At 43.9% G+C, this 71817-nt stretch overlaps 2 protein-coding genes across 2 annotated transcripts; both read right to left on the minus strand.

Moving 5' to 3' along the window:
* Positions 1-15786: 15786 nt before the first annotated feature.
* Positions 15787-50061, minus strand: LOC113837265 (leukocyte immunoglobulin-like receptor subfamily A member 5). The gene is made up of 9 exons (XM_035449164.1): positions 50025-50061; positions 49595-49630; positions 48497-48826; positions 39636-39920; positions 38330-38635; positions 18388-18582; positions 18149-18248; positions 17946-18031; positions 15787-15923 (listed from the first exon to the last, which is right to left on the minus strand). Exons 1-9 carry the CDS (start codon positions 50059-50061, stop codon positions 15787-15789), a joined length of 1512 nt encoding a protein of 503 aa, XP_035305055.1.
* A 5591-nt stretch (positions 50062-55652) lies between these two features.
* On the minus strand, positions 55653-67221 carry Lair1 (leukocyte associated immunoglobulin like receptor 1). Its single transcript, XM_035449165.1, has 10 exons — positions 67188-67221; positions 64153-64188; positions 63593-63708; positions 63314-63414; positions 61516-61757; positions 56740-56859; positions 56602-56644; positions 56478-56515; positions 56273-56322; positions 55653-55799 (listed from the first exon to the last, which is right to left on the minus strand). Exons 1-10 carry the CDS (start codon positions 67219-67221, stop codon positions 55653-55655), a joined length of 927 nt encoding a protein of 308 aa, XP_035305056.1.
* Positions 67222-71817: the final 4596 nt, after the last annotated feature.

Below are 71817 nucleotides of genomic sequence, written 5' to 3' on the forward strand. Positions count from 1 at the left end.
ACAGGAGCTCTTCTGTGTTTCTCTCTGGACCCTAGACTGTTTCACCTAGTGTGCCTGGTCCTTGCCTGTGGTGCCAGATCACACAGGGCAGCTTGAGTCTGAATTCATGAACATCACCCCCTTTCAGCCTCAGTACCTTGGTCATTCATGTCTCAGCATCACTTTTGTCTCTGACTTGGGTTTGCTTTTAGTTGCTAATTGCTGATGTTAAAAAAAATGACCGTAAAGATGACACAGGAAAAGAACATGCATGAATAGCATATTACAGTTTCAGAGGTGTGAAGTGTGAAATGAACCCACTGGTTATGAGTCTTATGTCTAAAGGGCTGCATTTCTCCCAAGGGCCCCAGGAGGCGAATATATTTCTTTTTTCTCTTCCAGATTATAGAAACCTCCTGAACTCTGTGGCTTGTGGACACTTCATTTTCAGAACCCGGAAAAGAAAATGGAGTATCTCACACGCTGTCTTGCTCTGACCTTCACTATCCTATTCCTTCTCTTTTATGAGAGATTCTAGCTACTCTAGCCTACATGGATCATCAAGGACTTTCTCTTCATCTTAAAGTCAACTGATTAAACAATGCATCCTCAACCTCTGTCTTCCTTCCATGCGGGAACTGTTTTGTACCAACTCTCTGCTGGGAATTCACCAGAGTCTAGGAAAACTACATTAGTACCTTCTAAGTGCAGTTTCCTTCGTCACCTAACCATCTCCCATTAAGCCTGACTCTTAAAGATCTCTCCATCACAACACATCCACCCGTGGAACCAAGATTTTAGCACATGAACTTTAGGTGGAAGTTAAACAAATGAAAACACATGACAAATGCTAATTAGTTATAGGGCTGGACTATGAATATCCCAGTGGAAAATTTTCCTGACTACCTAAGTGCCCAGTCCCCTGTATTCAAGTTTCTGGAGCCTGAGACACTTCAAGATGTCCCTGCTATATTCTGAGGACTCAAAATCTCCATGGGAATAATGGGACAATGAAGAACACCTCCAACATGAACTGTCTCACCTGTAACTATGATCAACAGGGGGTCACTGATTTCTGACAATACGTAGGGGTGGTTAGGATCAAAGCCCTGACATTTATAGGTCCCAGCATGTGCCGTGGTCACTGGGTATACATCAAAGCTGTGATGGAATATGATGTCTTGGAACTCCAGGATGTGGACTCCTTCTTCCTTGTACAAACGGAACATTTCAAACCCAAGTTGGGACTGACACTTCAGAGTAACATGTTCTCCAATGGAAACCAAGGGACCTGGCCAAGCAGACAGGGTGGGCTTGTCAGAAAACCCTATGAAGAGAGAATGACCCAGTATTAGAAAGGAGGAGGCAGGAGCCCCTCCTTCTCCTTTTTGCTCAGTATCTCCCCTTGCTTATGCATTTCTACAGTCATTCCCACGCCAATAAATCCAGAACTACATGATAACACCATATTGTACTTAAACTTTTGAGCAAGTACTGCCTAAGAGATCCAATACATTACGAAAAGAAGTTACGCACAAGAATGTAGTCATCGCCTAATCTTACAAATATATCTTTTCTTCACTCATTCATAAATTAAAATATTTGTCAATCCTTTGTCAATGTGGGGAAAAAAAAGAATGTAGGCATCGCAGACTTTGATGGTCCCCCATGGGAGGCCTGACCCTCCCTGATGAGTGGATAGGGAGTGGAAAGGGGGGATGGGGAGAATGGGAAGATGGGAGGGAGAGGTAACTGGGGTTGCTATGTAAAATAAGATTGATTTTAAGTTAAATAAAAATTAATTTAAAAATAAATAAATAAGTAAAATTACAATTTTTTAAAAAAATGTAGTCATCAACAAAGAATGAAATGACATCAGATTGCATCAGAAAAGCGTTAAGCAGCTGAGTCTGACTGGAATAATACAGAATTCCCAGGACACAGCACAAAGTTCCCCCACATCTTCTGGTACAGTGACAGCTGACCTCTGCATGCTCCATCATCATGGATGTCCTGGGAGCTTGCATCCTTATCTAGTGTTGAGAAGGTCTGTTGTTCCAAGCTATGTGACATACATCACTTTTCCTAGACACTCGGGACTCTTCCAGTCTCTTCTAGTCCCCAGTGTTGATTGAGTCAAGCAAGGAAAGTGAATCTGGGCATCTCTGGGACAGAATCCAAGAGCATATCTCCAGGTCTTCCACCTTCCAACTTCTAAGATGTCACTCACATGCCTTCCTGTTAGTCTTTACACCAGCCCAACCCCTGCGCTGTTTGCCTTCCTGTTCCATAAAAATCTTTCTGTATAGCATGAGAAGTAATCCATGGTCTGGGGTCAGACTCACCCATTTGTGTCCATGTCCTCTGGAACAAGAAGAATCCTGGAGGGGAAAACCCATAATAGATGAGGTGTCTCCTTTCAATAGCCTGGTCCTCTGTCCCCTTGCCCCTGTTGGGCCTCTGTGCATTAGAAGTCAGAGTCCACTGTGTGAAAATGAACTCACCCACCAACATCCACCATTGCAAGGAAGCCGGGCTCCCTGCTGTGGACAGATCTAGCATCTCTGGCTGATATTTCCATCCCTGTATTCCACACCATTCTTTCCCAGCAAAACTCACCAGGACACATCAGGCTAAAGAGCATAGGCAGCATGGTGCGGCTTCTGCTGACAGGAGGCAGTGCCCCAATAAAAACCATACAGGATTTCCTGAGAAGCCCAACTCATTTGTTTCGCTAGTTGACCACACACAGCTGAGAAGGCTGTTATTTGCTGGCACCTTGCATGTTGTATATGGCTCACAAATCAGGACGGCTTTCAGATAATTCTCAAGACTCCAAGTCTTGCTCTGCAGATTTTTCACCATGACCATATTGGCACATGCCTTGACCTCAGGTCTTCCCATTGAGCTAGGGGTGGGCCCTAGGGAATCCTTCTCCTAACCATATTGAAATATTTGAGTAGCTTGATCCTGAAAATGTCTTTAATTAATTAGTTATGTAAGCTGGCACATGAAAATTACATGTCTGTATCATAGCCTAAATGACAGTCATGCACTGTGGAGGAATTAGTTAATCGTAATCAAATATTAATAATGTTATTTCTCAATTTTGTCCTTTGTGAAGGTAGAACACTTCTATCCACTGGGTGAAGCCTGAGTGAAGGAGATCACAAAGCAAAGGAGATCCCCACAGTGACAATCTTCCTCCAACAAAGCCACACCTCCTAATTGTGCGATTCCCTATTGGTATATGGTGGCCAATACATTGAACCTACTACATATTCCAATAGCACACAATTTTTATTACTATAGCTCTGTAGTATACTTTGAAATCGGGAATGCTGAGACCGCCACTTCTTTTGTTGTTCAGGATAGTTCAGCTATCCAGAAATTTTTTTTCCATATGTAATTGAAAGTTGTCCTTTCAAGGTCTGTGAAAACTTGTATTGGAATTTTCATGAAGATTGCACTGAATCTGTGGGTTGCTTTTCACACGATGGCCATTTTTACTATGTTAATCCTACAGATCCATGAGTATGGGAGATCTTTGAAATTTCCAGTATCCACTCCAAATTTTTTCTTCAAAGACTTGGAGTTTTTATTATACAAGTCTTTCCTTTGCTTGGTTAGAGTTACTCTGAGATATTTTTTTAATTATTTGATGTTACAGTTAAAGGTGTTGTTTCTTTTATTTCTTTCTCAGCCCATTTATCATTTGTATACCGGAGGGTCACCAATTTTTATGAGTTACTTTTGTATCTGGCTACTTTCCTTAAACTGTTTATCAGATGCAGGAGTTCCTCAGTGGAAAGACAAGGGTTACTAATGTATACTGTCATAGCATCTGCAAATAAAAATACTTTGATGTCTTCCTTTCCAATATGTATCCTTGTGATTTCCTTCTGTTGTCTTGTTGCTCCAACTAAAAAATTCAAGTACTATATTGAATAGATAAGAAGAGAGTAGATAACCTTGACTTGTTCCGGTTTTAGTGGAATTGCTTTGAGTTTCTCTCTAAGTCGATGTTGGCTATGGGTTTGCAGTAACTTCCTTGATACGTTCCTTATATCCCTAATAAGTACAGGGCTGTCGTCATTAAAGGATGTTAGATCTTGTCAAAGACCTTTTCTGCATCTAATGAGGTGATCTTTTGGTTTTGGTCTTTCAGTTTGTTTATGGCATGGATTGAATTTATTGTTTTTTTGCATATTGAACCATCCCTGTATCTCTGGGATGAAGACTACTTTATCGTGTTGGATGATCTTTTTGATGCATTCTTTAGACTTTGTTTCAAAGAATTTTGTTAAGTCATTTTGCATGTTCATAAGGGAAATTGGTCTGTATTTCTCTTTCTTTGTTGACTCTTTATGTGGTTTGGGTATCAATGGTAACTGTGGCCTCATAAAATGAATTTGGCAATGTTCCTTCTACTTCATGGAAAAATTTAAGGATTATTGGCATTACTCTTTTTGAAAGTTGCAGAATTCTGAGCTAAAACTATTTATCCCTGGGCTGTTTTGGTTGGGAGAACTTTAATGACTGCTTCAATTTCACTAGGGATTATAGGTCAGTTTTAATTGCTTATCTGATCTTGATTTAACTTTAGTAAGTGATAACTATCAATAAAATTATCCACTTCATTATATTTTTCCATTTTGGCAGAGTATGGGCTTTTTAAAAGTACGTCCTTATGATTTTCTGGATTCTCTTGGTGTCTGTAGTTACGTTCCACTTTTCTTTTTGTGTTTTGCTAGTTGGAATGTTTTCTCTCTTTGTTTTATTAGTTTGAATAAGTGTTTGTCTATCTTGGTGATTTTATCAAGAACTGAATCCTTGTTTCATTAATTCTCTGTATTCTCTTTGTTTCTATTTTATTGGTTTTAGCCCTCATTTTGATTATTTCTTGGTGTGCTCTCCTATCCATTATGATTAGTTATTTTGGTTGTAGAGGATTCAGCTGTGTTATGTTGCTAGTATGAGATCTCTCCAGTTTTTTTTTTTCTCATGTAGACACTTTGTTCTATAAACCTTCTTCTTTGCAAACTTCAATTGTGTCTCATAAGTTTGGGCATGTATACTCATTTTCATTCAATTCCAGAAAGTCTTTGAATTGTTTTTGTCTTGATCAATTTTTCATTCAGCAGGGAGGTTTCAAGTTGCATCATTTTGCATACATTTTGTTATTTGTCATAGTTGCTATCCAGCTTTATTCTGTGGTGGTTTAATACAACACAGGGAGTTATCTCAACATTCTTATATCTATTGAGACTTGCTCTGTGTCCAAGTACGTGGTCAATTCTGGAGAAAGTTCCATGAGGTATAGAGAAGAAGGTGTATTATTTTGTGGTTGGGTGAAATATATTATAAATATAGGTTAGGTCCATTTGGTTTATAAAATCTGTTTGTTCCAGCCTTTCTCTGTTTAGTTTGTGTCTAGATGGCCTGTCCATTGCTGAGAGTGGGGTATTGAAGTATCAGTGTGTGTGGTTTAAACTGTAGTACTTTGTAGTGATGTTTTGTTTATAATCTAACAAATAAAGGTTTCCTGAAGATCAGAGTGCAGAGATAAGCCACTAGTTAGCCACACACCTAGTTAAGAGCTAAGCCACTAGTTAGCCATAGAGAACAGACAGTGGTGGCCAGACATTTAATCCCAACACCCAGGAAACAGAAGCAAATGGCTCCCTGTGAGTTCAAGGCCACCCTGGGCTATATGAGAATGAATCAATCTAAAAGGGAAACAGAGCTCACACCTCTGATCCCAGCACTTTGGATGACATGCCTTTAACCCCAGCACTAGAGAACAATATAAGGCATGAGCCTAGGGCAGTCTGAGGTTTGGTGGTCTGCAGTGACACTGAGGATACTATCACCCCTCTTTGGTCTTAGCCTTGGTAGAGGTAAGAACTCTCTAGTGGCTTGGCTGCTTTGCTTTACTGATATTCAACTTGAATCCCAGTATCTGTCTCTGGGTTTTTATTATTTGTGCTACAGTATTTTTTTTCTCTTACAAACATGGATGCCCTTGTGTTTGGAGAATAGATGTTAAGGATTGAAATATCAACTTGGTGGAGTTTTCCTTTGTTGAATATGTAGTATCCTTCCCTATCTCTTTTGATTATTTTTTGTTTGAACTCTATTTTGTTAAATACTAAAATGGCTACACCAGTTGGTTTCTTAAGTGCATTTTATTTAAATATCGTTTTCCAACATTTCACCCTGACATAATTTCTACCCTTGATGTTGAGGTCCGTTTCTCTAATGCAACAGAAAGATGGATCCTATTTTCCCATCCATTGTTAGTATGTTTCTTTTTATTGAGGAATTGAGTGCATTGATACTGAGAGATATCAGTGACCAATGATTGTTGATTCTTATTATTTTGTTGGTGTTGTTCATGGTGGTGGTGTTGGGGGGGGTGTTTCCCTCCTTTTGATTTTGCTTTTCTGAAATTATTTAGTACCCGTGTTCTCATGGGTGTAGTTAGCTGTCTTAGCTTGGAGTTTTCCTTCTACTACTTTTGGAGGGCTGAAATTGGAGATAGATGTTGCTTAAATTTGCCTTTTTACCATGGAATAGCTTATTTTATTGACTTATTGTGATTTAAAGTTTTGCTGTGTACAATAATCTGGTCTGGCATCTCTGGCCTCTTTCATTGTGCACCTCATCTGTCCAGGCCCCGCTGTTTTGGGGGACTCCATTGAGATGTCCAGTGCAATTCTAATAGGTCTTCATATGTTGCTTCATATTTTTCCATTGTAGCTTTTGGTATTCTTCCTTTGTTCTGCAAGTTTAGTGTTCTTATTATCATGTTGGGGGGGGGGGCAGAACTTTCCTTTCTGGTCCAAACTACTTGGTGTTCTGTATGCTTTCTGTAACATTTTGGGCATCTCCTTCTTTGGATTAGGGAAATTTTCTGCTATGATTTTGTTTTCTGAGCCTTTGAACTGGCTGGTTTTGTGTGTCAATTTGACACAAGCTAGAGTCATCAAAGAAGAAGGAACTCCAGTGTGGAAATGCCTCTGTGGGAACCAGCTGTAAAGCATTTTCTCAATTAGTGGTCAATGGGAGAGGGCCCAGCCCATTGTGGGTGGATCCATCCTTGGGCTGGTAATTCTGAGTTCCATCATAAAGCAGACTGAGCAAGCAGGGGAAGCAAGCTAGTAAGCAGCTCTCCTCCGTGGCCTCAGCATCAGCTCTTGCATTTTGGTTCCAACCCTGTTTGAGTTCCTGTTCTGACTTCCTCCAATGATGAACTATGATATTTTAGTGTAAGCCAAATAAACCCTTTCCTCCCCAAGTTTCTCCTTGTTCATGATGTCCTGGGATTAAACCTGTATACCACCACTGCCTGATCTCTATAGCTTGAGGCTGACTTTGCTTTCTGAATCCTCAGGCAAAAGCTTTAATAAATCATAAATAATACATCAACCCAGTTGCAGAAATGCCTCCATGAAAACCATTTGTAAGGCATTTTCTCAATTAGTCATCAGTGGGGCGGGTCTAATCCATTGCAGCTGGCGCCAGCCTTGGGCTGGTGGTCCTGGGTTCTATAAGAAGGCAGTCTGAGCAAGCCAATAAGCAGCACCTGTCTATCACCTTTGCATCCGCCCCTGCCTCCAGGGTCCTGCTCTGCTTGAGTTCCTGTTGTTATTTTCTCCAATGATAGACTATGATCTGAAAGTATAAGCCAAATAAATGGTTTCCACCCCAATTTGTTCTTTGATCATTGTGTTTTTCAAAACAATAGAAACCTTAACTAAGACAGTCTTTGATTTGGGATTCTTCTTATAGTCCGATATTTTTAAGGTTGCTATTGAAGGGCCCAGGCCCCAGCAGGTCAGAAAAACTAGAGAGGAGTTGTAGACCTGGTAAACTACTGTACAGATAATAAACACACATGGGAACTTTATCTGAGAGCCCTAGCTTAATTTCCCATTTTCTTTTTCTTTATGCTTGTGGTTCTACTCTATTTTTTTCTGTTCTGTTCTTCTTCCCCAGTGTTTCTCTTTTTTCCCAAGTTCCATCTCTTCCCTTCTATTACATCCCTTATTTTTCTCTTATCCATTTTATACCTCCTAATATAAAGATTTCTACACAAGAAAAGATTACCTCACAGCTATAAGTTACATATTTTCAAAAAACAAATTAAAATATTTTCACGGGAAGAAATTACATTATGATTACATGATGGGGGAAGTCCTTCTGTGTATATGTCTCCCTTGTTGGTTAATGAATAAAGCACTGTTGGCCAATAGGAAGCAAGAGAGGTGGGACCAGGAGAGAAGGAGGATTCTGGGAAATGTAGTAAAGAGGAGTCGCCATGTGATCCCAGGAAGAGAGGACGAAAGGCCGGCATCCTCGGTAAGATAAGTCCTTATTAAAATATATAGATTAGTAGTTATGGTTGATAATTAAGACTGAGCTAGCAAATAAGAAATCCTAGTCATTGGCCAGCAGTATTGTAACTAATATAAGACTCTGTGTGTTATTTGGGGGCCCTAAAGCTGCAGCAGAACCAGGCAGCTGGGAGAAAGAGTTATCGTTACAATTACAAGTTACGTGTTTTTCCAACTAACAATCTAAGCAACAGAGGAGAGGCTACCTTAAATGCTCTCCCCAGATAATGAGATTGATGACTAACTTTTTTGCCATCCTGTAGCCCTCACCCAGCAGCTGGTGGAAGTAGAAGCAGACACCCACAGCTAAACCTTGAACTGACCTGGAATCCAGTTGCAGAGAAGGAGGAGTGATGAGCAAAGGGGTCCAGACCAGGCTGGTGAAACCCACAGAAACAGCTGACCTGAACAAGGGAAAGCTCATGGTCCCTAGACTGATAGGTGGGAAACCAGCATGGGACTGGTCCAGACCCCATGGGCATGGGTGTCAGTGAGGAGACCTCAGAAAACTATGGGGCTCCTTGTAGTGGATCAGTACTTATCCCAAGCTAGGAATGGAATTTGGGAGCCCATCCCACATAGAGGGATGTTCCCTGAGCGAAGACACATGGAAAGGGCCTAAGTCCTATCCCAAAGGATATGACAGACTCTGAAGACACCCTATGAAAGGCCTCACCCTCCCTGGGGAGCAGAAAGGGAGTGGGATATGTAGGGTGTTTGTTGGGAGGGCAGGGGAGGAGGGGAGGCAGAGGGAACTGGGATTGACATGTAAAACAATCTTGTTTCTAATTCAAATAAAAAAAATGTTAAAAGTTGTGTGTTTTCCTTAGAAGCCTATAAGGAGTTATTTTTCTTTGTATTAATTTTCCCACAATAGCTTATTAATGTCAAAGCAATGATTCATTTTATTATTATTTTTCGGAGAAAATAGAGTTTGTTCAGTCCTGGCATCAGACTGGTGAGTCCTGCTGTGGGTGCCAGGGTCCCACAGGAGGAATCCCCTCCTCTCAGCTAGGAGGCTAGTTCGCCAATGACCACAGACAGTGATGTTAAGTGTATTTCAGCCAGTTCCTTTTGTACTGCCAGGCAGCTGTTTGTGGGTTCAGCATGGCAGATTTCTATTTCCTACTCTAGAGAAACCTTATCTTAAACAAGTAGTCAGTTCCTTTGCTCAAAATAGGGTCATTTAGTTTCCTTTCACAACTTGTTTTTTTTTTTTCAAGATGCACCCTGGGGTCTGTGATTAATTCTGTTAAGTTACATGACCAAGGAACTCAGGGCTAACCCTGGGCATAGCCACATGATTGCTTTCTTTGATCATCAGCCTATTTTTCCGCAGGCAGAATTTATGTGGCTGTAAATCATGAAACTTCCTTGTTTTTATTTTTCATCTTCTGTAAATCTCACATCTAACAAAGGGGAAGGTAACATTTATCCTATTTTTGCCTTTTTTGTGTGTCTTATTGGAGCAACTGGCAGAATAACTTCAATCATTTCCCTAATCATCTTTACTGTCTTAAGCAACTGTATCTTTTATGCTTAACTTAGAAAGTCCAACTAAATCACAAATCTAACTAATCATCACTGCTCTTATAAATATCATCTCTATGGGAGCCTCCTGAGGCTCAGGGCCTGTTGCATGGGGAGCCCGTCCTGGCAGAACAGCTTATCCAGAGTCTACCCAATGTCCTAGTCCTGCCTCCACACAAAGGAGGAGGTATGTGTGGGTCTGTTTCCAGCCCACCTTCTGGTGCCCTGCTCGGAGCCTGCTGAGGCTTGGGGCATGCACACAGGGGAACCCATCCCACAGAACAGACCTTCCAGAGTCTGCCAAAGTCACAGTACTAATCCCATCTCCACCCACAGGAATAGGAGAGCCATCGGAGTATTGGACCTGCTTGCACACACCGGAAGAAAACCTTGGTACCGTACCTGCCAGGAGAGGGAGAGACACCACCAGTACACACTGGAAGAAGAGATGGGAAGACAGAAGTATAAGAACACAGTCAACAAAAGATCAATATGATACCCCCAGAGTCTAGGGACCCCACACCAGCAAGACCTAAACATCCCAACACAGATGAAAGCAGAAAAGAATGACCTTAAAAACAACTTTATAAAGCATCTTCAACAAATGGTGTTGGCATAACTGGATTCAGACATGCAGATGACTGCAGATAGATCCATATCTATCACCATGCACAAAACTTAAGTCCAAATGGATCAAAGACCTCAACATAAATCCAGTCGCACTGAACCTCCTAGAAATACCCTTGAACGAATTGGCACAGAAGACCACTTCCTGAACATAACACCAGTAGCACTGACACTGAGATCGACAATTAATAAAGGGACCTCCTGAAACTGAGAAGCTTCTGTAAGACAAAGGACACAGTCAGTAAGACAAAATGGCAGCCCACAGAATGGGAAAAGATCTTCACCAACCCCACATCTGACAGAGGGCTGACATGCAAAACATACAATGAACTCAAGAAGCTAGCCACCAAAACACCAAACAATGCAATTAAAAAGTGGAGTGCAGAACTAAATAGAGAATTCTCAATAGAGGAATCTAAATTGGCTGAAAGACACTTAAGAAAGAGCTCAAAATCCTTAGCCATCAGGGAAATGCAAATCAAAACAACTCTGACATACCATATTACTCCTGTCAGAATGGCTAAAATAAAAAACACCAATGGCAGTCTATGCTGGGGACGATGTGGAGAAAAAGGAACACTCCTCCATTGCTTGTGGGAGTGCAAACTTGTAAGACCACTTTGGAAATCAGTATGGCGGTTTCTCAGGAAAATGGGAATCAGTCTACCTCAAGAGGCAGCAATTCCTCTCTTAGGCATATACCCAAAGAATGTACATTCATACAACAAGGACATATGTTCAACTATGTTCATAGTAGTGTTGTTTATAATAGCCAGAACCTGGAAGCAACCTAGATTTCCCTCAACTGAAGAATGGATAGAGAAAATGTAGTACATTTATACAATGGAGAACTACTCAGCAGAAAAAAGCAATGGAATCTTGAAATTTGCAGGAAAATGGATGGAACTAGAGGAAACCATCCTGAGTGAGGTAATCCAGTCACAAAAAGACAAACATGGTATGTACTCACTCATATGTGGATTTTAGACATAGAGCAAAGGATCACCAGCCTACTATCGACACTGCCAGAGAAGCTAGGAAACAAGGAGAACCCTTAGAGAGAAGGGGAAAGGGACCTGATCTCCTGAGCTAATTGACAGCATGGGGGGAGGGGAAAGGGAGTTAGGAGAAAGACAAGGGGAGAAGAGGAGGGGAGGGGAGGAGATGAGGGAACAGGAATATTGAGTCGGGAGAAGAACAAAAGAGAGCAAGAAAAGAGATACCATAATAGAGGGAGCCATTATAGATCTAAAGAGAAATCTGGCACTAGGGAAATGTCCAGAGGTCTACAAGGATGACCCCAACTAACAATCTAAGCAATAGTGGAGAGTCTACCTTAAAGGCCCTTCCCTTATAATGAGATTGATGACTGTCTTATATGACATCCTAGAGCCTTCATCCAGTAGATGATGGAAGCAGAAGCAGACACCCGCAGCTAAACACTGAAGTGAACTCCTGGAATCCAGTTGCAGACAAGGAGGAGTGATGAGCAAAGGGGTCAAGACCAGGCTGGAGAAAAACACAGAAACAGCTGACCTGAACAAGAGGGAGCTCATGGACCCCAGACTGATATCTGGGAAACCAGCATAGGAATGGTCTAGATCCCCTGAACCTGTGTCAGTTAGGAAGCCTGGACAGTCTATGGCAAGAAGGAAACACAGCAAAAGCAAGGAGAAAAAGCAAGGAGCGTTCTGGAAAGAATCCCAGACTGTACTGAGCAATTGTGTTATCCTCTGGGCTGTATTCCAGGAGCTCCATTGCTGACCATAGCTCCTCTGCCATGGCCACTGGCATTAGATCTGGTCTTTTCATAGTGTCCCAGATTTCCTGGATGTTTTAAGTTAGGAAATTTTCAGATTTAACATCTTCTTTGACTGCTCTACCCATTTCTTCCACCTCCCCTACAGTGTCCAAGATTCTCTCTTCCATCTCTTGTGTTCTGTTGGTGAAGGTTGCCTCTGTTGCTCCTGTTTGGATTAGAGCAGCCAATGCTCTTAACCACTGAGCGGTCTCTCCAGCCTCTTTTCTAGATTTCTTTAATGGATTTATTCATTTCTTCTTTAAGAACCTGCATCAGCTTCATACGGTGGTTTTTAAGGCCTTTTTCTTATGCTTCAGCTATGTTGAAATTTTCAGGATACGATGTTGTAAGCTAACTGATCTCTACTCAAGACACATTTCCCGGACTGCTATTGTGTTTTCAGGCTAGTATCTAAGCATCTGGGATTGGGATGATTATACGGCTAGGTGCTGATTTCTGGATTTGTCTTTTTGGATGGTTGTTCGTTCCTTTTGTCTTTTTGGATGGTTGTTTGTTTCTGTTTTCAATCTGCATTTTTAGACAGTGTGTTGACTGTGTATTGCCTGGTAGGAAATTTTCCTTGCACCTGATAGTTGTGACCACTGGGGATTCAAAATCTAATGTGTTTCTTGATATTGGGAGTTGATGCTTAGGAATGGGGATAGACTAGCTGTCACACGACAAATCAGAGCAGAGTGTTCAACTAGGAGCTGCTTGTCTCCTTGAAATTGGAGGAGACATTGAGAGTTCAACCCAAAGGTTCTGCTACAGAGGTGGGGATGAGACTGGAAAAATTTGATCTAAAGAGGCAGGAAGATAGGTGTGTATTTGCCTTCATTGTACTTTTGTCCTGGCGGGGGAGGGGGGGCTAGAATTAGCAGAGGGTGCCTGTTGTGTTTGGAGGCTGGGACAAAGCAGTGAGTGGGGAAGGGTAGTTAGATGGGGAGTTCTGTGTCATCTACTGGAAACAGGAGGCAGTGAAGCCTGGCACAGGTGTTCTGTAGCAGAGCTGGGAATGAGACTGGGGTTGAATCTGGGAAAAAGAGGGAGCAGATAACATCAGCAGGCAGCCTACCTGGTTTTCTCACAGCCACAGCTTACGGGCTAGCATGGGGTGCCTGCTGGAGTAGGGGGCTGCTATAAGAATTTGCACAAGAAACAAAACCTGGCACTTTCCAGTGCTCTGGCCTCAGTGGTGGCACAGACCTTCAGGAAAGTTTACTTTTCCCTGAGGATGAGCAAATGGGCTCATTACTTTTGTCATTATCTGATGGGGAAAGTACTTCTTTGTATGTTTATCTTATTGATTGTTGAATAAAATACTGTTTAGCCAATGGCAAGCAAGGACTAGGAGTCAAAGAGGATTCTGGGAAATGTAGTAGAGAAGTGATGATCCAGGCAGGAAGTGACATAGCAAGGAGACTCATATCTAAGCGAGGAAATAGGAAGTATGTCTCTTTTCCCCTCGGCTCCTGCTCCAGCTGCACAATGTGATCCACCGGCAAGGAGGGAAGCCAATAAGGCGTCCGATAAGATAAGTCTTATAAAATATATAGATTTATGATAATTGAGACTGAGCTAGCAGATGAGAAATCCTAGTCATTGGCCAAGCAGCTTTGAACCTAATACAAGTCTCTGTGTATTCATTTGGGCCTAACTCGGGCGGGCAGCTGGCGTAAAGCTCACACATGGCGGTGGGGCTCAGGCGGCTAATGGCAGAAAGATTTATCGTAACAGAATGGTGTCAAGGGTGGGATGACCCCCACACCCCAAGATTCCCAGGGAAACAGGCAGGAGCAGTAAAACTCTGAGCTAAGATCTTGAGTTAATGGAACAAGAAGCTCGAGAATCTTTTAGTGCAGGGTTAATTTAGGTTATCACTTCTCTATCAGCCATTGAGGTAAAGTTAGGGCATGCTTATTTTTTTCTATCCATCTAGGCAGTTATGAATCAGCAACTTTGGTCGTGTAATAATTCTATGTCCTTGGATATCTGGGAATATCTTAAATGGGATGCTTTGCCTGGACCATAAACACTGACCAAATGCCTGTCAGTAAAGGTAACTGCTGGAAGGCAGAGCTCTGCAATTGCAATGGAGAGGCACAAGGACCTAATAGTGGGAAACAGGTCTCACATAGCTAAGGATTGTAATCACTGAACTAGGACCTGTTAATGGAGAACAGGTTTTACACATAGCTAGGGAGTGTAATCAGTAAAACTCCAAATGTATGGGGGAATTTGTTTCCAGTAAACAATCAGATAGATGGTGCTAAACTGTGAGAAGTAAATCCCAAGTTTCTTACAGAAAGGAATAAGCTACTGGAAGAATCTACAGCAAGAAACAGTCAAATCATTCACAAGACTCTAACAACAAATGCAGCTTTTTCATTGGTTTCATCCATTAGGAGAATCCTTAGTTCTTCTGAGTTTCTCATGAGCTGATGACTGTATGATTACTGTGTGACCTTGCAGCTTGTAGCATAGAGTGAAGGCATGGTGGCAGGAGAAGACAGCTAACAGCTCACATCTTGAATCACAGGAACAAGAGGAAGGAGTTGCTTTGTGGCAATACTTGTCCTGGGAGAGACAGCATACATGTATACTCTCACTCTAGATAGGGAGCCCATGGCAGACCAAAGTATGGATACCACTAAAGTCCAATTTGGTGAACCACTGGGTTTTATTAAGGTTACTTTCAGATTCAGAAATGACTCAAAGATATCCGCATCTCAAATTTCACCCCAACATGGGTGTTACCTCGCAAAGGGCACATTTCACAGCCTTCAGGCCAGATGAACAGGTTGGAGAGTGTCCTTTCCAAGTGAATCTGGTCTAAATCTTTTCTAGGCAGCTCAGTCGTTTTTTATTCTTCCAGGCAGCCGGTCTGGTCTCAGATTCTTCTTTGCAGCTTACCTTGTCTAAGAGTCGCTCTGAACAGATCTTCTTGTTAATTAACTCTTAGGAAGAAGGGACCTATTGAAATTGGTCAATTTCAGGGCCATCCTGGAGCTATTCTGAGTTGTTTGCCTTCTGGCTTAAGAAGATTCCCTGCAGGATATAATAGTTCAGCCTTGGAGGAAATGGATATACAAGAGTGACCTAGAAATGATGAGAGTTCTTAAAGCTTCAAGGCCCACCCCAGTCACACAATGACTCTGACAAGACCACATCTCCTAAGTGTCTCTAAACAGCATCCATAAATGGGGATTGAGCATTCAAATGCCTGAGAGTGTGGAGGCCACCTCGTTCAAGGCAACATACTGTCCTAATTGAATGGGTGTAGAGTTCTCTTCACAGATTTCTCTGAAATTTCCCCTGCACCCATTTCTCTTCAGGGCACTCAACAGTGCTCACACACTTGTGCCACAAATTTTCTTCCATGATTGCCGATACTTGTTGGATTCATCTCCAAGTCTCTGTCACGGTAAGAGATGAACTGTTCTCCCTGCTTCACCTCCACACTTCACCTTGAGGGTGTCCCTGGCTGTTTCGAGCCTCAAACAGAAGAATCCCAAGAACCACCAGAACCAAGCCAGCCACAGCCATCCTGATGAGATTCTCAACTGTGTGATCTTGTGAGGGTGAATCTGCAAATTTGGACAAATGGGACAACAAAATCAGCACAGTCCCAAATTGAAAAACAAGTAGAATAGATACCTATATCAATAAGAGACAATAATATACCAGAGTCAGTAGCTTTTAATGTATATTTATTATTTAGTAAACATAAGGCCATGAAAATCTTTATGTTCCAAATATTAGTTGAATTATTTTATATTTCCATGAGTGTATACAACTTTTATCAACAATTTAAAAATATTTTATGAATTATTAATATGTATTATATTTATTAATGATATACAGCATAGGCTGAAAACATTGTTCAGTCGCTAAAGTTATTACTGCACAATCATGACAAATAGACTACTTGGGGTTAAAGGTTTAGTAGAGATAGAGGTTGTAAAAAAGAGGGTAAGGGGTAGTTAACCAAAACTAAGGATATCAACCCACAAAAACTGTAGTTTAGCCTGTACAACATAAATCCAGTCAAGGATCTAGCATGTATGAGGAAACTTCACCCCTAGTTGAGGATCTGTTGACATTGATGGCCGCTGGGTGTGAGAGAGTCAATTTCCTTTGCATATGTGACCACTGGTAGGTTGACCAAGCCCTAGTGGATGGTCCCTCCCCCCACACACACAATATGTATGGATGTATGAATCCATATATATGCGGTGTTAATTATAATTTTAAAAGAGGGTATGAAATTAGAAAGGAGGTGAGATGGAGAAACTAGGGAGAGTTGGAGGGAAGTAATAGAAGAATAATATGATCAAAATACATTTTATAAATGCATCAAAGTTTCAAGAATAAACAAGACCACAAAGAGCAAGCCAGACAAAATTTTGGCACAGACAGGTGAATCATACTTAGATCCCTTGCCTTACTACTGGGGAGTTTTTGAAAGTTGGCAAATGATAGGGGATGGAGAATCATTCTCTTTTGAACATGTGGCCAGTAGTAGACTTTCTTATGCTCTAGTAGACCTGTAACTATGCACTTATGGGCAGCACTAATTAGACTAGGGGATTATGAAAAAGACATAGAGTTGGGAGTGAGTTGTATGAGGAAAGTTGGAAGGACAAACTATGGGAGTAAATATCACATTTCACTCTATACACGTATGAAAATTTAAAATAAATAAATATATTCAGATACTATTTTAAAACAGCCCTGCAAAACAAAGAATATATGTGAAAACAAAAGACCCAAAACTGTGTGTGGTGGTTGTTCAAATTAACTCCAGCACTGGGGACGAAGATACAGGCTGATTCCTGGTCTAGGCTGATTCCTGGTGCTCACTGGCTAACCAGCCTTGCCTACTTGTCAAGCTCTGTATCTAAAACCAAGGTTTATGGCTCCTGAGACTCTGTTTTATAGGCATGCCTCACCTGCCTATTTTTCTCACTCATTTACACTTCTAAAACTCCTGTCTTTCTGTCTCCCATCTTTCCTGAGACCTCACCCTTCATCCTTCATCATGACCATATGGGCTCCCCAGCATGGTCTTTGAAGAATGTGAGTCTCTTGTAAGGTCAAGGCTCCTCAGCTGTGTTTAAGATACACAGAGGTCATGGGAGACACAGTATACACATAGTTTGTATACTGACTGATGTGGAAGCTGCTTGGCTGCTTGTAGGGACCAATGTGACATCAGCCTGAGAAAGCTAAGCCTGGGCTGCTGGCTAGTGCAGGATGGGATGCACTGGTTCCCTTCATTGACTAAAACAAATCTACCCTAGAAGGGTCACCATGACATTAGAGGGTCAGAGTCTCTCTTAGTGCCCAGCCATGGACCTGCTGGGTCAAAATGAAGGGCTTCCTAGAGAGGCCTCTCAAAGAGAAAATGGGTCAGGTATTAAGGGTATAGTTCATGCCAAACACCTCCCTCTCCTGTCTATCTTTTCTTGCAGGTCTTGCTGGGTCTCTACAACGAGACCCCTGAGCATCCATTAACTGTATCTCAGCTTTATGGAACTCCTCTGGAAATGGGCTCATGCAAAGAATTTATGGGCTTCAGATAAATTTCAAAGATGGGATTGCCTCACCTGAAAGAAGCAGCTGCAGGGTCTCACTGGGTATGGACCACATCTGGGACGTTCTCTTGTAGTAGCCATAGCACCTGAAGGCCCATCTGTGTTTGGAAGACACTGGTCCCACAGGGAACAGGGCCAGAAAATGTCCATTGTGTTGCTTCTGTGAGTTCTGAGTCCAGGACACAGTCTTTTCTCCTTCCTTGATAAGAATGAACCTTCCATATCCCTGATGTGAGCTACACTGGAGGGTGACATTCCCTCCTGAGGCCACCAGGGAGCTTGGCAGGGCTGAAATATTGGGTTTGCTGTAGAATCCTAAAAAGAGGAGACAAGCACGTTGAGTGGAAAACACCTTCCACATTGTCTAAAGACTGGATTATGAGGAGATACCCTGGGAGAAAAATCCCTTTCTCAGGAAATAACCTGAGTTTGGGAACCTTGAGATTCCTCTTACCTGTCACCACAAGCTCTAGGAAGTCACTGTGGTTTGACCAGCCAGCAGGGCTATAGTAGTAGCAGTGGTATAGCCCTGCATCGTACTCCGTCATGAATGGGATGGAGAAGTTGGCCTTATCCCCAGGCTTGAGTAAGATCTGTGTCTTCAAGGGTTTTGAACCTTCATCTTTATACAGATAGTACTCCTGAGCTTCTGGCATCCCAAGACACCAGATAGTAACAGCTTGTCCCTTGGTGACCACAGAGTCTGGCTCAGCCCAGATGGTAGGTATGGGGAAATTTCCTGTAAAAAAAAAAAAAAAATCAAATGCAGTGTCCCAGGAAATTCCTTTCTTATATTCTACATCTGAGCCCCAGGATTCTTGAAGTGTCCCCAGAATCAACCCCCACCTACTGTTGTCCATATCCAGTGCACAGGAGTGCTCTTTAGACGTCAGTGTGGAAATAGCATCTGGTACGGTGCGGGCAATGACTCACCTGTCACCGCTGTGGTCCTGGTTTCCACACTCAGCCCTGAAAGAGATTTCGCTGTGAGATTTTCTTCCTGGAGCTTGAGGAGATCATCTCCTCTACAAAGGTTCCCAAGGTCATGGCTTCTCCTGATAAGCCAGAACTTAGCTATAGCCTGAGATCCCTATCAGACTTGGGTGTTCCCTCCGCCCTTCAAATCTCACCAAGATGAAACAGCACTATGAAAATGAAGATCATGATGCATCCTTCGAGGGGGTCCCAGCTGTGCAGTCTACGGTGACTATCAGGAGAGATCAACAAACACGAAGAGTGACCACTAAAGACACTGTGATCTTGGTTATGAGCTGTCACATCCAGAAGGGGAAGTCCTATGCAACTGGCTCGCTGATGGAACGCTAACGTAGCAAGAGCAAAGCCCTAGATTGCGTAGTCAGCATTAGAAACGAAAATAACGGGAAGTTTCCTCCTCAAGAGTGAGTATGCTAGTTTTTACCAAGACTGTGGCTAAGCTGGACATGATGTGTACCAATAGCATAAGAAAGAGTAACAACAGGGCCTTACCCTGTTACTCCAATTCTCTTCCTCTCCAAGTCCAGTAAGTGGCATCAAATCAATCTCATCTTCTGAGAGGTGATTGTGCCTGAGGATCACCCCATGTGACTGAGGACTAAGAGCCTCCACATGGGGTTTTCTCTCCGTCCTGTCCACATCTACAACACCATGAGGTCTTCGCCACCCTCGTTCCTATCTCTAACTCTGAAGATACATGGAGGAACATGCAAACTGACGTTTCAAGGTGGGTCAAAAGCAGCAGAGAAACACCAAGCACCTGTATCTGGCGCTCATGTGGAGCTGATTTTGAGATTACAGGATTTTTACATGCCAGGTTGTGTTATCTCTCTGAGACACCTTGTAAATGTAAGGGTTGTTCTTCCACTATCCAGAAAACCAACCATTTTCCCCTTAGCCCTCACTGTGTGAGCATCGGTACCAGACATAAGACTCCTTGCTAATGCCTACAAGTTCCTTCCTTGGACTCACAGATCTCACAAGGGTGAAGATAGGCACTGTAGATGTGGGAAACCCTCCTGTGGCTTTCTATAACACAAGGAGACAGAAAAAAAGAGAAGTTAACACTTACTAAAAATTTCAATGAAGTGAGTCCTTGGGATGCCAGACCATTAGAGACAGAGACGGGAGGGCATGAAGACCTGTCTGGGATAACTTCCGTATGGTTACTCAGTAAAGAACAGCATCAGCTGTCTTGAGAAGTGAAACTCATACAGGGTTCTGGGGCCCCATGTCGTACTTGCAAAAATGTATATTTTCTGAAGTTTCAGTTAAGGAAATAGGAAATCTTAACATTTGTATGAGTTCTTTGAGAATTTCATACAGTATGTTTTGATTTCATCCACCCTTCCCCCAACTCTTTCTGGATCTGGCTCCTTCCCTATGTGACCAACTTTGGGTCCTCTTTTGTTTTGTTTTGTTTTAAATCCATCAAGTCCAATTTAGTCTTGGGTGTGTGACCTTCCAATGAAGCATGGTTGATGTACCAGAGGCTACACTTTTTCTCCCTGTCTCAACAGCTTTCATTCACCAATATCTCCGTAGATGTGGATGAAAATTTGTGCCATCCTCTCATCTGTATGCCAGGATCTGATCACCTTTGATCTTGCACAGTTCTTGTACGTGTGCTCACAACTGCTGTGAGTTCACCTGTGGAGCTGCCATGCTATGTCCAGAAGACACTGTGTCCTTAGAGACAGCCACAACCTCTGGCTCTTACGCTCTTTCAACTCTCCTCTTCCATACATATCTCTGAGCCTTGATAGGAAGGGAATGCAATACAAATGTGCCATTTACAGCTGAGATATTCCTCACTGTCTTATTTTCTGAACCTAGGCCAGTTGTGGATCTCAGAGCTAACCATCATCTACTGCATAAATATCTTCTATGATGAGGACTTAGAGATGCATTACTCTGTGTGTATAACAGTACATCATTAAAAATCAGTTTAATATTATGTCCATTTAAAAGAGTAATAGTAGGAATTTCCCCTTAGGGCCATGATCTGGTTCCTGGCCCCAGTAATAGTGCTGAGTATCAGTTTTGCATTGTGGAGCAGGACATAAATCCCATCAGAAAGAGCTTGACTACCCCCATGGATGCTGTACCACTGTTTCATCTTTCCTGGACAGTCATGATTGTAGTTTGCAGGGTTCACAACTGGGCAAGATTGGTGACTACTTTTCTCTTTCAGCAGTAAGCATCTCGCTTTACATAACTATGAGAGTTAGGCAGTAGAGATGAAGCTTCAGGGTTGATAGCAGATTTCTCAACGTTCTGTGACTCAAGTGTACGGTATCTCCAGCAGTAGGATCTTATTATTAAGTTCTGGAGCATAAACAAAAACACTGGAAAATAGCAGCTTGGAGGTCTATGGAATCTCACTGGCCAACAACTCCAAAGAGGTAACCCATTCTGAGCATCAGACTTTTTATTTGTTATTGTGTGGTGTCTAGTAGGGACAATGTTTCACTATTATAGGGTAACTCCATTATAAATTATTTTTCTGTCTGTGTGGAAACTTCTACAGTAGTGGGTTTCCTATGACTTTTTAAATGGTCATAAGAGGCCTACAGAACACCAAAATACAAAACCAGAAAAGAAATTATCCTTGACTAATATTGTAGTTAAAACATCAAAAACACAAAATAAAGGAAGAGTATTGCAAGCTGCAAAGGAGAACGGTTGTATTACTTAGCAGTTGCTCAGTCCATGAGGGTGGAGGTCTTAGCTGGTCTTCAGTATACTCTGTAATCCCAAGGAAGTAGGCTCCAAAGCCAGTAAAGGCAAGCAGGCAAACAGAGATAGCTTCCTTCTTCCATGTTCTTTATACAGGCTGCCAGATAAAGGTATGGCCCAGATCAAAGGTGAATCTTACCATCCCAAAATATCTAGATTAAAGCTGTATCTCTGCACCAGGAAAGATCCAGATTAAAAGTGTGCCTTCCCATGTCAAAGGATTTAATTGAAGAAAAAAAAATCCTTCACAGGTCTACCCAGCCACTTGGGCTTTGGTTAATTACAAATGTAGTCAAGTTGACCACCAAGAATAGCCATAAGAAATGTCAAGTCACTTACAAAGAAAGGCCATTAGAAACTGGATTATGTGACAGGAACATTTAAATCAGAAGTGCCTGAGGAAATATAATCCAAGTCCTGAAAGACTACAACTATCAGCTCCAATTATTCCACCCAGCAACACAATATATTAAATTGAAGTGATTGCTAATTGTTAACCAAAGAAACATATGGATAGGTTGCTGTTTTAAGATCACCATTAGGTTGGTAATGGATGTAAAAGAATTGCAAATGATAGAAAACTGTGACAAAATCCATAATGATCTGAATCGCCATGGAGAGCCCATTGGTATTCTAAGTGGTGTGCCTACCACAAATTTTAGCTAATACTTACAGTTGAGTGGGTCATCGGGCACTAGGGAAATGTCTGGAGATCTACAAGGATGACACCAGCTAACAATCTAAGCAACGGAGGAGAGGCTACCTTAAATGCCCTCCCCTGATAATGAGATTGATGACTGGCTTATATGCCACCCGATAGCCCTCATCCAGTAGCTGGTGAAAGTAGAAGCAGACACCCACAGCTAAATGCTTAACTGAACTGAACTGGAATCCAGTTTCACAGAAGGATGAGTGAAGAGCAAAGGGGTCCAGACCAGGCTGGTGAAACCCATAGAAACAGCTGACCTGAACATTGGGGAACTCTTGATCCCCAGACTGATACCTGGGATATCAGCATGGGACTGATCCAGACCACAGGAATGTGGTTTTCAGTGAGGAGACCTCAGAAATCTACGGGACCTGCTGTAGTAGTTCAGTACTTATCCCTAGCACAGGTGTGGACTTTGGGAGCCCATTCCACACAGACAAGACACGCGGGGGTGGGCCTAGGCCCTATCCCAAAGGATATGATAGACTCTGATGACATCCTATGGAAGGCCTCACCATCCAGGGGGAGCAGAAAGGATATGTGATAGGTAGGATTTTAGTTGGGGGCGTGGTAGGGGAGGGTGGGAGGGAGACTGGGATTGTCAAGTAAAACAATCTTGTTTCTAAATCAAATTAAAAAAAATCAGCCGGGCGTTGGTGGCACACGCCTTTAATCCCAGCACTCGGGAGGCAGAGGCAGGCGGATCTCTGTGAGTTCCAGACCAGCCTGGTCTACAAGAGCTAGTTCCAGGACAGCCTCCAAAGCCACAGAGAAACGCTGTCTCGAAAAAAATAAAATAAAATAAAAAATAAAAATAAAATAAAATAAAATAAAAAATCTGCAGAGAAAAAACAGTTAAGTGGGTCAAAAAGAGAAGCGTTCTCTTCCCTTATCACACTGAAGAAGTAAGAAATGTGCTTTTTTTTCTTTTTATTATTTTTAGAACAATCTTTACACACCAATCCTAGTTCTGTCGCCCTCCACTTTCCCTGCTCCCCCCTCCTTCTCCCCATCCCAAACCCATCCACTCCTCAGAGAAGGTGAGTCCTCCCATGGGGAAATCAACAAAGTCCAGCACATCACTAGAGGCAGGACCAAGGCCCTCCCCCTTATATCTAGGCTGAATAAGGTATCCCTCCATACGGAATGGGCTCCAAAAAGCCAGTTCGTGCACTAGGGATGCATACTTGTTTCCCTGCCAGTGGCACCACAAACTGCCCAATCCACACAACTGTCACCCACATCCAAAGGGCCTAGTTCAGTCTTACGCAGGTTCCCCAGCTGTCAGTCCAGAGTCAGTGAGCTCCCACTAACTTGGGTCAGCTGTTTCTGTGGGTTTCCCAGTCATGGTCCTGACCCCTTTGCTCATACTATTACTCCTCCCTATCTATGACTGGTCTCTGGGAGTTTGGCCCAGTGTGTAACTGTCTGCATCTGCTTCCTTTAGTTACTGGATGAAGGTTCTGTGATGACAGTTAAGGTAGCCCTCATCTACAGCCATACCACCCTGAATGTACCTGACCTCAGAGGCTAAGCAGGGTTGGGCCTGGTTAGTACTTAGACGGGAGACAATTCGGGTAGTCATCAATCTAATTATAGGGAAAGGGCAGTTAAAGTACCCTCTCCCCTGTTGCTTAGATTCTTAGCTGGCATCATCCTTGTGGATTCCTGGGAATTTTCCTAGTGCCAGGTTTCTCATCAGCAGCATAATGGCTCCCTGTATCAAGGAATCACTTTCCTTGCTCTCCCTCTCTGTCCTTCCCCCACTCCACCTTCTCTCTTCCCCCTCTCCCCTTTATAGTAGTCTTTTACTGACTTAGGGAGCTGACTTTAAAGACACAATTGTGTTAATGAATGAACATGCCTGTCTGTCAGGAACAGATGGTGACCTCTGTTGAGTTGCCCCTCTAAAAATGAGAGGAGTTTGTGAGGAAGTAAACTAGCTTGGCTGAACATAATGGGAAAAAAAAAAGAGGCATGGTGGTATATCAGGTGTATAGAGCCCTGTGAAGGATTCTGTATGGGGGCAAGCAAGGGTTCTTAGAAGTTCTGGAGTGGTAAGAGAAATGAGCCAGGGTTAAAATAAAAAGAGAAACATGGAGGAACTGAGTTTACCCTCTGTCTATCTTGATCAGAGAATCAAACATGGCCACCCCAGATGGTACCAGGAGGAGGTTTAGGAAGGCGTGAACAAGACTTAAGTTACTTGCAGACAGAAATTAAACTTTTTCCTGGCCAATCCTGTGCTTTGGTTGCTAGTAATTTCCTTCTTCTTACTTCCTCATTTCTGAAAGGGCAGTGGCTTCTCCTCAACCCCGTCTCTCTAAACTTCCTCATGACTTTTTTGTAGTACCTCTTATCTCCTGACCACGGAAGACACTGATGGGTCAACACCGTAGGTTCTGACTCAGTACTCAGGACACTAATACTCACTGGAAGAAATGTATTTGTTTCCATGTAAGACATGGGGGATAACATTTACCATTATCCAATCTTGAACAGGTGACAGCCTCCCTCAGGGTAGGGTGAAGGTAATGTACTTTCTTACAGGAATGGTGCAAGAATCAGTTGGGCCAGAAACTTGGAAGGGTTGAAATGTAGATTGCATTCCTCAGAATAATAAATGGAGATTTAATAAAAAAAATAATGGTGCATGAAAATCCATATAGAACTTTGCAAGCTAATTAAAATAGGGAATACTAGATAGAATGAAATGGCTTGCATGAGTAAATAATGATGCTCTCAAAAGCCACATATTGTTAAATAAAAATCTCAGTGCCAAGTGTAAGATTCTTTCACTCCAGTTGTTGATCATGGAGGCTCCTGGGGCTACCAAGGCTCAGAAAAAAACATCATTGTTGCCGTTGCTCTGCAATGACCACCAGAAATAGGTGGTAAGACACTATTGGTAAAGACACCATGCACTTTAGTTGAAAAGACCAAGCTGGAATGAACTGAAAGCTTCCTTCCTACTGGCTTGCTTTAATAGTGCTAGAAAATATTATGTAGGCTTCTGGGAAAGGGAACACTTCAACGATTGTACCTAGCTGAACTTCTTGGTCTTGATGATGAGATGTTATCTCCAAAATTAAAGGATGATATGCATGAAATTTTATTCTTATTTTACCCAGCTTTCTTTGTAGAATGACAAATTACACACTGACTATTTGCAATGACCTAGGTTCCTCTGCTCACTGATTTATTTGTAGAAATGTGAACAGTCATTTGGAAGTTATAATTCCTGATTTCTTACCTGCCCATTTTTATGACCTTCATTCAGCAGCAGGTTTAACGGAAAAACATATTTGCAAATATTGCAATTATTTAGATATCTCTAGATGGATTCAATTTAATTTGTTTACAATTTGTTTTATTCATCTTTAAAGAGCAGTGGATCAACCACAGGGCATCTGCCAGATAAATGCTTAACCACTGAACAGTACCCCAAGCATCTATCTATCCATGAGTGTGTTTTCTCTGCAACAAGCTACACTAATCATCTGTTATTCTAGTGTAACATTATGAGCTCTATTTTCTAACTGTTTATTGCTTCTCAGACTGCTTCTCTATTGGAATATTCATCCATCTTTGTGTTTATGTTTTCCATTATGGATTCTTGGTTTTAGTTGTTTTCCTTGCCAGTTCTAGTCATCATCTCCTATTCACTTTTGTTCTGAGCCCCTTTCTCTCTCAACCTCTGGTTTACTGTGCATATATGTTCAGGATTTCCTATGTTTGTTTATTTGACTCTAATTATTGTAGTATAGCTACTTCCACAAGGACCATAAGGAAAGTGGACCTCACATCTGCCAGATACAGCACATGAACTTCAACAAGGACAAATTATGCTTAAGTCACAATAAAGGAGGTAGAGTCAGACTAATTACATCTATTGGTTTAGACTGCATTGAAATCTCGGGATTTTTGAGGAATTAGCCCAAGAAAGACAAGCTCAAATCCTGTAACTCAGTTTACATATATGACATGTCCTAGTAGAAAAAACAGAGTAAAGATAAAATGGAAACTCAAGTTCTGAACTATTCATGTTTCTTCACAAAGAGGATACCACTTGCTGACCCATGTGTGCCATCAGTAAGATTCTTTTTATTATTTATGTCCATTTATGACTTCTCTATATTTCCTTTGTAGCTACACTGTTCATTTTGTTAAATGGTATGAGCTTATGCCTCCTTTGTCAATGTCTTTATTGATAAAACTTACCAGGGCTGTCACTCTCTCCAAATAAACTTACTTATTTCCTCCCTGGGCACCCATACTCTAGAGCATCTGATCAGTGTCTTAAAGATAGTGGGGGACAAATGCGGAGACTCTGACCTGTGACCTCAATGTCCAGGGGGTCACTGGGGTCTGAACACCCATAGGGTTGATGTTTGACAGAACCAGAACATCTGTAGATCCCAGCATGTGCAGGAGTTATGGAGATGTAGGCCTGGGTGCCCCCAACAAAAGATTCCCCAAAAAGGTACTGATGGTTCTGCCTCCTTTATCCGTTCTCTCTGCAGAACCAGAATAAAGGCCTCAAGTGTCGTGTTTGAAGAGCATTGCAGTGTCACTATCCCTACTGACTTCACCAGAGAGCTAGTAGAACCAAGAGGGAGAACTTTCTGTAGACTCCTAGAAATGAGCAGATTGTCAGTTTAGAAGATGTTCCTCCTCACCCAGCTCAGAGTGACCTGGAAAACTGAGCTTCCCTTGCCTCCATCTGTTCTTCTTAGTGTCTCCCTGTTTCCTTCAGTGGCTATGTCCCTGCCCCCTCTAAACCCACTATCGTGTTTATGCTCCAATTCTCTGATGCATAAAGGACCCATTGAATCATTGACTTTGGTGTCTCATAAGCAACGATGGCAAGAACAAACCAGTGCCCTAGGAAAACGATATTAGTACCTTATTGAGATAGTGTTACTAACTACCCAGCAATCACGCACTTGGATTCAACTCTTAAACTTGCCTGTACTCCAAGATGCTCACACTGGAGACCAATTATTTATTCTATCATCTTTAGGGCCTAAGCTATATCTTAAGATTGTATCACATGACCTAATTATGTATAGGCCAGGGTTTAGAATGTGGCTGTCACTGAGGGCTGGCTGCCCTGCCTGCCACAGTAACCAATCCCTTGTGTTGAATTCTGTATAGCCTAAAGCATTCAGGTTCCTGTTTTCTTTCTGATGTAGTAAAAACCTAAATGAGATACTCTGAATGGGAAACACTGGATCGTTGAACTCTTTAGGATAGAAGCTCCCTCACCTGTCACCATGATCAACCAGGAGTCCCACAACACTGAAGACTCATGAGGTATTTAGGATCAAAACCTAGACATCTGTAGGTTCCTTTGTGCACTGTAGATCCCATCACAAAACTCTGTTGTAAGTTGATATGCTACATCTTGAGGATGCATCTTTAAACAGGCTGAACATTCAAACTCAGGCTGGCACTAACACTGGAGAGTCACATGCTCTCCAACAAGAACCTAGTAACTCTGCCAGGCAGACAGAGGAGAGGTACCTGTTTCAGGAAGAAGGTACAGCCTTGGGGCTAAAAAAAAAATAGGTATAGCTGCCTCATCCCTCCTTGAACTTAAAACATCTTATTTTCCTGGTTTGTAACGATCCTCATTAGCTGTCCTAATTAGTTTTTGTTGACAGGAACCTAGACATACGTGGGAAGAGAAAATATCAACTGAGGAATTGTCTTCATCACATTGGGCGGTGGTGATGTCTATGGGCCTTTTTTTTTTTTTACAATGCTGATTGATGTTGCAGGATCCAGCCCACTGTGGCCTGGGTGGCATCTCCAGAGAGGCTTCCCCTGGCAGCTGACGGGAACAGATGCATACACCCACACCCAAACATTAGGTGGAGCTCCGGGAACCCTCCAAAGATGAGAAGGGAGGATTGTAGGAGGCAGAAAAGTTGAGGACACTAAGCGAATTCAGCTCACAGAATCAACTAAGAAGGGCACATACGTGTTTATAGAGGCTGACGTGGCAGTCAGGGAACCTGCATTGGTTTATGCTAGGCCCTTTGTGGTCATTTATCTTGGGGTTCCTTTGGGCCTTCTAACAGTTGTGGTGAATGTGTCTCTGACTTGTTTCCCCACTCTTGGAACTCGTTTTCTTCTACTGGGTTGTTCATTCAGCCTTGATATGGGGTTTTGTGCCTCGTCTTATCGCATCATGTTATGACATATTTGGTTGAACTCACTTGTAGGCCTGTTCTTTTCTGAAGGGAAACAGAGGAGCAGTGGATCTGGGGGATCTAGGAAGAATGGAGGGAGGGGTGGCTGTAGTCAGGATGTATCATCTGAGAGAAGAATAAATAAATAAAAAGTTAAAATAGAGAGGAAGGAAGGAAGGAAACAGAAAGGAAAGAAGAAAAAAGAAGAAAAGAAAAGAAGAGAAAAGAAAAGAAAATGAAATTAAAGAAAAGAAAAGAAAAGTAAAGAAAAGAAAAGAAAAGAAAAGAAAAGAAAAGAAAAGAAAAAGTGAGCCAGCCAGGGAAGCAAGCCAGAATTCCTCAACGGTCTTTACTTTTAGTTTCTGGCTCAAGGTTTTGTCTTTGCATTCCTGCCACGTTTTCCTTCAATGGTTGGCTGTAATCTGTAAATCAAAGAAAGCCTCTCCTCTCCCCCAACTGCATTTTGGCCAGTGTTTTATCACAGCAACAGAAGCAAGCTACAACACTACCTCTGAGTGCTCAGGGCTAAGCAATGGCATTTCCTATCCCTGAAGAATGGTGTGTCTTCCCACAATAAAATTGTTGGCTGAGAATGTTGAGCAAGTGCTATATAAAGAAGTAAACATATTGTGATATAAGAGGAAACGGTGTGAGTGTGTGTGAGTGTGTGAGTGAGTGTGTGTGTGTGTGTGTGTGAGTGTGTGTGTGTGAGTGTGTGTGGGTGGGTGTGAGTGTGTGTGTGTGAGTGTGTATGTGTGAGTGAGTGTGTGTGTGTGTGTGAGTGTGTGCATGGGTGCGTGTGTTTGTGTGTGTGCGTGTGTGGGTGTGAAGGGAAAGTTTATGTGAATGAAATAACATCAGTTAACATGAGAAAAGCATTAAACATTGGCATCTCAATCCAGTAACTTCTGAAATTCCTGGAACAGAGCATGAGATTCTCTTGCCTCCTGGCAAGAGATCACAAAAGCAACTCCCCTTTGCATTTTCTACCATCATGAGGTGCTGGAGAGCTTGGAAGAGCATCTGGTACTGAGAGGATGCTGTCCCCCAGTGCTGTCTCCTTGCTTGCTATCTACACAATACCATTCCCTTTGGGTGTATGGCTCTCCTGCAGTTGTTGGTGTCACTGGATCAGTCAGAGGCAGAATGACTAAATTTTTGGAAAGTTTTCAGGGCCCCCTATTTCCAATTTAATGTTAATATTTAATACCCACAAGGCTTCCAACTCAGCTGACTTTCCCATGCCCTGTGCTGCCTACCATACATTGATAGCAAAATATTGATTGGATTTTTATCTAAGCTTTGGTGACAGAATCACCCATTTGTGTCCAGATCTTTTAGACCCCTTAAAATAAAATAAAATAAAATAAAAGTACATGGTATATTATCAACCTTCATATACAACCTGCCTTTGCTTTTCTTCGACTGCCTGGCCTGTGAACCTTGGCAGCCGTAACACGACAGGTCAGGATAAACTCGGGCCCCAATGGTACACCCGCCAGGTGGAAGCAGGGTAATCCACTGCAGATGAAGACAGCATCTCAGACACATAATTCCACGTCTATACCCTCATTTCCAGTGTCGCTTACCAGAAGACACCAGGTGACAAGTGTGGGCAACATGGTACTGTTTGAATTGACAGGAGTCAGTGCCCCAGCAAAAGTACACAGCATATCTTGAGTTGCCCAGCTCATCCGGTTTGCCAGCTGACCGCAGTATTAAAATCTGATGCCTGTGGAATCCTTTTGCCTTTTATGTGGCTGAGAAGGCAAAGGGACTTTCAGAAAAATTTTATACACAGCCCTCTCTTTGCAGAATTCACCATGGTTACAACTGCAACACATCTGTGACCGAAACTCCTGTTTTTTATCTGAGGTCCAATTATTCACCATTTATAGTGTGTACCACCTCGAATAGATATGGTTAGCATTATATAAATAATCAAATAGTGAAAACCAAAATCATCTTATGTGATAGATGTGATATGTAACTTAGGCAGGATGCTGTGATTTGGAATCGTTATGGAAATAAACCCCTGAGTATGTCTGAGACTGTGTTTCTAGAATAGACTAATGAAGGTAGGAAGACTCTCACTAACGGGTACCATTCTATATGCTGGCATCCTAGGCTGAATAAAAAGATAAAGGGGGCTGAACACCAACATTCGAAGCTCCCTCTGCTTTCCGATCTAGTGTGACTAGTCACCTCAGGCTCCTTATAATATGACTTCCCTACCATGGCAGATTACACACTCAGATTGTTAGCCAAGGTAAGCCAGTTTCTTTTTCAACCTATCTTTTGTCAAGTATTTCAGAAGATAACAGTAGCTAACGTACAAAATTGGTTCCAGAAGTGAAGTAGTGAATGTGATAAACCTGACCGTGTGGTTAATAAAATGTAAAATTAAAGAGAACTGGTTTCCCATATCCCAGGCATGTCACTTGCTTGGACCAGGTTGCTGAGTTTGTCCCTAAGCTTCATTTATATAAGCTCCTGTTTTTCTGGTTTTTTATTGTTTTGCTTTGCTTTGCTTTGCTTGTTTTTTTTTGACTGTTTGGGGGATTGGTGTCTTCTGAAGACATATCTTTATGGTGTCTCTCTTTTCTGTGTTGGTTTTTGTCTTCTTTGCTATGTAAGTAGAGGGTATGGTGTGTGAGCCAGACAATTTTTGCTACTACTGCTCTGGGTAGTCTTTCTGTCTGTAGGTACTGGATGGACTGTCAATAGTCTCTCCTTCAGTGGGACTTCAATCTGGCATCCTAATGTTTCTGAGTTGTGGCAGCCTTCATGCTTCTCTCTACTGAGAATTCTTTTTATCACAGCTCACCCTTTCTCTAGGGGAGCTTGGTGTGCACATGGAGGAAACAGCCATACTCCAGCCTATAGCAAAGGTTAGATTTCTACATGGTGATTTCTGTGGTTCCTAATCCAGGATTCCCTTCTCTACCAGCGTTCTGCCCAGTGATGAATCCAGTGTTAGTTATTTTCTGTGTCTCTTTTGTTTATCTCTGCTCATATATGTTTGTCCCTTGTGCCAACATCTCCTCCTTCTGTGATCTGAATGTCTTGGTACTGATAGTCTGCTGTGTGCTTTTTGAGGATATTTCCTTGTCTGTCTTGATTCTTGCTTTGGCTCTTGTCTTACTGAGTCCTATTCTCTTGACTCTGCTTCTGAGCACTCTCTTCTTGGGTCTCAGCCCTCTGAAACAGACTTCCCGTAGCTCTAGTCGGATTCTAAAGTGTTGTTTATTTCCTTCTTTGCTCTGAAACGTCATGATTGTTCTACCTTTCCTTACTTCAAAAGATGGTTGCTTTTCATCAAGTCCTGGTTTCTCACTCGGAGATTCTAGCCATCGGTGCATGATTGTCACCCACTGTCTTCTTCTGTCAGGGTCCATATTGGACTGAAAAGACAGCTCTAAATCAAGTTACTGGTCCCCAGTTCCATGTCTCCATCCTAGACAAGGATCCAAGATCAACTTCTAACTCCAAAGCTGAAACACCTTCACTAGATTTTAGTGCTTCAGAGCAGTGGTTCCAAACCTGTGGTTTGCAACCCCTTTGTGGATCAAATGATCTTTTCATGAGGGTCACATATCAGATATCCTGTACTAAGATATCTATATCATGAATCATAACAGCAAAAATTACAGGCATTGAAGTACCAACAAAATAATTTATGGTTGGGGGTCAACTACGACATGAGGAACTATACTGAAAGTTCACAGAATTAGGAAGGTTAAGAACCACTGCTCTAGAGTGACACTTGTTCTCCCTAGCAGTTCACCACCAGTAGTAGGTCATGGAACTAGAGAAGCTGTGGAAGACAGATTCTAAAGAAAGGGTCCAAGATGATGAGATACAAGGACAAAGGCTATCAAAGAATTAAGAAAGAATAAAGTAGTAAGAATTTGGCCATTAATATTTGTGGTGGTTTGAATGAGAATGTCTTCCATAGGCTCAGGTATTTGAACACTTGATCAAGAATTGATGAGTCTGGGAGGCGTGGCCTTGTTGGAGGAAGCATGTCAGCACGGGTGGGAGTTGAGATTGTGTATCTTCAGCCTACTTCTAGCTCCCTCCCTTTGCTTGGTGTTGTGGTTAAATATGTGATGCCTCAACTTCATGCTCTTTCTACCACTCGTGGGCCATGTTTCCGTGCCATGATAGACTCTTTTTTTATGTGCATATTTGTCTTCATAAGGGTGTTGGATCCCCTGGAACTGTAGTTACAGACAGTTGTGAGCTGCCACATGGGTGCTGGGAATTGAACCCAGGTCCCATGATAGACTCTTATACCTCTGGAGCCATAAGACAAAATAAACTTTTCCTTCCATAAGTTGCTTCTGGGGATGGTGCTTTATCCTAACAATATGAAACAACTAACAATATTTTATGTAAATTTTGTCATGCATCAAGTTGGAAGACCTCTGTGTCTCTCTGTCTCTTTGTTTCTCTATTTCTCTCTCTAATACGTGTGTGTGTGTGTGTGTGTGTGTGTGTGTGTGTGTCTAGGGTATGATTTATGTATTTAATTCTTATTTAAGTTTAGTTCCAGAGATCAGGATATATGTAAGTGGGGGGATATTTGTTTAAGACACAATAGCCTTCAAGTGCAATCCTCAACACTGAAATAAACAGACAAAGTTAATTCTAGGTAGATAGGCTGGGCAGTGGTGGTGCATGCCTTTAATCCCAGTCCTCAGGAGGCAGAGGTGGGCAGATTTCTGTGAGTTCGAGACCAGCCTGGTCTACAAGTTCTAGTTCCAGGACAGCCTCCAAAGCCACAGAGAAACCCTATCTCAAAAAAGAAAAGAAAAGAAAAGAAAAAATTCTAAGTAGATAAAGCCATTTAGGGCACTAATATAAGTAGATGAAGCCATTTAGGGCACTAATAGGTAATAGGAAGCTGAACTTACGACTATTGATTATGAACCCCATGATATTTAGAATAACCTATGAGATGAGCCACTAGGCATGTTTGTGAAGGAATTTGCACAATTTTAGCCAAAAGAAGAACTACCCTCAGTATGAGGGTAACCATCCCATGACCTGTAGTTTGCACTGGATAAAAGGACAATGTAAGATGAGCAGCAACATTCGTGGTTCTGCTTCCTGTCTACAGATGCAATGTGACCAGCATCCTCTTAAACCTCCTGCTGCCATTCCTTTTCCAACAGGATAGACGGCGATATCAAGCTGTCAATCAAAATAAACCCTTCCTTCATTAAGTTGTCACAGAAGGACTAGTAGCTAGTCACAGACTAAAGATCATTGAGTATATAGATCAAATAATGCTAAGTACACGAGTCCAGAAGAATAGAAAAATTACGTTTTATTCTAAAGCAGAACTATGTTCTATAAAGTAAGGAATGTTAACTCAATAATGCAAAACAAGCTTTTAATTTTTTACAATTAGTTGAAATTTCAAACTTGCACATTAAAACAAGGAGTTTCTTTTTATGTGAATGTAGTAAAAAAAACAGTGAGTTTCAAAATGTTTAATAATGGAGAATATAGGATTTTAATTTTTTTGGATTTTAATAACTATTTAACTGCTTCAATTTTGTAGTTCTTTCTATGGCAGCAAGTGTTAGAGAATGCAAAATTAAATATTTGGCTTATTTTAAGCACCTGAAGCAAAGTACATACAAAAGAGAGCTTATGGAACAGTGTAAATATATATGAGAAGCCTGGTGTGGTGGCACACGCCTTTAATCCCTGCACTTGGGGGACAGAGGCAGGCAGATCTTTGTGAGTTAGAGGCCAGCCTGGTGTACAAAGTGAGTTTCAGGATAGCCAGAACTAGACAGGGAAAGCTTGTCTCAAAAAAATATGTATGAGAAAAAGTCAGGGTGGTGGTATATATGCCTTTAATCCCAGCATGCAGGAGATAGAGGCTGATCTCTCCGAGATCCGGGGTGGCAGGGTTATAAAGTGACCTATCTCCCAAAGTATAGGAGAAGAAATGCCAGTGATTAAAGTTATTGCATCAGAACAAAAAAAGATGAAGAGGGATAATAATACAACAAAGGATATTATGGGGGGAGGGAGACGGGTAAAAATTATATAGGGAGAAGAGGAAGATGAAGAGAAGAGGAGATTACAAAGGAGACAGGAAGAGGAGAAATATATTATCAACAACAGGAAAGTTACAGTCAGGTCATTAAAAACTATGAGGGGAAACAAATGGCATTCAAGAACAAATGGAAATATCCCGTGTGGTATCTGTGCATGGACCCGAGCTTGCCAGTGTCCTGTCCTGATGCTTCCCCAAGTAGCTCCTCCGTCTCCAGAGGGCGCTCTTGCAAACTGAAGGGCAGTCTTATTTCACAGCGTCCACTGACACTTCAAGGCCTGGCCCTGGGTGCATTCCACATCTGTGTCACGTCATGGGCTGTGATCCAGGGTCCATTCTGTCCCGTCTTCTGTTGTTCCCTTCAGTTGGGCTCTGTACATTTTCCTTCTGCAGCTTTAACTTTTTATGGCTCCACCAGGCTTTAGCCAGCATCATCAACAGAGCAAGTAGGACCAGCCCTGCCACACCCATCCTGATGGAATTCCCCAGGTTGTAATCCTGAAAAACAGGACCTTTGGAAGAAACAGAAAACTTTCACATGTGGGCCAGCCGCTCAGCAGCCATGCAGGAGCTGCAAAATGAACGTTCTTTCCCATCAGCCTTAGCAGAATGCTTTCTATATGTCTATATGGCTTCTGTTGCCCCTGCATCAGCACGAGCTCCTTACAGAGACTGGCATTTTTTGTCGTCACTGAAATCTTCCGCTGAACCTCCCTGCTACAGTAATGAGTGGATCTGTACCAGGAGAGTGTTAGGAATTCACATCCTCCGTGAACACCAACCTCGCTTCACACTGAAAAGCATCGGATTGTGAGGCAATGGTATTGCTGTATAGAAAAAAATGGAGAGACTGCAATAAAGGCTGACTCTCCAAAGTTATCTGCTCTGAGATGAGTTTTTCACTGCAGTTTCACCCTGCTTTCTTCTCTCTGTATATACTTGGCTACAATAATTCATCCTTCTCTTGGCTGGCCCACATCCTTTTCTGAGGACAAAGGGAAGATTATAAAGCACTGTTTTAAATAACTTCTGAATATTCAGGATTCTCTCTCTCTCTCTCTCTCTCTCTCTCTCTCTCTCTCTCTCTCTCTCTCTCTCTCTCTCTCTCTCTTTCCCTCCCTTCACAAAATGAGATCAAAGCAGAAAGCCTCTTGGAACTCCAGTGTTAAGAAGTAAATGAGAGTCAGGTTGGGGTAAACTGAGCGATGCTCAAAAGAAAATCTTAAGAGTGCAGACCCGGAAGGGACTTTGAGAGCCCATCCCACGTGAAGGGATGCTCTCTCAGCCTGGACACATGGGGGACGGCCTAGGCCCGGCCCAGGATGATGTGGTGGACTTTGGGGAGCCCCTGTGGAGGGCTCTACCCTCCCTGGGGAGTGGAGGGTGGATAGCTTGGGGACAGGTGGGGGTTGGGGGGAGGGCTGGGGGGAGGGGAGGAGAGGGAGAAGGGATTGACATGTGAAGCAAGCTTGTTCCTAATTTGAACTAATAAAAAATAAAAAGAGTGTAGACCCGAAGAGGAGAGAAAGGAGTCACACCCACCCAAGCACTGGCCAACTGTGAAGAATCCTGAAGTACTCTTTGTTCTCTGATCCATTTGCAGACTTCTTGCGCCCCCTTCCCCAGCTCCCCTTGAAACTTACCATTCCTGGTGCTTACCTAGTTTAAAGTCAAAAGGACTTGAAGAGCTAGAGTCATCAGGAGCTGAGAGGCAGAGAGGGAGGAGGGGTGAGCGGCAGAATGTCCCAGGGCAGTTTGCCGCCCATTTCTTTCTTCTGGGCTTTCATCAAGAACTGTGTATTAATGCGGTCACAAAGTCACATGTCTGAAAGGACACCCACTGACACTTCCTGACACTGTGAGCTGGTGCTCTTCTTTTCAAGTTTATTTCTATGTTGTGTTTTTCTTTTCTTCTCCTGCCTGATAATTTACTGTGAGAATTTTGGTATCGTGATAGGTTGGGCAATCAGAGCATACACCAGATAAGTCCAAAAATCAAGGCACTTCCCCCATATAGAGAATTCATTAGCATTGGTCCTGTTTTTACTACTTTATTTCACCTTCTTTATAGATTGGTAGATAAACAGCACGCTGGGTGTTTTCTGTAGCACACGTGTATGTCAGCCAATTTCTCTATAAAATGTGAGGTACCGTTTTTGGAACTAGTTAAGACACTATCTACGTATTTACCGTCACCACCATTATCCAGCATTATATTTAAGCATAAAAGCTATTTATGTATTTTAAATGTCATTACTGTGTTTTAAAACTACTCATTTTGTAATGCTGTGTGTCACACCCACACTACCGACCACTCGTGTCAGGCAAATGAGCTACACTAAAAGCTCACTAGCTGTTACTATTCACGTACTGTTTCATAGGGAGTATGTGTGTTGTCTTTTTTCATGAGCTGTGCTGACCCCTGTATTGCTCCAATGCTATACTTTGTGTGGCCAAAATGCTATCTATTGTGTATTTATCTTTCAGCTGTCATCAGTCGCAATACCTATCCCTGCTTTACATTTACTAGCCTTCTTTAGAACCATGAACCATCATATATCTTTGTTTTTGTTTCTTTGGCTCTGGGATCTTGCTTTTGAGCTGTTTTTCTCTCACTGTCAGGCATTCCCTCTGATCACATTTCAAGTTCTATCTCACTTTTCATTCTATGTTCATATTCTTATATTAGGTGTGTGTGTGTGTGTGTGTGTGTGTGTGTGTGTGTGTGTGTGTGTGTATTTTGGAGATGCAGAGAACTCAGCCACACAGGGACTGGGGTTGCTTTCTTCGCCCACGAGCATGGTATGCTGGCTCTAGTTAAGGCTCAACACCATGAAAAGTAGTGTCCAACTAAACACGGCGTTTGTTACTGCCAAGTGCACCAAGGCCTTAGGACCCATGTTGAGCCAACTGCCCTAAAATGCAATTCATATATGGGGAGAGTCTGGCATTTTCTGGAAGAGAATAGAAAAAATTACGTTTGAACTATTTAGACCTATTAATAAGATCAGGATGGAACAACCCTCTCTCTGATCCATGAGCATCTATAATTGTGTCATCCTTTGCCGTAAGCTCCTTCAATTTTTGTGATGAAACACCATGACCAAAAAAGCAAGTTGGGGAAAGAGGTTTTTTTTTTTTTTGGTTTACACTTCTATATTACCGCTTATCACCAAAGGAAGTCATGACAAAAAACCTGAGGGCAGGAGCCGATACAGAGGCCATGAATGGGTGCGTCTTACCGGCTTGATTCCTCTGGCTTGCTCATCCTGCTTTCTTATGGAACCCAGCACCACCAGCCCAGGAATGGAACCCCCAATAACGGGCTGAGAACTTCCCCATCAACACTAATTAAGAAATGCCTTATAGCTGAATCTTATGGAGCTGCCTTCTCCATTGAGATCCCCTCCTATCAGATAATCCCAGTTCGTATGTCTAGTTGACATAAGACTAGCCAGCGCAAGCTTCTTTCATGATTCCTCTGAATTGGCTGTATCTGTGCTTTATATTGAGACCAACGTTGTGTCCTTATGTCTCCTTTTCCATTTCTGTCACTAAATCTACCACAAAGACTTCTTACCTCCATTGTACCCAAAAGGTATCAACTTTCCAGCCCCTTGAAAACTTACAGTGATCTGCTCACTGGAGAGGGTGATGAACAAGAATATATTCTCACCTGTGATCTTAATATCCAGGGAGTCACTGGGGTCTGACCATTCATAGGGTTGGAGGCTGACAAAACCATAGCATCTGTAGGTCCCAGTATGTTCAGAAGTCACTGGAGCTATGGAGATGTTGGCCTGGTAGCCTCCATCACAAGGCTCCCCAACAAGGTACAGAGGGTCCGTGCTTAGCCCCTTTCTGTGCAGAACAAGACTGAAGGTCTCGAACACAATCTCCGAGTAGCATTTCAATGTCACTGCCCCTCCAGATTTCACCAGTGGAGCTGGTAGGGCCAAGAGTGAGGGCTTTCTGTAGATTCCTAAAAACAAAAAAGGTTGTGAGTTTGGGAGTCATCCCACCCCAGCAAACTCTTGGGCCTTCAGTAATAAGTGAGAGTCTTTCTCCTTGTGTCTTTGCTCCTTCTCAGTGTCTCTTATTATTTCTGTGTCCACATTCTCCTCCATATACATTCCTGCTCTCTGTGTATCTTCTTAGTTCTTTGTTTCTATTAATATCTGACTATTTTCACCTGGCATGTCCTGGCAATGTATCTATTGCACTCATCTCCCATAGACCTCTTTCCCACTTTGTATCATGAATGAAGAGAGGCCACCTGGAAGACTGCCCTTTGAGCTTGTTTCATGTTCTTTTTGAAAAGGGGTAATCCGGAGGTTCCCTAATGTTCTGTCTTCTAAAAAGGTTTCCCTGCCTTATCTGGACCCTCCCTGAGTTCCAGTATCACCAAGAGGCCCTAGATTGGATTTGAGAGCATTGGACACTCTCAGCCTGGTGGTAGTCTCAGCATCCTGATCTTCCTGATATCAGGACATCCCTACCCTTCCCTCTTTGGCTTTGTTAATGTGTGCTTGGCTTGTGTATCTGCATTCGATGCCAGGTGCTGCTATAACAAATTATCACAAGTGTACAGCACATAGTCCTCTATATTTAATTATCCATAACCTGAATCACTTGGAGGCATCCCTACTCTTCTAAGGGAACTCTTCAGTTAAAGTCCCTATGGAAATGCTTGGATTAGAAATATGGGGCATGCAATCCACATAGAGGGATACTCTCTCAGCCTAGACATGGGCTGGGGGCGGGAGGGAGGCTAGGCCCTGCTCCAAATGATATGACAGACATTGGAGATCCCCCATGGAAGGCCTCACCCTCCCGGGGGAGCAGAGGAGGGATGGGATAGGGGGTTATTGGGGGCAGGGGAGGGAGAGGGAACTGGGATTGACATGGAAAACAAACTTTTTTCTAATTTAAATAAAAAACAGAAAAAAAAGAAATATTGGGCATGGAACCACCTCTCTTACCTGTGACCACAATCACCAGGCTATCACTCAGTTCTGATGATCCATAAAGAGATTTAGAGTCAAATCCCTGGCATCTGTAGATCCCTGCATGTTCTGTGGTCACAGGGCCTATCACAAAGCTCTGCTGGGAGTTGAAGTCCTTTGTCTGGAGGCTGCGACCCCTGTGTTCTTTGAACAGGCTGAATGTTTCAAACCCAAGCTCAGACTGACAGTACAGAGTCACACGCTCTCCGATGGGAACGATGGGGCTTGGCCAGGCAGACAGGAGGGGCTTTTTAGACTCCACTGTAGGGAAAAGGGGATACATATTTAAAGAAGAAAACAGAGAAGCCCCTCTCCATATGTGTTCAGCATCCCTTCTCCTTTCCATGTTCTTCCAGGCCAGTAGTGCCCAGCACCATGCATTGGGACCACCCACCACACAAGCAAGCCTTCCTATAACAAAAGTGTGGTCTGAGAATTTTGGACAAATACTTCATAAAGAAACCAATACTATTGACAAAAATTATCATGTATATATAAAAATAAGATGCAGAACAAGTCCCTAGTTGAGAACCCAATACTGTCATTCTGCTAAGTGGACGTAGTGTTAAAATGACTACTACTGACTTAGTGGTGTACTCAGTAGATCACAGCCTCTCTCAGCTCCCTTCAGAGAAGCCTTTCATTGCTGTAGATGGCAATGAACACAAGGACCAACCCCGGAGAAAACCCGTCAACAAGTCAAGAACCAAAGACTGCAGAGTTCTGAGTCCCAAATCAGACATTTATATCTCACTCTGAGACTCAGGGATTTTTGTGAAATAAATAGGGGACGGACGATTGTAGGAGCTGTAGATGGCGGGTAACTTCAAGATGGCAGATGTACATGTGAAATCAAAGAGGTTGTGACAGCATGCATAAAACCTGGGCACACTTCAGTCATAGAGATTCCTGGTACAAGCAGGGAAAGCCAGACATGAAATGCCAATACTAGCTGAGGAGATACTAGCACTAGCCTTTGATGGTTCCTCAGAGAGGAAGAGTCCATTTTCTTTTAATGATATGATGTCTGGTAGTATGACCAGCCCTAAGTCTAGCCCAAACTAGAATTATGGAGAAAGAAAAAAGAACTAAACTCAAAGTTGGGTGGGAAAGTATTGGAGGGTTAAGAGAGGGGTAAAAGATAGTATTAAAAGGAGTGAATATTTTCAAAATATTTCAAAGAAGTAGTAAAAATTTTTAAGTCAGGATCTCTCTGATAGCCCTGGATGTCCTGAAACTATGTAGACCAAGATAGCCTCAAACTCACAGAGATCTGCCTGTCTCTGACCCTCAAGTCCAGGAACAAAGACATATACCACCACACACCTGGCTTATAAAAATTATTTTAAAAAAAAAGACAGAGCAGACATCAGGTTCCATATGGATAAAATGATGTTGGCAAATATGAGAAAAGCATTAAGCTCTGCTTCCTTCCTTACTACGCAGTCAAGCCTACTCCAAAAAGACATCTTGCTTTCTTCCACTCTCCTCGATTTACCCGTACAACTTAGCTTAGTGAGTGGCAAAATTGTAGGGTGTGTGGGAGCTATCACAGGCAGGATCTCCAGGGACCCCACTTTACAATTTAACAGAGATTCACTCACAGGGTTTCCCACACTCAACCCATGAGCTGTGTGCCTCCTGCCCTCCTGTTATGGGGACATTCTATTTGGTTTGGCAGACTCACCAACTTGCGCCCATATTCCTGGAACCCAGACGAACCCTGCAAAGAAAGACTCATGATAGTTGATCCATGTTCTCATGATGCCCGATTTCCATTCCTATGGCCTCTGCCAGGTCTGTAAGCCTCTGAAGCCATACAATGTTATATAAAGATCAACCAACCCTCCAATGCCCATCCACCTGGGTATTCTTCTCTATACATGCTCAATATCCTAGACTAATATTTCCACCCTGGTGTTCCATACCCTTCATGCCCATAAGGACTCACCAGAACACACAGCACTGAGGAGGATGAGCACCATAGTTCTGCTTGAGCTGACAGGAGGCACTGCACCAGAAGAAGCACACAGGATGTCCTGAGCTGAACAGCTTATCTAGCTTATCAGCTGACGACAGTATTAAGGTTCTGATGCCAATGGGCTTCTAGTAGTCTTCTCAGTAGTCTTGCAGGCTACTGAGACAGGAAGACAGTTTGTACCACAGCTCGTTCACTGCAGAATTTACCATGGCAGTAACTGGAACACATTTTCGACCTAATGCCTTTTCTGAATGATTCAATAGAATAATTGCATTGCAATTTTGATGGGGCAGGTCATTCTGTGTATCTTATTGGTTGGGGAATAAAGTACTGTTGGCCGATAGGGAAGCAAGTGAGGCGGGGCTAGGAGTCAAGGAGGATTCTGGGAAATGTAGTAAAGAGAAGTCTTGTGATCCAGGCAGGACGTGACATAGCAGGCATACTCAGAATATAAGCAGGGACAAGCAGGAAATCACTCTCTTCCTCCTCCTCTCTTCTCTGTGGAGTCACCATGTAATCTGCATATATGCTGTGGCTGTGTAGCTTGGTCTTCTTGTGGGATTCCTAACAGTAAGAGTAGAGGGGAAGGGATTTCCCTGACTCTTTTACCTATTCAGGGGACTCTTTGCCTCCTACTGGATTACCTCATCCAGCCTTAATTGCGACTTTATATCCCATGTTTGGTTAACATCCCTGGAAGTCTTGCCCTTTTCTAAAAAGAAACAGAGGAGGGGTGGATGGGGGAAATAGGAGGTGGGGGGAGGGACTGAGAGAGGAGAAGAGAGAGGAAACTGTGGTTAATATGTAGTAAGAAGAATAAATACATAAAGAAATGGATGGTTTTTACACAATATATACTATTCCAGTTTCCCCTGCCAATAGTCCTCCAAGTTCTCCCCTAAACTTCCCTCCCATCTGGGTCCACCCCCATTCTGTATCTCATTAGAAAACAAACAGACATAGCCACACACACACCAGAACCATTCCAACCTGAGTGGCCATTCCTTCCACCCAGAGCCAGGATGTCATCTGGGCCCATTGATATCTGTGACCTGTGTCACCTCAAGAGGCCTTGGGAACTATGTGAGATCAAGTTGCCCTAAGACTAAGCACCTCTCCTTGTATTTAGGCTGGGGAAGGCACTCCAGGATAGGAATAGGTTCCTGAAAGCCAGTTAAAGCATTGGGGATAGCCCCTATTCCCAATGTTAGAAATCCCACAAATAGACCAAGCTACACAACAATTGCGTATATGTGGAGGGATTAGGTTGGTCCCATGCAGGCTCCCTTGATGTTGGTTCAGATTCTGTGAGTTCCTATGAATCTGGTTAATTGTTTCTCTGTATTTTCATGTGATGGACTGGACTCCTTTGGCTCCTACAATTCTTCCTCCCTCTTTTCATCTGGATTCCCCGAGCTTGGTCTAATGTTTGGCCACAGGTCTCTGCATCTGTTTCCATCAGTTTCTAAATTAGACTTTCTGATAACAATTAGGGTCGTCGTGAATCTGATCACACGGGATGGTCAATTCAGGCTACATATCCACTATTGCTAGTGGTCTTAGCTGGAGGCATCCCTGAAGATTGCTTGGAATATGCCTTGCATCTGGTTATTTTAGCTAACAACCAAAAGACCCCCATTTCTAGTCATCTCTTTCAATACTCCTCCCCTCTACCCCCCTCAATCTGATACTCAAGTTGACATCCCTCCTGCCCCCAATCCACCCAAGAGATATCTTCTGTTTCCTCTTCCCAGGGAGACCCATGCATCCCCCCTTGGGTCCTCCTTGTTACCCAGCCTCTCTGTGTCTAAGGATTGCAGCACTGCAACCTTTCACAGCCAGTATCCACTTATGGGTGAGTGCATAAAATGTTGGTCTTTCTGCATCAAGGTTGCCTCACTCAAGATTTTTTTTTTATAGTTCTATCCAGTTGCCTTCAAATTTCCTAGTGTCAGCCTATAATCCACAACCCCGGAGAAGCTAGGAAACAAGGAGGACTCCAAGAGAGACATACATGGTCCCCTGGAGAAGGGGAAAGGGACAAGATCTCCTGAGTAAATTTGGAGCATGGAGGAGGGGGGGAAAGTAGTAGAAAGAGGAGTTGAGAAGGGGTGGGCGAAGGAGAGCATGAGGGATCAGGAAGGTTGAGTTGGGGGAAGAACAGAGGAGGAGAGCAATGAAAGTGATACCTTGATAGAGTGAGCCATTATGGGCTTAATGAGAAACCTGGCACTTGGAAAATCTCCAGGAATACACAAGGATGACCCCAGCTAAGAATCTAAGCAATAGTGGAGAGGCTACCTTAAAAGTCTTTCCCCTGTGATGAGATTGATGACTACCTTAACGGCCATCCTAGAGCCTTCATCCAGTAGCTGATGGAAGCAGAAGCAGAGATCCACAGCTAAGCACTGGGTCAAACTCCTGGAGTCCAGGTGTAGAGAGGGAGGAGTGATGAGCAAAGGGGTCAAGACCATGCTGGGAAAACCCACAGAAACAGCTGACTGAGCAAGTGTGAGCTCATGGAACCTATCTAGACTGACACCTGGGGAACCTGCATAAGAATGAACCTTTCAGGCCTCCTGAAAGTGGGTGTCGGTTGAGGGGCTTGGGCAGTCCATGGGGCCTCTGGCAGTGAAACCAGTATTTATCCCTAGTGCACGAATTGGTATCAGTCTAGATACAGGAGGGGGAGAGCCTCAGTCCTGCCCAAAATGAGGTGACAGATTTGATGATTCCTCTTGGGAGGCCTCTCCCTCTCTGAGGACTGGATGGGGGATGGGATGGGGAAATGGTGGGAGGATGGGAGGGAGAGGGAACTGGGATTTATATGCGTCAGGGTCCAGAATTTATTCTATTAGAAAGTTTCTCGGGGTCCAAACCTCCCGTTCTATTATTCGGAAGCCTGAGTCTCCATTGTCTTGCAGATGCTAGCTAAAATTGCCACTGAATGGCATAGCCTTAGTGGAGAATGTCTCCTGTTTGCATTTCTACAGGCCTAAGCCTTGAATAGGCCTGCACCTGGGCTGAGAACTGGGTCTATGTGGCTAGAGACTGTTTTTAGGTGTGCCGATAGGGTCAAAAGAGAGGTTAATAAGAAAGGGTCTCTGTGGTCACAGGCAGATGGTTAGAAAGCTGTTTATGAGGATGCTACAGTAAACGGGAGACTCCAGTTTTCAGCATGAACTGAGAGTCCTCCAAAAATGACAAGATGCCTATGTCTGGTCTTTATCGCCATTAGGTAGCTAGGAATTTCCAAATCCATGGTCCCTCACTCAGGGATGGACATGTGGCTAATAGAGCAAGGACTGATACAAGCCAGGCCCCAGCATATGTGTAAAATAAGACTGTTTTTAATTTAAATTTAAAAGTTAATTTAAAAAATAAACAAATCTCCTGGTGTCGTTGTTTTTAATAGCTGAGTAATACTCCATTTTGTAAATGTACCACATTTTCTTTATCCATTCTTAAGTTGGGGTGCATCTAGATTGTTTCCAGATTCTGGCTATTATGAATAATGCTTTGATGAACATAGTTGAGTAAGTGTCCTTGTGGTATGATTGAGCATCCTTTGGATAGATGCCCAAGAGTGATATAGCTGTGTCTTGAAGTAGATTGATTCCCAATTTTCTGAGAAAGTGTCATATTGCTTTCCAAAGTGGTTGTACAGTTTCGCTCCCACCTGCGATGGAGGAGTCAAGCAGACATATTTTTAAAAAGTAAAATATATATTACATGAAACTGACTTTTTTTTAAGGACCAACATAAGCGAGAAGTAAATGGATGGAAAAGGCCAGAAGGCAAGAAAGATCCAGGAAGGAAGTACAGGGAGGCACTCTATTGTGAAATTATGTTTAAGCAAATCCTCAAGACAAATGTCTGACTCTAAATAGAGAATTCGATATGTCATCAGCACTCCCTGGTGAGAACTGGAGAATATTCTCTTGAAGCAGAGTTTCGATCCATGGAGCTAATAGGCCAGTTTGAGCCGTTGGACACCAAGATGAAATTCATCCCACTTGGTTGTGTTCCCTTGTAGTTCTGGAGCTGTCTGTAGACTTTTGCTGGTTGTGCCAAGCTTCTCCAATGATTGCCCCCAGCAAGACTACCCCAGACAGGGCCATGTGGACAGCATTCCACACCTTGTAACTCTGGAGGGTGGGGACTGAGAAGGGAAAGACAAGCATGAGTGTCCCTTTCACTGGTGGACAGACCCAAGCCTAGGAATCCTGAAACAGGAGTTATTTATACACTTTGGGGTGAGAAGCCATCATCATAGATGTCACTTACCTGTGGGGGAGCTGATTATAAGAAAAAGCAGTCAGTTTCACGGGGTCTACCGGGACTCAGAAGAAAGTGATAAAAAGTGTGAAGTTACCTTCTCCTTCCCTTTGGGCTGACCTTGGCATCCTGAAGCCTTTGCCTGACTTTCCCACCACCCATCATGCCCCTGTACTTGTCAACTTGGTTCTCATTGTCCTCACCCCAGCACCCTTAGATCGCTGGGTGCACACCCAGGCTCTCACACAATGAGAAAATGGGTCCCAGGGACAGATCCAGCCAGAAAATTTACACATAGATCAGACTCAACTCGAAGTTGCTAGGCAAAGTTAACCCCTTTGTGTGCCTGAAATGTCCCAAGTGTAAGACGGGCGTTGGTGGCGCACGCCTTTAATCCCAGCACTCGGGAGGCAGAGGCAAGCAGATCTCTGAGTTTGAGACCAGCCTGGTCTACAAGAGCTAGTTCCAGGACAGCCTCCAAAGCCACAGAGAAACCCTGTCTTGAAAAAAAACAAACAAACAAAAACAACAACAACAAAAATGTCCCAAGTGTAAACTGAGGATAAACTTCCCTGACGCTTTACAAAAACACAGTGGGACTGCAGAGCCTGGTGAAAACTAATCAGTAAAGGTGGAAGCTGTGATGTTAATGGATGGCCACTGCCATTCCCTGACCTGGACTGGATATAGAGGAAGAGCTTGGAAATGTCAGGGTCCGTGGTGTCTGTGCTCTGTTCACCCAGCTCTTTGTCTCTTTGCTCACCACAGGGGTTCCATTCTCCATCTCATGTCTGAAGTCTTGGTTGTTATCATCAGTATGGAAGACATTAGGAAGACTGCCTTTCCTCCCTGAGACAAGAAGGATGAGTCTTTTTAGCCTCTCCCTTGGTATATCCCCTCCATCCCTACACTGTGTCAAGTGCTGAGTGTATAGTGGGAAGGAACAGGATCCCAAGGTCTGGGTGGGTCTCATAGGGGATCCCAGACACACTGTGTCCCTTTGCACTGACTTTCTGTACTGGTAATGGTCAGCACTGCAGGAGGCATGTCAGAAACAGTAGTCATACGGAGAGTAGTGGGGTGAGAATTTGAACCCAACACGACTCTTCTTTTTCTCCCTATCCTCACGTCTTTTCCTTCCATCCTTTTTCCCCTTAAACTAAATCTCAAAGGCAGTAATAATAAACTAAATAAAATATTTATTTAACCATTCTCAAAAACAATGTTAGAGGAATAAAGTAAGATTCGGATCTACCCGATTAGAGCGTAAGAAGATCCAGAGTGGATCTTTTTCTCCCTATCCTCAACCGCCTTTTCCTTCTATCCTTTCTCCCCTTAAACTAAATCTCAATGGTATTAATAATGGACTAAATAAAATATTTATTTAGCCATTCTCAAAAATAATGTTAGAGGGATAAAGTAAGATTCAGATCTACCCAGATGAGAGCATAAGAAGATCCAGAGTGGACACCCCCAAACTTATCACACGACAAGGAGGCAGAGGTGGTAATGAGAGTCTGTGAATCCGGGGTGTGGTGGGGGTCCGCCTGGCCTCTCCCTTACCTCGAGACATTTTCCTACTCTGAGGCAGGATCCTCTAAATAGTCTGTGATGTTGATATCTGCTTCCCTGATGAGTACATACAACATTTATTTATAACTTCATGGTCTTAATGGGGGTGATCATGTTTTAAAGTCTTGCTTATTTATCTGCTAGGAATAAATACAGATACACAAACACATAAATACAAAAAGCCAGGCTTAGTAAAGAGGAAAAATCATAGCAGAAAGTCAAGTTCTTCCTATTGCTACCTACAATGGTCGATCTGATCCCATCTGTGCCCTTTCTGTGTACTTTTTAATGACCCATCTAGAACCAATAAATGGAAAGACTTTTAGCATATGGATGACAAACTTTCTCTTCCCATTTGGCAACACTTCCACAACCTAACCATCCCTTTTCTAAGGACACCCATGGATGAGAGAGCCTTCTTAGATAGACACAGAGTCAGGAAGCTCTGGATGGTGCCCTTACCTAGAGATCCACTGTCTCACAGGGATATTAGGGTCATGTCAGTGCTCCTAGACAAACTGGACAGATGCCCCAAGGCCTGGGTAGTGGGGTCAGCCCTAAACACAGAGGACATCTGAGGCACAGCAGTGGAGGAAAACTGGTGAAAATATTTTTAAGCCAAGAATAACTCTATCTCTTCCTGATGGGCCAGACTTTTGGAGATGACCACATATGGGGAAAGGACCATCTCACTCTTAAGATTCATAGTATTATCCAACTCTGCTCAGGGGCCATCCCTGGACCACGTGACATGCTCAGTGGGAAGAGACCACACAGAAAAGCACATATTTCTGGGCCTTCTACAGGCTCTGGTTCAATGGGGGAAAAAAGATAGCATCATGCCAGTGAAGAGTAAAGTATTCCACTGAAGAGAGTCAGTGCCCCCTAGCACGTCTGAATCCCAGTCGCTAACCAGCTAAAAAAGATAGTTGTACACTAAATCCAGGATAGAACTGACAATCGAGATGATGAGTAAAGCTAGAGCTTGAGAGACGTGGGAACAAACCTGAGGTCACTTCTGATATCGGAGAAGAGGTCTCGGTGATGTCCTCACGAATGACCTTCAGTTGCAGGGTCTCACTTTGTGGGGACCAGGTGTTCTTTACCTTATAGAGACAGCTATAGTGTCCAGCAGTGTCTTTCCTCACTGTACCAAGGTAGAACCTGGCTTCAGTCTTAGAAGAAGAGGAGTTTATCACATCTACGATTCTGAGATTTTCCTTCTCCAGGCGGAACCGCTCAAACCCAGCAGGGCTCCTGCATGTGATGACCAACGATATCCCGCTAGGTAGCACATTGCCTGGGTCAGCAAAGATGGAGGGTCTGGGTAGATGCCCTAGGAGGGAACAGAGTAGGACTCTGTGTGCAGGATGGGGACATTTTTCTCCTTTCGTGTAAGGGGTGGGAAGGAAATAACACAAGACTCACAGCCCCCACCACTTCTGTGCTCCACTTCCCATTTTCAACACAACACTACTTTGCTGGTGTTTCATGAGATCAGTGGTGATATTTTGGAAGCCCAGAGTCATACTGTGTGATCCTCTCTGTGCTAAAGACATGGATCCTTGCTGGGGGAGACATTCAGGAACTCATAAACATCTTTGCTCTCTGCCAGCTATGCAAACGCATGTGATGGTTGGAACTTCGGTGACATTGAACATTAAAAGATGAGTTTAATGTGAGTGGCCAAGAACAAAGACTGGGAGGAAAGAGGAAAACTACATCTCTGGGTACCTGTTGGTGCTGTTGTAGGATTACTGTTGAAGCTTTGGCTTTTGGTGGAAGGTGACTGGCGAGGAAAGTGGACGAAGGAGAGAACACTTACAGTCAAGTTAGCTAGATTCTGGTTTTTAATAAATGATGGTGACCATCAGAGTGAATTAAAGAAGACATTTTGTTATCAGACACAGCACCAAAGACCAGGATGAAAAATCAGATATGTGTAGATGAGAAACCTGCAAAGTTAAGGGTATGTTGGATGAGGAGACTAACGTGTGGTAGTCATATGGCTTAAAGTGGGTTGCAATCCTCCCGCAATCTACACAACTCCCATCAAGGGTAGTCACTGATGGGGAGGAGTTAGAATCCCATAGATAAGACTCACCGTCCTGCATGTCAGTTGTCTGGCCCAGGGAGAACACTGAAAGAGAAATCCCAATGATAAAAACATCCACTGCTCAGGTTCCTTCAGCTGGGGCCATGGGCCAGGGAATAAGGGTGACGTGGGACCTCTAAACTTTCTAATCAATGTTGCCTCTCAATGAGTCAGTCTCCTCCTCTGTGGTAGAGTCCTGACAAGGCCCAGGGGACCTGGCAGCCAACCCCACTAAACCCACTTTGCCCCCGATTTTTTATGACACACTGGTGATTTCAGGTGTTCTCATGGTTGACTCAAGACACCAGGCTGGTGTGCACCTGTGGGGCCGAATGCCCATCAGATATTTGTCACACCTGTGCTAGAGAGGGAATGGGATCTTAGACCTGTGTCTCCCACCCTCCCTGTTTCTCTGATCTATCTTCATTCATGTACTCACTGAAGACCACGATGGAGATGAGATGCAATGCGAACATGGTCCAGTGTCTCAGCCTGCTCTGTGTCTGCCCTTTGGTAGGAGAACAGACTCTTCAGCGAGGCAGAGTGAGCTTACAGGGCTGTATATTACAGGAAGGGAGGTGCTGGGATTCAGACCACATTTGAACTTCCCCAAGTGAGTTACAAAATTATTTGTTTCGCACATTGATGTATTGCCCAAGTAGTCGTAAGCAAGGTCTATATTAAACTTATGTGTTGCTGACTTTCCATAGCTGGATAGGTGCACACTCAGTATATAAATGATGCATTGTTACATAAATAATCAATAGCTAATATACCAATGGATGATAAATTAAGAAAGGATTAATGATGAATGAGTGATGAGTCATTAGAGAGAGGAATAATGAACGGATAGGTGAATAATGTATGTTTGTATGTATGAATGGATGCACGTATTATGAACATGTATGTTGATGGATTGATTTGAGGGCAATTGCATGGATAGGTGGATTGAGAGGTAAATGTGTGTGGAGGTAAATGGAAGATGATTTATACATCTAGGTTTGGATGTATGGATGGATGGAAGGAAGGATATGTGGTGGGTGGATTGATTGGTGGGTGGATAGATGAATGGATGCTAGTCACAAAAGCAGGATAGACTAGGGACAAAAAAATCTTCCTGGCTAAACTCTAAAAAACTCATGTTTCTCGGGTGACACATTTTTTTCTCTATCATACAAAGAGAAAACTATGCATTTTACTTATGGCTGAATATATTATCATACCTATCATATTAAGTGAAAGACGCCAGAAAAACAAGTATTGCATGCTTTTACTCACTTATGTAATCAAGAAAAGTCACAAAAAAGCATTTGTATGATTAGAGATAAATAGATGGAGAGGGAATAATGAGAGCAGTGGAGTGGATATGATAAAGTGTGTTGTATGTGTGGATGAAAGTGTCGTAACAATTCCCATTATTTGTATAATTAACATATGACAATTAAATGTACTCTTTTATCCAACACACGTGCATATCACAGGGGTATTGCACACATTGAGAACTCATTCCTGGATTATATTCTGTTCTCTAAATTGAGTTCCCCCTGGGTCAGCTACCAGGCCCTCCATCCTTCCTACTCCTGTAACCAAAAATAGATTGTCTAGAGATCCAAATGCACTGAGACTCTACTGGGAAGAGCTTTTTGGACTGTCCAGTTTTAAAACACCCGGATAGATCTGATGTAGTGGCGGCTTCTTACCTATGACCATGCTGGGCCTCCTGTGGTCCGTTTATGGCACAGAACAAGAGCTCAGGGTGACCTTGTAGCCTCACCACCAACTACTCTGAGTCTCCTATAAATTCCTCCTTTTTGTTTTCTGAGAAACCTCCACTGCTTTCTTCCCATGGTCCTCCTGTCCAAGATGCCTGAGGTCTCACAGTTGTCACTAAGATATGAGGTTTTCTTCCACTGCATGACTAGGGTATTGCAGTGGGTCTCTGTTCAATGGCCCACGGTCCCTTCTTTCTTATTTTCCTCAAACCTGGAGATGCTTTTCAGTGGTGAAGCTTCACTTTGTTCCACAGGTACAGGGGTCTGTGAGCATCTGCTCCTGCCTAGGTAGGCAGATGTTGTCTCTCATGCAAGGAGCCCAGTGGTGCTCCCTGGAGATCCTCCCCTACATGCCTGTGGGGAACTCGGTAGTGGGGTTTCATCTGGGTGCTACTCTCCCTGCCTACTCTAACCCCACCAAGATACACTAGCCTAGTACAACCTGCAAAGGGCACTCCAATGAGAGTACCAGGAATATCCTCTCTCGGCTTGGGAGCTGCCTCTATCTTGGTCCACAGGCCAAGTGACTGGAGATTGGAGGAGAAAAGGTGAAAACAAAGTTTGTTTCGCTTGTATGACTCATCCTTGCTTCCTACTCATTCCCTCCTTGCCTCCCTCCCTTTTTCTCTCTTTCTCTCCCTCCCTTCCTTCATACCTCCATCCCTCCCCCTTCCATCCTGTTCTCCTCTCAAAAAAGGAAACTTTTCTCCTTGCATGTAATTTCTGTCTTACCTTCCCCAGCAGCCTTGCTGCTTGCACCGGCTGAATGAGACACGGTTCTCTTCATCATTTGGGCTCTGGCAGGAGCTGGGAGCTCCACGGGTCCTCTCTATCCATGCTGCTGTCTCTGATAAGAGTGATACCTGGGCACCTCTGCCCACGTGACTTCAGGAGAACCCACAGGGATCACGTTGAAAACTAATAAAAGATAGACAAAGACATGGAGCAGAGGTGAAGGTTGAGAGTCAGGCTGATATCACAGAATAACATGAAGATACAAGAGCAGGGTTGAAAAATCAGCTACCCAGAGAAATTAAACATGAGGGCAAGAAAAATAGTAACGTGGCTTAGATAAAACTCTTTGGAGCTGGGCACCTACCTCTTAGCCTGAACAGAGGCTTCCACCAAAGAAGTACAGCCTGCTTGGTTTGGAATAGCCTGACACCCCGCATCTGTGAACCCTCAGACCTGCCTGCTTTGGTGACTTGCTCATACCATGATCCCTTGTCTTCTCATAGTAGGGGAGAGGGCTGTGCATTGTAGAGAATGATACGGGGACTGTGGCCTCATGGGTGAGATATTTACTTACTTAACTTACTTGATATCATGAGAAGGCTCTCTCTATGTAGCCCTGGCTGTCCTAGAACTCACTATGTATGTCAGGCTGGACCAAGACACATGCAGCTCCCAAGTCCAGAGAGGATATTTCCCTTGCCATCCGTGGAGCGCCCTCTGCAGGTGATGCTAGGCTAGAGGGCCTTATAGAGTAGGCAGAAAGTGGCAAACTCACAGAGACGCACCTGCCTCTGCTTTCCAAGTGCTGGGATTAAAGACATGCACCACCACCACACCCGTATTTTTAAACAGTGTTTCTTCACATACATGGCTAGTATTCTCTTTTCATTTCTGTTCTTTTATTTAATTATTTTTCCTGTCACTGGTATTCACTTGCTTATTTGTTTATGAAGCACAGTAAATAGTGATATTTATTTTTGATAGATTTATTCTCTTATTTTATTTGTGACTATTTTGCCTGCACATATATCTATGCACGGACGTGTGCATTCTAGGTGCCTATGAAAATCAGGAAAGGGTGTCAAATCTCCTAGAACTGGAGTTACAGACGGTTGTGAGCCACCATGTGGGTGCTAAGAACCAAACCCAGGTCCTCTACAAGAGCAGCCAGTGCTCTTAACCCCTGAGCCATTTCCCCAGCTCAGAGTATGCTGATTTTATGTGTATGTGTCAGTAGTCCTGCCTCTCTGGATCCTGCCAAAATGACACCATCCAATTTTCCCTTCAAGAGAGGATGTCTTATGGGGCTCTTTGCGCGTGAAGGGTGTTTGCTTTAACACAAGCATGCTGGAAACCAGTCTCTTTATTGTTGCTGCTGTTGTTTTATTTCTCATGTTTTCTTCCAGCCCAGTGTGTGTTTTGAAGATGCACCATCGAGATAAGATACTCTCACCCCCTAGTGGTCCTTTGAATATTTAGCTTTCCTCTTCTTTTCTGTTTTTTTCTTTTTTTTTTTTTTACCAAAATAAAATATAGTAAGATGAAACAAAAACCCATGACAACTAGGTTGGACAATGCACACCAACAGAAGGAAAAGTGCCCAAGAGAAGGCCCAGGAATCAAATACCCACTCGTTCACACACTCAGGAAACCAATAAAAACACTAACCTGAAAGCCTTAATTAATATGCAGAGGGTCTGGTACAGACCTCTGCAGGTCCTGTGCATGCTGCCTCAGTGTCTGTAAGTTCATATGAGTGTCTTTTTTTTTTCTTTTTTGATTAGTATTTTAATTTATTTTTGAAATTTTCACAATGCTTCTCTCCAACTCCCCGGGGGCTCTACCGTTTTACGCTTTGCCTCACTCCAGACTTCATGTCTGTTTTTGGTGGGGGGCTGTGGTTTTGAGACAGGGTCTCACTATGTGGCCCTGGCTGGCCTGGAACACACTATGTAAACCAGGGTGGCCTAAAACTCACAAAGATCTGCCTGCCTCTGACTCCTAAAGTACCAAGAGGGAAGGTGTGTTTTTCTGTGCCCTGCAATGTCCTCTTTTAAATACTACTGTTGTTTGTTGTTGTTGTTGTTAATAGCTCTGTGAGTCTCATTGGCGCTGACCATATGTGTATCGCAAGGGAGCATTGAGCCTGACCCTGTGTCGGGGCAGAGATAGTGACAAGTAGCATCTAACCGTGATTCAGTGTCTTCCTGCTGTGTCTGCATGAATACACTCGTGTGCAGATGTGTGTGTGTGCGTGTGTGTGTGTGTGTGTGTGTGTGTGTGTGTGTGTGTGTGTGTAGACAGAACAGCTCTGCCGACTCTCAGCCTCCCCTCTCCTTTGACTCCTCCTTCCTCTTCCATCCCTGATCAACACACTCCAGTAAGAAACACGGACCCCTGAGATGGAACCCAGACTGACAGATGGGGAACCAGCATAGGACCAAACCAGGACCCCTAAATGTGGGTGACAGTTGGGAGGCCAGGGCAGTCTATGGGGACTCTGGCAGTGGAACCAGTATTTATCCCTAATGCACGAATGGACTTTGGGAGCCCATTCCCCATGATGGGATACTCTCTCAGCCTAGATACAGAGCCTAGGCACTGCCCCAAATAATGTGACAGACTTTGATGATCCCCCATGAGAGGCTTCACCCCTGGGGCGTGGATGGGGGTGGGATGGGGGTTTGGTGGGGGTCATGGGACGGTGGGAGGAAAAGGGAACTGGGATTCGTATGTAAAATGAGATTGTTTTTAATTTAAATAAAAATTTATTTTAAAAAGGAAACACCCAAATTTCAGTCCTCAGTGCATATGTTCAGGGCATCCAGCAGGAGGTGGCGGCTGGGCTGAGTGTTTGCGCTGATAGCTCTGCACACAACAGCACACCGAGCCCTGATGGTCCTCACGTGAGCATGCACAGTCTTAGTCGACTACACGTGTATTTTAAAGAGAAAGAAACCATTAGAACCTTCGGTAGCCCTCATTTCCCCACTCATCTCTGCACAGCAAGAAAGACAGAATTTGGGTTCCTTAGAGGCTGTGTGTCTAAGTCCCACACAGATTGTAGATACCCCATCTTCAAAATTACCCATGATGTACCCATGAGACCTGGTGCAGAAAAGCAGCTTAGCTTTCAACAGCATGAGTACAACCCAGTCAGAGTCACCAGGGGGATCCAAGAAAGTCTTCAGGGTTTCACTGGGCTCGTTACACAAGCGGGGGTATAGAGGCAGCTGGACAGTTATAGTGCTGTTCATTAAATAATCTGGGCTGTGGAAGGGTCTGTAGAAATAGCTAACAGGCTGTAACTCTGTCTCTGGAAATAGCTAGGTGATTGAAACTGGGACTCTTACTGCAACATGGTCTCTCCAAGAACGGATATTACCATCTACACAATACAACTCCTAGATAGGGAACAGGAGCCTCCAAGGTCTAGTTTCTGCCTCAAGCAGAGCTGGCTGGCTTGCTTTCCACACTAGGGTGATCCCAAAAGGAGCCCATGAATGGCAGCTCCGGGCTTTTCCAATAGTGGCTGTGCATGTCTCCAGGTGTGCCCAGGTTCAGCGTCTGATGATGGCTGCGTATGTGCTGGACTCAGGCTTGGCATCTGTGCTCCATGGGGTCACAGCTTCAGCTGTCCTCTGTGTGAGGGCGTGATGGTCCAGCTGGGCATATGTCACCTCCTGAAGGCTTCCCGAAACAGGGACCTGAGAGAGAGAGAGAGAGAGAGAGAGAGAGAGAGAGAGAGAGAGAGAGAGAGAGAGAGAGAGAGAAGAGAGGCCCGAGAGACTTAGGGTGGCTGTGGGGGTGGGTACGGTAAGGAGTGAGAAGCTACCTGCAACAGCTCTATGTGTTGTAGTCATGTTATCCTGTGGTCCCCCCTCCCAGTGGTTTTCAGGTTGGATTACATTACTCAGAGACATGGAAGATATAGTTTCTGCCCCCTCTTGTCTTAGAGGCTCTCTCTTGGGAAAGCCAGCTTCTGCGGAGAGCTCCCCTGCCTGTAGCCATTAGAATGTGTCCCGCTAAACAAGGCCTGAGGTGACAGCGTCTGTAGGCAACACTTTTTGAATTCTTCTGCACCAATGTTCCTTACCCAAGGACTGAAGCCATGTTACTAAGCTGCTAAATTTGGGAGCATTTTGTTAGTTAGCGCTAGATGACGAATACAAAGACCTACCCGGGTTTCTGTCCTTCTGTCCTCAAGAAGTCTGTCATCTGTGACTATGTCTATAGAAAAAAAGACATAGGATAGGTCTCTTTGGTGACACTCAAAGACATATCCCACCCCACCTAGAACCCTCTACAAAGTTCTTAGATATTTTCCTTGCCTGTTGCTTCCCAGTGGACTGGGCAACCCCTTCCTTGTGCCCCATATTCCTTACCTGGTGTGCTCTCCAGGCCATTAGTAACTAGGCTGAGCCTAATGGGAAAGGATAGATGAACATTAGAGACTGGTTGGAGACACAAGACTAGGCAAGGGTATGGGAGTCATTCCAGGGATCTCACCTCTTTTGTGGATTCTGCTGCTGATTCTTGCTGTTTGGGAGCCCTGAGAATAATTAGTGGCCCACGTTTAGGAGGGAGGTCTTGTTCCCAGCACTCCCAACAGCCCCACCAAAGCCAACTCTCACCACAGACACCTACCCTGCTTTTTCTGACGGTGGCTATGGAAGCAGAAGAGGAGGAGGAGGAGAAGACACAGGAGGAAGACCACAGAGACACCAATGAGAATGTAAATGCCATTGGTCTTCAGCCAAGATGTGTCTAGGGAAGATGGCAGCCAGGTTATCAGCGGCATACATTTATTGGGCACCCACTGCACAGCACACGTATGCTGGCTGGGTGGTGCTCATGAATGTGCGAATATGTAAAATTTCACCTGCATAGTAGCCTTGAAACATTTAATCCTTATCGTCACGTTACCCATCGAGAGTGTTGACCTTCTTTGTGCTCTGAGACACACTAGCCACCGGCAGAGCCATTAAAGGACTCGGTACCCATATGTACCTAATGACATCCACTCTTGTTTCCACAGACAAGAGCACTGACTTCACGATTGAAGTCATATAGGAGAGTATTGTCTGCCACATGCTGTAGAGCTTTGCCGAGACACTGTAGAGCTTTGCTGAGACTGGCTCCGTCAACAAACTCCCACTTGGGCGCCCACTGAGGTCAAGAATCCTCAGGGGTAGCCACTGACAGGAAGGAAGGAACCCAGTCCCAATGTTGTCTTGTTGCCTGGTGCCCTGAGGATAGCATTTAGTGCCCATCCCATCCTCTCCTGTAACACCCATCCTTCTCCACCCATGCACTCACTGTACCCCCTCACAGGCAACCACACAAGGTGGAGCCCACCTGTCCCCTCTTCTTGGATGGTACCCACTCCCCTCCCTTGCTCCTGAGGCAGAATCTTCAATTTCCTTGAAAGAAAGTCAGACAACGTCCCTTAGAGGCTCTTCCCTCAACATCTTGCCCAAGTCCAACTCAAGGCCCTGCCTGCTTTTCTGTCCCTTCCATGTATCTTACTGCAACTTAATTATTCATGTCATAAGCACGCACATGATATATTTATAAGAATATATTACATAGGCAAACAGAATCACGTGTGCTGTGTTGGGATGTTACAGTTAACCAAGGGCCTTTGGTAACATCATAACAGAGCTGAAAACTTGCTGTGCCCTGTGGCGTTGCGCCTGCCCTTATGTTTTGGTGGCCTGCAGCATTCAGAATAGCATTTGTGCAGGACTGCAGTCTAGAGGTTGCTTGCTGTATACTCCATATGGTCAGGTGTGCAGGGGACTCTGCCTCCTAAGCTGGCTTGAATAACATCTTGTTCACACGATGACACAATGGGCTACCAATGATGCATTTCTCTGAACACAGGTGTCCTACGACCACATGGCCTATGGACATATGTCCCAGAACAAAGGACCATTCTTTTTTTTTTACATACTAATTCCAGTTCCCTCTCCTGCTGCTCTCACCACCACCTTCCCCTCAGTGCACCCCTCCTTCTGCTCCTCAGAGAGGGTAAGTCTTCCCATGGGAGTCAATAAAGTCTGTGCCATCACCACGGTGAGGCAGAATGAAGGTCCTCCCCATTGTGTCTAGGCTGAGCAAGGTATCTCTCCATAAGAAACGGGCTCCAAAAAGCCAGTTCGTGTATTTGGGATAGATCCAGGTGCCACTGCCAATGGCCCCACAAACTGACCAAGCCACGCACTGTGACCCACATTCAGGAGGTCTAGTTCAATCCTATGCAGATTCCCCAGCTGTCAGTCCAGAGTCTGTGAGCGCCCTCTAGCTCAGGTCAGCTGTTTCTGTGGGTTCCCCATCATGGCTTTGACGCCTTTGCTCATAATACTATTGCTCCTCCCTCTCTTTGACTGGATTCTGGGAGCTGGGTCCAGTGGTTAGTTTTGGATCTCTGCATCTGCTTCCGTCAGTCACTGGATGAAGGTTCTATGCTGGCAATTAAGGCAGTCCTCAGTCTGATTACAGAGGAAGGCCACTTCAAGCACCCTCTCCACCATTGCTTAGAGTTTTATCTGGGGTCACCGTTGTGTACCCCTGGGATTTCCCTAGTGCCAGGTTTCTTGCTAATCCCACAGTGGCTCCCTTTGTCGAGATCAGTTTTCCTTGATCTCCCTCTTTGTCCTTCCCCAATCGGACCTCTCCATTCCCTCATGTTCACCCTTCCACTCCCCTTCCACCCTCCCCTCCCCCTCCCCCAGGAGATCTCATTTGTTTCCCCTTCCTAGGCTGATCCATGTGTTTCTCTCTTTGGGTCCTCCTTGTTTCCCAGCTTCTCTGAGGTTGTGGACTGTAGGCTGGTTATGTTTTACTTTCTGTCTGATATCCACTTATGAGTGAGTACATACCCTCGTTGTCTTTGTGGGTCGTGGTTTCCTCACTCGGGTTGGGTTTTCCTGCTTTTGTCGATTTGCCTGTGAATTTCAAGATGCAAAAGAGCATTCTTAAGTGACAGACGGCTGTCGATTCGCACGGAACGGGAATAAGCACAGCTGAGGTGCCGTGGATGTGTGTCCCTGGGCAAAAAGCATTTGATGTGCAAGAGTGGGGACCATGGTTTAGATCCCCAGAACCCACAGCTAAAGTCAAGTGGACATGATAGCCAGCCCAGAATCCCCGTACACAGGAGACAGAGACAGAGAATCCGCTGAGCAATCCTGCTACTCAGAATAGCTGAAGCAGGGAGTCCTGGGGTCAGGCAGAGATCGCACCTCAATGCTGAGGGTAGAAAAATACCACAATAAGACACTCAGCATCAATCGTGGACCTACACACACACACATACATGCATGTATGTAAGCCTGCACGCACCTGAGTTACAACACACATGAGAACACAGAGTACACAACATATATTCCTGTACAAAAAAGTCAGAAAACTAATATGAAATAATATAATATGTTACTTACATCACATAAATTAACATATAAAAAACTTGTGTATGTTATTATCTCTCAAACACACAAATTATACATTCCTCTCCTAATAAATGTGTGCCTATATGCGTGTTATAGTAATAAATTATATCTGTTAAGCTATATATTGCAAATATGAAATAGCATGTGGTACTATTTAAAATGGAGTAACATGCGCTATATATATTTGTAAAGATATATTATATTGTTACATCAATGACATTGTTTAATTTAACTATAGGATAATTTTATCATTCAATATACATTTAATTTTAGACCTGATTCTGTGATTCACCTAATTATCTCTCCATTATGTCTCCAACGGTAGGACCTTTTCTCTTCCCCCACCGTGAGTGTCCAGTTTGACTCATCTTGGGACCGGTGCATTTAAAATGAGAGACTATTTGTTTAAAAAGCCAAAAAACAGGATGGTGATTTAGTGTGTTCAGCTAGCCTCACAGTAACTCAGCCCAGATCAGAGAGATCGCAGTGACTCGGGACCACATCTCCTCCCTACAGGGTGTGGCCCTGGTGCCACTGCCGGGCAGCTTGAGACACAAGGAATGAAAAAAGTCTCATTCCACTTACAACAGCGTCCCAGACTAGTTACCTTTCGCAGGCCACACGCTTCCCGTGGCACTTTCCTCTCGGGGATCCTTATATCTTTGTCAGGCAGGACACTGAAAGAGTCCCCTTAACTGTCGCCAGCAAGGAGGGACCCAACAGGCTCCATGGCGCAGAACAAATGGGAGAAGTGAGGCTAACACCACAAGAGGGCAGCATAGAGCTGCGCAGGCGGAGGCCTGGGGTGTGGCTGCAGGCACTGCTTCTGTCCTGCAGTTTTCAGAACTTGGTATCCTTGACCAAGAACGTTCATTTTCTCCGTATTTAAGATAGAAGGGTTGCTAGGCATAGTGGCGCACGCCTTTAATCCCAGGACTCAGGACGCAAAGGCGGGAGGATCTCTGTGCGTTCGAGGCCAGTCTGGTTTATGAAACAAGTTCCAGGACAGTCAGAATTATAGAGACCCCGTCTCAAAATAAAACAACTACAAAAAATAAATGAAGAAGAAGGAAGAAGGAAGGAAGGAGGAGGAGGAGGAGGAGGAAGAGTCTGATAGTATAAGCCTGGCTTCAAAGCTAAGCAGGAAGCTAGTCAGGACATGAACCCAGCATATAACCCGTTATAAACTACAACACCGGCAACAAGACAAAGCTTATGAGGAGAGCTATGTAGACCCCTTCTCCACCCTAAGTATGGATTCAAAGGGGTGATTTGCCCATCACTCAGCCGCAGACCATGAGAGAGACCTGAAGTGACAGGACAGGGGAAACAGGAAATACGGCAGAGGCCTTCCTAAATCCGTCCTGTTGAATACTGGTCCTTCCTTTGTAAACCCTGTCACTCGATCTGCACACAATAAACACTGAGAAACTCCTAGGAAGCTGTGGGAAGACATGGAAATGGACTATAACTTCTTTTTGTATCCTGACCCCAGTACAATGAGGCCTGACCACAGGCAGGCCATAAGAAAGCACTCCCAAGAGAATAGTCCAGCCCTGCCCGCCAGCCCTCCAGGGACTGACTGTATGACCCGCTTGGTGAGATGGTACCACTCCAGAGGAGATATATTCCTTCAGCCCCCAAGGGCTCAGACTCAGTGGAAGGACAGGATAAATCACCAAGCCCGGTGGAAAGAAAAGAAAACATGTATTCCCAGAAAGGAGTCTACACCCACCATTGCTGGAGCTCAGTCCCTACCCAGTAATCAGGAATAACTCAGTGTCCTACCCCCAGACTGTATCCAAGTCATTCATGGGGGCTGGTAAGAATGCAGAAATCTGGGGGTTAAGGACAGAGGGGACCTGTGCAGAGGCAGGTGGGAGAAAGGAGCCTCGGGTTAAGAAAAAGAAGGGGAAGTTGAGGCAGGGGAGAGCAGCTAAGGTTCAAGTCCAGAGACCTGGGAACAAACCTGAGGTCACTGCTGGGCCTGGGTCTGGAGCCTGAGTGACATCTTCTCTGGTTACCATCAGCTCCAGGATCTCACTGCGTGGGGACCAGTTGGACCCTTTCTCATAAATACAGGAGTAGCGTCCAGCAAAGCTTTCATCCACTGGGCCAAGGTGGAATCTAGCCTCTGTCATGGAATGGAGAGTGTTCTCCTCATCCTTGACTTTCATGTTATTCCTCTCCAGGCGGAATACATCATACCCACTAGGGTTTGAGCACACAAAGGTTACAGTATGCCCTAGGGGGATGCTAAGGCCTGGCTCAGCAGAGATGGAAGGAGCCGACAGAGATCCTAGGAGAGAGCAGAGCAGGAATCTCAGTGTACACAGGCAGGACATTGTCACAACACAAAACCAATTTAGGCACATCAGTCTATATTCCTACCAAGTTTAGAGTTCTCCACTCATGACCAAAGTGCACCTTCATAACACCCTCACTTTCTCTGTGCATTTGAATGCCCATCACATGACACCAAGGAACCTAAGCCTAAGCACATTTAGGTCTAGCAAAGACCCATCCAAGGAAATCTCAGAACATCCCAGACTGGACATGTCTGCTACAGAGCCCACTGCCTCACTGGGAACCACCTCATTCCAGGGAACTCTGCACTTTCTACCTCCATCTCCTTCTGTCCAGTCTGTTATTGGGGCTTTAAAAGCTCACCTGCTTCAAGCTGTCTGAATGTAGGAGCATCCCCAGAAAATCACAGATAAGTATACTTATGCCAAAAGACAAACTTAAGATGCTCACATTTATTGTGTTCAAGGTGATGTCTTGGTGTAACTTGTGGAACAGCTGGATCAAGATAATCAATGTGGATAAAATCACAAACTTACCTTTTTGTGAGGATAACATTCATCACACCCCTTGGCAATTTCCGAGATTACAAATGCATAGTTGCCAGTAGTCATGATGCATAATTGACCTCCTGCCCTCAGCAATGTGTAAACAAAATTTTCTGCCCTTAGACCAACATTTCCTAATCCTCTCTCCTTCCTTCACTCGTTCTTTCAACCATTTTTTGTATCTTAGTCATCATTTGGGGGTTGTTTTCTATGTTTCTATGGCCTCACATACACAAGGAACACAATTTCTTCCATTTGAAGCTAACATGGGAGGGAAGACTGGTGTAGAGAGAATAACTGTCCAGTACTGAGGCACAAAGACTTCAGAGAAGGTGAGGGGTGAGCATAGGAATCTCAAGTGACAAGGTGACATCAGAGGTGTCCTCCCTGAAATGACAGGGGAGAGATAGTTGCACTGAGACCCAAAAAACAGGAGTAAACACCCTGCGCCTAGCAGACAGGGACATGGAGAATCAAACACTGAGAAAACACTGTATAAAGTGCCTCTCAGAGGCCACAGACAGACTCTCTGCTACACAAGGAGAAGCAGTTCAAGAGCTCAGCTGCGGGATACACCAAGGATGATTAACACAAGGCCTCCTGTCCATCGGAGTCACTGAGAGCTTGATTTAAGTGCTTTCCACAAAGTGAAATGTGTGGGATGAATCATTACTAATTGGCTTGATTTGGTCATTCTCTAATATCTATTCATTTCCAAATATGAAGTCAGATATGGTAAACACATGCAATTTTTGTCATTCTAAAATTCATCCTATGAGATACCCCAGAGTGTCGTGGATGCCTGGAGTGTTTAGGGAAAGTGGAAGAAGGTTGAAGAACCTAGAGACAAGCAAGCCTCATAGGACAAGAGGATCAAATGTGAGGGCCATCTGGCTGCGACATCTGTCACCCCACTGATGGCCAGGGTTGATTCGTCTGATCTGGCTGCCTAGGCGGGTGTCCCCTTCCTCCCTCACCAATCCATGTTTGGCCCTCCCGAAGCTTCTGCTGCTCCCCTAATAGAGGACAGGTCTTCAGTGAAGGGTATAGGAGTAGCTGCTCTCCCCTGCTAGAACCTCTAAACAAACCTCTCAAGGACAAAGGGAGTGGCTTAAGTCGGAGTCACCAGCTCTGAGAAACACAGTGGTCTGATTCTGTGTCAAAACAAACTATGGAGACTGAGACACATCCCACCTCAGGCCCAGGGTTCTCATCCAGGGCTCTAGCCTCTGACTGGCAAATGGGGCTCTCAGCCATCATGGAAGAAGTTTCTTTCTGCAGCACCTGGAGGCCATTAGAGCAAGCCTCCTCTGGTCAAAACGCAGAAAACAACGGATAATGGGGGCCCAATCCCAATGGATACATCTGCAGCACGCTTGTGTAACTAAGGCTCTGGGAACATCACAGAAGAGGGAACAGGAAGACTGTGAAATCCAGAAGACAAGGACATCTACAGTAAGAGTGTATCTTCCCAACATGACTGGGAGCTACACCCATGATGCCTCAATAATATGGCTGCCTAAACGTGTCCTGAACAAAGACAACACCAGTTGACATCCCAGCTTGCATGAGGGAAATCTCACAGGGCCCCTTGCCTCGATGAAGAGCTACAAGCATTTAATGACTGCTGAGAGAATCTATTTGGGAGGAATATCACAAGAAATATTGAAGGGTCTCCCTCCAGGCCACCCATGTGCACACGATCCTCTCCAAAGATGCCCATGGGTGTGGAAGCAGCCAAAGACAGGACTCACCTTTTACTGTGTCATCTGTCTGTCCCAGGCACAGCACTGAAAGAAAAGACCCAGTGAGAAAGACACTGAACACATGGTTTGTTTAGACATGAGAATCTAGGAAGGACTAGATGTAGGTGGGGACATCCAGCCTCCCATGATCACCCAACCATCCCTCCTCCCCATTAAAGTCAGAGTATAGTCCTCCTTCTATCTCTGAAAGAACTCTTAAACTACCCCCCAGGCCAGAGACAGAGACACAGACTCAAAATCCCAGGTATGCAACTGGGTCACACGTTCAAGTATGACTTGGGCTACAATGTGACTTGGACTACAGCCCAAGTATCTTAGTTAGACCATGTCCCAAAACCAAAAGTAAAATGGAGTTAATTCAGAGCCTAGCCCAATCGTCATCAGAGAGGCTTCCTCTGGCAGACAACAGGGGCAAATACAGAGACCCACAGCTGAACATTAGGTGGAGCTTGGAGAACCACGAGGGAGAGGAAGAGGAAATGCTGTAGGAGCCAGAGGGGTTGCGGACACCAGGAGAACAGGCCCACAGAATCAACAAAGCCGGTTCATGGGGCCTCACAGAGACTGAAACGGCTATCTCAGAACATACATGAGTCTGCATTAGGACCTCTGCATGTATGTTATGGTTGCTTTTCTTGGGGTTTTTGTGGGACTCCTAACAATGGAAGCAGGTGTGTCTCTGACTCCGTTGTCTGCCCTTGGGACTTTTTCCTCCTGCTGGGTTGCGTTGGCCGGCCTTGATATGAGGGTTTGTTCCTAGTCTTATTGCATCTTGCTATGCCATATTAGATTGATATCCCCTGTGAGAACTGCTCTTCTCTGAAAAGATACTGGAGGAGGAGTGGATGTAGAGGAAATGGAAAGTAGATGGGGGAGCCGGGGGAATGCAGGAAGGGAAAACTCCTGTCAGGATGTATTATATGAGAGAAACATAAATTTAAAAAATGGAAAAGGGTGCTCTCTCTCCTTCTCTCTTTCTTGTCTCTCTTTCTCTCTCCCTCTCTCTCTGTCTCTGTCACTGTCTCTCTCTCGAGCTCCCTCTCCTCTCTCTCTTATCTCTCTCTCTCCTCCCTCTCTCTCCCTCTCTCCCTCTCTCTCTCTGTCTCTATTGCTCTCTCTGTGTCTCTCTCTCCTCTCTCCTCTCTACTCTCTCTCTCCCTCTCCTCTCTCTCTCTTGTCTCTCTCCTACCTCTCTCTCTCTCTCTCTCTCTCTCTCTCTCTCTCTCTCTCTCTTCTACTCTCCTCTCTCCTTCTCTGCTCTTCTCTTCTCCCACCTACGCACGTTCTCTCTCTCTATGGTGACTGGCCATGGCGGTCAGCCATTAACCCTGTTTCTCTTCTTTCTTACTCTCTCTACTCTGCCAGGCCTATAATAAACTGGTTAATATGTCTAATAAAAATGGAAAAAAGTAAAATGAGTGCTGGGTTGGAGAGGGGAGGGGTCACAAGGTCTGCACTCCTAAGCTGAGGAGTTATTTACAGTTGATGGCTTCTGGGGAAGAGAGAATTTTCTCTAAGGGTGTGTGGCCTATGGTGGGTTGAACAAGCTCCAGCAGATGGCCCCATACTCTTGAGTATACAGGAAGCATGAATTATATTCATTGAATTATTAAGAAAAATAAAGGAGATGCAAAATCCGGGAGGAAGGGGTGGGTACAGAATTACAGGCAAAAATGGGGATGAATATGATCAAAACATATTACATGCATCTATGAAATTTTCAAAGAAATAACAAAAAGTGTATTTATCATTATGCCCATGGTTTAATGCATCCCTCTCCCCTACCTCATCTGAGCAGTTTCTGTTAGCAGTCGATAGAGATTAGCACGGAGACCCATAACTGCTCAAGATGTAGAGAATACCAGCCTACAGAATGCTCAGCCTTAAAGCGAACATACTACCATACATCTCCTCCTCCCAAGTCTCAGAGATCATTTAGGAAGAGGAGGGTGGGAAAAACATAAAAGCCAGAGGCAGTAGATGGTTTGGGGGACTACAGTGTATCCTGAACACAGCAGGGCAGCTGCACATACGAATTCACAACGCTTGTGACAGCGTGCACAAGACCTGTGCAAGCCCAGGCCAGACAAATACCAGAATTGAATGGATATTTAGGCACATGCTCCCTACTTTAGCCTTGGAGCTAATGGTAACTGCCGGCTGCTGGAAGAGGGAAAGTCAGTTTTCTTTAAGAGAGTAGCCCCGGGAACTCGGTGTAGTAGAGCAAACTTTTATCTCAGCATTTGTGAGGCAGAGGAAGCTCTATGAGTGAGATCCAGCCTGGCCAACATAGCTCCAGTGCTAGACTACACATGGCAATATTTGGGCAGCGCAAATTGGTCTTAAAGGGCTTCTTTTTTAATGGACACAAAGGAGCCGGGTGGTGGTGGTGCACACCTTTAATCCCAGCACTTGGGAGGCAGCAGAGGTAGGTGGGTCTCTGTGTGTTCAAGGCCAGCCCTGTGTACAAAGAGAGTTCCATGACAGCGACACAGAGAAAGCTTGTCTCAAGAAAACCAAAGTAAGTAAACTAAAAATGAAAATGGAAACAAAGTTGAGTGGGTCGGGAAGAAGGCGGGTCTTGAAAGAGTTGGGAGAGTCATTTAGGAAACTCAAAAAACTAATCCAAAAACGTTTTAAAAAGCAAATAATCTCTGAACAAGGGTGTTCAGTAACACTTATCATCTGTGATCTTAAAAAATAAAAGAAGGGCTTGGATTTATGGAATACTGTGATACTGCGCTTATTTAACATGCATTCAGCCCTTAGTTCAAACTCCAACACTGGGAAAAACAAATGTCCCCAGCTCATCTTCTCCTTCCAAACAGGCTCTTCCTAATTGATTTTTAAGGCTGAATTTGGCCACATGCCCCATCCCTGTTTCTAGCAACAAGTCTCCAAGGAGGAGATGGGTTGGAGAGACTCTCCTCCCAAGGTCTCCAGAATCTGCTTGGCATGAGTGGGGAATAGAACCCCCTTCCCCAAATCACCTGCCCCATGCCTCCATTTACCCCAGGACTCACCGAGGGCCAGCACCGTGGCAAGACAAAGTGACATGATTCGGGCTCCAGCAGCCTGACCAGGTCTGGAGCTGAAGCCCTGCAGCCGACACAGTAAGCAGGATGTGTGGACTGGAGCTAGTCGCAAGGTTTCTATATCAGTTTCCTCCCGTGAAGAGGAAGAGGTTTCTCCTCTGGGCTTCCACTCTTTCCCTTAGTCACTGACTCTTTGAGAAGGTATCAGATTCTGAGAATAACATCAGACCTCGGAGCTCAGGTGCAACCAAACTCATTGCTCAACACGTTTGTCTTGCTGTAAACATGTGAGACACAGAGGTATAAGATTTTACACATCAGTCCTTATTTTAGGAACAAATGACCATTGATCCTTGGGTAAGGTATTTCAACACCCAAAACCCCCATTTCATAATGTTTAAAATGAGAATCATCATAAAGTCTCCCCTCTCTGCTTCTCCTCTCTCTCTCACTCCCTCTCCTCTCTTTCTTGTCTCTCTCTCCCCTCCCTCTCTCTCCCTCTCTCTCCCCCTCTCTCTCTCTCTGTCTCTGTTGCTGATGTCTCTGTCTCTGATGTTACAATCTTTGTAAGAGCCCAAGCAGATATTTCACACATTAAATGTGTCCAGCTATGGACAATCACTTTTACTATTAAATAATACTGATGTGTGTGACTAGGAGTCAGAGGGCAACTTACTAAAGTTGATTCTTTCCCTCTACTACGTAGGCCCTAGGGATTGCACTCTGGTTTTTTAGGCTCAGAAGCAAACAGCTGTACCCACTGAGCCATCTCACTGACCCAGACCACATTTTTTAAGATTTATTTTTATTATGTGTGCATTGGCGTCTCACTTGTCTGTGTGGCTGTGTGAGGACGTCAGATGCCATGGAACTGGAGTTGCAGACAGTTGTTAGCTGCCAGATGGATGTTGAGAACTGAACCTAGGTCCTCTAAGTAACTGTCAGTGCTCTTAACCACTGAGCCATCTCTCCAGCCATGGATGATATTTTTAAGAGATAACAGGAGTGGAGAAATTGGATCTTTTTCATACTGTTAACAGGAACCCAGAGCGAATTAGTCAGGATCATTTTGGGGGACCTGTGGCTCTCCTTCCATGCCACTAGTGGGGGTAAAATGTATAAATCAGAGGGAAGAGAGCCCTTCCTCTTTGGAAATAGCATGAAGATTGCACAAAATAAGAAATTAAAAATAGAACCTGTGTAACAGGATGAAATAAGTATGGAAGTGATATGTCAGCAGTCGTGTAACCATTGCAACACTCTTCACAAGGGCTATGGTGGAGAAATAATTCCAAAGCGCACATGAAAAAGCGTGGTGTATGTACACAGTGGAACTGAGAAGATAATAATGATGCCGAAGGAAAAACAGCATAAGGCTGGACCTTCCAGAAATTCCTTGACCCAATGAAACCAACAACCCCAGAAGGGCAGGCACTGCATTGTTCCCCTCACATGAAGTATGTTAAGTAGACATATTCAAGCTGGACGTGCTGAGGCCTGCCTGAAATCCCTGAACTTGGGAGGATGAGGCAGGAGGATCACCGTGAGTACAAGGCCAGCTTGCACTACACAGTGAGTTCTGAGCCAGTCTATCTCAAAAACTGTAAAACGGATAAGAAGTCAAATTCATAAAAAGAAAAGTTCGTGATGTTGTCTACCAGAAGGAAAAAAAAATGGGGAAATTATTTATCAACAGAGAGTATTTTTAGTCAATCCATAAGAATGACTCTAAGATAACTTGATATTGAACCGCACAGTGAAAATGTTAAGAAAACAGATTTCTCCCTTTTCTCTTTCTTAGCTAGGTTTTCTATTGCTGCAATAAAACACCACGAGCAAAAGCAACTTGAGGAGGCCAGGGTTTGCTTCATCTTAGACTTTCAGGAAACACTATCCCTGAGGGAAATCAGGGCAGGAACTCAAAGCAGGAGCCTGGCGGCAGGAACTGAAGCAGAGCCTGGGAAGGAAGGCCTCTTATTGGCTTGCTCAGTCTTCTTTCTTATACAACCCAGAGCCATCAGACCAGGGGATGCACCTCCCGCTGTGGGCTAGGTCCACCCATATCCATCAATAATCAAGAAGATGACTCAGAACTTTACCCACAGGTCAGTCTGATGGGTGCTTTTTTCTTAATTGAGATTTTCTCTTCTCAAATTACTGTGGCTTGTGTCAAGCTGACAAAACACTAGCCAGCTCTCTTTCCATCTCCCCCTCCCATTCCTCCTTCCCTTTCCCTTCCCCCCTCTCTTTCTCTCTGTCTTTCTTTCTTTCTTTCTTTCTTTCTTTCTTCCGCTCTCTGTCCCCTCCCCCTCCCTCCCTCTCTATATTCTTGCAATACCATTGAAACCATTTTGGGCCAGAGTGACATAAACAAAATTCTAAAGGAACTGAATAGACAAGAGACAGACCCAGGGTTTGAGGATGAATGGATACCCTTATGTCAAAGCCAGAAAAGGCAGTGCTTTGCCTGCCACTAGCAAAGGGAGAAGAGAAGCATCCTCTCGTGGCGTCTCTAAGGTCTTCTGTTTCTGAAGACAGGCACGGTGACTCCTCAGTACCTTGCTCCCAACAGACACTGGTGGTTCTTGACTAAACAGCTTGTGCTCAGTCCCCGTCCTAACAAAGACCTAGCTCTGTGTAAGTAGCTCTGTTCTGAGCCTCTGAACATGGACAGGGAAGAAACAAAATTTGAACTCAGACCATTTAAACAGTCCAACCTGTAGCCCACACAGGTCCTGACCTTGCCATGGTCCTTCCTAACCACCCAAGGAGCTGGGATGGTAAAGCTCGTGTTGCCAAGCCCAGTTTTCCCAAATCAGCTCAGATGACCAAATACAACCAAATGATACTCAACGTGAAATGTATTTTATGTATTGAGGTTTAGTGGAAATCAAGCCTTTCTTTAAAAAAAAAGGGGGGGGAGGGTTGCAAGGAGGCTTTTGCCCTCCTTTACTTCTGTCAACTACATCACCAGGATGTGACTTACATACAGTCATTGTGGAACAGAATGAACTAACGCTAAGCAAAACACTAACCAAACATGAGAGTCAGAGTCTCTAGGAAGTTGCTGAGTTGCTAAATCAAAACTTGAAATTTTCCATCTTTGTAATTCCTCCTACTCTCTCCTTCCCTTCCTCTCTCCTTCCGTACTCCATCTTTTCTTTCTTCAGTAGTAAGGGATAAATGTAGGGTCTCCCACATGCCAGGAAAGCACTCTACCATTGAGTCATAGCTCCAAAACCCTTTAAACTTTTTTCTTGTAACATATTTTTCCCTTTGTTTTATGTGCATGAGTGTTTTGGCGGCATGTATGAAAATTTTAAAAATGTATTATGAACCAACTCCTAATGACATAGATTACCAGATATCTCAAGCCTCATCAGAGAAATTGTTAGAGTTTATGGAATAGAACTAAATATATTATATTTTGTACTTTTATTCATGTATATATTCCTCTTTAAATTTCTCCTTCTTTTTAAGACACGGTGTTATATAGCTAGGCAAGCCTTTAATTCACTATATAGTCAAGGATGACCTTGAATTCCAGATGTGCTTGCTTTTACCTCCCAAGTTATGAAATGACTGACATGTGCCACAAGCTGTGTTGGGTTTGTTTGTTTGTTTGTTTGTTTATACTCATGGAATCAAATTAGTGATGCCAAAATATTCTTAGATGAAAAGACATCCATTGGATCATGGCCAACCTACGATGGGTCACACCCTTAAAGTAAACTGGCTCTCCCTCTCATGGAAGCCATCAATTGCCAGTCAAACCTAAGCTACAAGTGGGACCTAAAGAGCTTTGCCCCATCCATACTGGACTTTTAACTGGCTTGATCTTGTACAGATCACCATAGTTCAGGACCTAATAGTCATGTCATGTCCAGCATTTCACAGGACCCCCTCCCATCCTCTGGTCCTTACACTCTATCTACCCCTCTTCCATGATGGTTCCTGAGCCTTGGGGGCAGGGACAAGTTGATATTGGTGTCCCATCTATGGCTGAGCACTCTAAGGTGGTTATTCTCAGTACTTTTCTCAGTTATGAGTGTAAACATCAGCCACTACATGCTGCAATGAGAAGTTTCTTTGACCAAGTTTGAGATCAGCACAAATTATAAGGCCATAAACACAAATATTGAAAGGTGCTTTGAAAGCATGTTCGTTTAGCAAAACAACTGTAAGTTCCTCCGCTAGGTGCTCTTACCTCCCTAGCCACAATTAGGGCTACAGTTATAGCTAGCTTCTAGCCATAGGTTTTGACTGTTTACAATACCTTCTCTCTCTCTCTCTCTCTCTCTCTCTCTCTCTCTCTCTCTCTCTCTCTGTGTGTGTGTGTGTGTGGTGTGTGTGTGTGTGCGTGCGTGCGTGCGTGCGTGCGTGCGTGCGTGCGTGCGTGTGTATTGATGCAACATTGGTGGAATCCATGAAAGCTGTACTTGGGCTTGTTTGCTCATGTCTTGGTGTGAGCTTAGCAGTTGTTATATGTGGTCTTAAATATCTTCATCTCATTGATTCCTACAATGCATTTTCCAAAATGATCAACTCCCACCGAGTGTAGTGTGTGGTCTGTCTGGTCGCCCCATGGCTTCACCAGCTGTTGAAGCTTCTCTGTTTT

Source organism: Cricetulus griseus, chromosome 9 (assembly GCF_003668045.3).
Source record: "Cricetulus griseus strain 17A/GY chromosome 9, alternate assembly CriGri-PICRH-1.0, whole genome shotgun sequence".
NCBI lineage: Eukaryota > Metazoa > Chordata > Mammalia > Rodentia > Cricetidae > Cricetulus > Cricetulus griseus.

What these genes read in the sequence shown, in the direction of transcription:
- Lair1 (XM_035449165.1), bottom strand. Translation starts at nt 67,221, where the DNA reads ATGTCACTTTGTCTTGCCACGGTGCTGGCCCTCG. An exon ending in ATGAGAACCCTGGGCCTGAG is followed by an intron (nt 63,415 to 63,592) that starts GTGGGATGTGTC and finishes GTCCTCTATTAG; the next exon opens with GGGAGCAGCAGAAGCTTCGG. An exon ending in CAGCAGAATCCACAAAAGAG is followed by an intron (nt 56,516 to 56,601) that starts GTGAGATCCCTG and finishes CTTTCCCATTAG; the next exon opens with GCTCAGCCTAGTTACTAATG.
- LOC113837265 (XM_035449164.1), bottom strand. Translation starts at nt 50,061, where the DNA reads ATGTTCGCATTGCATCTCATCTCCATCGTGGTCTTCA. An exon ending in GATATCAGAAGTGACCTCAG is followed by an intron (nt 39,921 to 48,496) that starts GTTTGTTCCCAC and finishes TTTTCCCTACAG; the next exon opens with TGGAGTCTAAAAAGCCCCTC. An exon ending in CCTGGTGATTGTGGTCACAG is followed by an intron (nt 38,636 to 39,635) that starts GTAAGAGAGGTG and finishes TTTTGTTTTTAG; the next exon opens with GAATCTACAGAAAGCCCTCA.